At 38.4% G+C, this 72,089-nt stretch overlaps 2 long non-coding RNA genes across 3 annotated transcripts; one reads left to right on the forward strand and one right to left on the reverse strand.

Annotated features, from left to right (window-relative positions):
* Window positions 1-389: 389 nt before the first annotated feature.
* LOC147380168 (uncharacterized) lies at window positions 390-40,886 on the forward strand. Its single transcript, XR_015134743.1, has 2 exons — window positions 390-1,001; window positions 40,764-40,886. It is a non-coding gene; the product is annotated as an uncharacterized LOC147380168 (long non-coding RNA).
* A 1,984-nt stretch (window positions 40,887-42,870) lies between these two features.
* Window positions 42,871-52,208, reverse strand: LOC147380169 (uncharacterized). Of its 2 annotated transcripts, none has more exons than XR_015134736.1 (3): window positions 51,855-52,208; window positions 43,424-43,529; window positions 42,871-43,321 (listed from the first exon to the last, which is right to left on the reverse strand). It is a non-coding gene; the product is annotated as an uncharacterized LOC147380169 (long non-coding RNA). The 2 variants fall into 2 exon arrangements; XR_015134737.1 differs by having other exon boundaries at window positions 43,424-43,564.
* Between the last annotated feature and the right edge of the window lie 19,881 nt (window positions 52,209-72,089).

The following is a 72,089-nucleotide window of genomic DNA, read 5'->3' on the forward strand; positions in this document are numbered from 1 at the left end:
TCCAACACCACAGTTCAAAAGCATCAATTCTTCTGTGCTCAGCTTTCGTTATAGTCCAACTTTCATATCCATATATGACCACTGGAAAAGCCATAGCCTTGACTAGACAGACCTTTGTTGACAAAGTGATGTCTGCTTTTTAATATGCTGTCTAGGTTGGTCATAACTTTCCTTTCAAGGAGTAAGCACCTTTTAATTTCATGGCTGCAGTCATCATCTGCAGTGATTTTGGAGCCCAGAAAAATAAAATCTGACACTGTTTCCACTGTTTCCCTATCTATTTCCCATGAAGTGATGAGACTGGAGGCCATGATCTTAGTATTCTGAATGTTGAGCGTTAAGCCAACTTTTTCACTCTCCTCTTTCACCTTCATCAAGAGACTCTTTAGTTCTTCTTCCCTTTCTGCCATAAGGGTGGTGTCATCTGCACATCTGAGGTTATTGATATTTCTCCCGGCAATCTTGATTCCAGCTTGTGCTTCCTCCAGCTCAGCGTTTCTTATGATGTACTCTGCTTATAAGTTAAATAAGCAGGGTGACAATATACAGCCTTGAGGTACTCCTTTTCCTATTTGGAACCAGTCTGTTGTTTCATGTCCAGTTCTAACGGTTGCTTCCTGACATGCATATAGGTTTCTTAAGAGGCAGGTCAGGTGGTCTGGTATTCCCATCTCTTTCAGAATTTTCCACAGTTTATTGTGATCCACACAGTCAAAGGCTTTGGCATAGTCAATAAAGCAGAAATAGATGTTTTTCTGGAACTCTCTTGCTTTTTATCTTTTTGTACCTAGTTAAATTTGGGATCCAGCCATGACCATTGGTTACAGTATCATTTACAGATGTCTCTACCTACAGGTTTGTAATTCAACTTTCCAGTATCAGGACCTGATTTTTGGGAAGGAAGCAAAAAAAAAAAAAAAAAAAAAACCATCAAAGGAATAGCTTGAAGAACAGCTACAGTGACTTCTTTGTGGACTTCAAACATCAATCTGATTGATTTTGTGAGTTAACATGATCTTTGTGTTACTTGAGTCTTTTAATACAGCAGTGATTGTTTGATTTCACAATATGGATTTGTCTTAAATATAACTGCAGGCTATCTGTGTTGCTGGGTGGTAAAAATGTGCTGGGTAATTCCCTTTTTGTAAAAGGAAATCTCACAGACAGAAAGCTTGTATATATCATATCTAGTGATTTGGTCACAAGCTCAGAGAGAGTAATGACTATTTTTCTCAGTTTAGAGATATATTTTGTTCTTATTAATGTTACTGGTATAAAACTTACATTTTGCAATATTCTTTAGGCCGTTTAGAAGACTTCCTTTTACTTCGTTCTGTTTTTACTATATTAGAGAGCTTCTGAAATTGAAAGTAATTGATTGGTTTACTTTGAAAATGTATCATTCCTTCAGTGACCATTAAGCAGATGTAAAAATCTATTCTTGGCAATCACATCACAAGAATCCCTATGAAAAAGTCTATACCAGAGAAACAACTGGCTTATTTCCTGTTAATTGTAAAATTATTGGTTACAGAATAAAGAATAGCATCAATAACATCTTTTCCTTAATAAAACTCTTAACTTCATCTGCTGCTATTTGCTGACCAGTAAAAGTCTTTTAAGTTATTGTTTTTATTGTACACTTAGTGGAGAGTACAAAATAGAAAAACAACATAAGAAGTATAAAATTTCACCCCAAATAATAGGAATCTAAAAAATCCCATGGATGGAGGAGCCTGGTAGGCGGCAGTCCATGGGGGTCGCTAAGAGTCGGGCACGACTGAGCAACTTCCCTTTCACTTTTCACTTTCATGCATTGGAGAAAGAAATGGCAACCCAGTTCAGTATTCTTGCCTGGAGAATCCCAGGGACAGAGGAGCCTAGTGGGCTGCCCTCTATGGGGTCGCACAGAGTTGGACACGACTGAAGCGACTTAGCAGCAGCAGCAGCAAGGGGGTACAACATATATAAAGTAAATTCACTTTCACAATTAATTTAGCTGCAATTATTTTGTTAAACCTAACACATTTTCTCTGAAATATGAATGATTAATACCAGATAAGAGACAACTTGCTTATTTACTATTAGTTACTTAATTTAAAATTTATAAAAGAAAAGGACTTTATACATTAATCCATTAATAAAATGATTATTTTATATTTATTATTGTGTGTGTGTGTGTGACAGAGAGAGTTTTAGTTTTTAATTTGTGGTTATTTACCCATGCATATCTTTCCATAGAAAGTAGGGTATGGTAAAGATAGAAGTGTACATTGCTTCCCACTTGTGGGAATGGACACTGGCCCTCAAACCTTTTTAATTTCTTTATCTTGATTACTATTTAGTAGAAACTGACACACAAAATGATGTTGCTGCAATGGTAGCTTAAACCTTCTCATTGATTAAGAGAGTAATTTAGTTCTTAGGAACGGGAAGATGGGTGTATATCATGAGAAACTGTTTTAAGTTTCTAAAAATTAATGTTTTCCTAAGAAATTCATTCTCCCATTTTGTCATTTTACTTACTCCAAGCCAGGAAAAAGGAAGAGGTCATGGGAGATAATAATTAAGTAAAATAATTTATTTAAGGTATATATAAAGAGTATACTGTAAACAGCAATATGATTTTAACATTTGAGGTATATTTTAGTCCAACCCACAACCCCCCAACAGATACCTCTGACAAAGCAAGTAATCCGTCTGAAAGGACTAGAATATTAATGTGATCTTTCAGCAATGGTTTGAGGCAGTAGACAACTTTGAAAGGAGATGATGGATTTCCTAAAGAAAATCTCAGCAAATATATTATTTATACAGCTTCATCATATTTCTCTCATCTCTTCCTTGTCTTTTTTCCCTCATGTATTAGCATTTTTTTTACAGCCCTGTCCTGAATGTACTGACTCCTAAAGATTAATGAAAGTTAAAAAAATTCAAATATAGTTTGAATTAAATGACATTGTTCTTGTAACAATAGAGTTTTTAGTATAATAGGACAGACACCAGAGATGTATAAGCTTAAAAAATATGAATAAAGGATAAATACTGTACACAAAGGAGCAGATTAGTGTCATGGTTAAGAGTCATAATACTTCTGTTTAAATCCCGGCTCTTCAACTCACTAGCATGTGACATTTGATAACTCAGTCTTCTATGCACCTCAGTTTCTTTCCTTGTAAAATGGGACTGAAGATTAAATAAGTTGACATATGCAAGATGTGCAATCCTTAGCTCTTTTTAAAACAAAATTAATTAGAAAAGCACTTTAAATTGATGTGTATAAATCTGAGGGGAAGGTAGAAGGGAAATCATGTGGATTTTATGTTGTAGTTGAGGAGAAGGAGGTGTCAGCTTATTTCTGTTAACTATGGAAAGGTTCAGGAAGGAAGGAGGAATACTGCACAGGCTGATATAGTGGGCTTCTGGGAAGAACTTATGGGGAAAAGAGTGGAAAAAAAGAGTTTGGCTTTGAAAGCTGGAGATAGGTCAATATGAACTCAAATGGTAAAAAAAAAAAAAAGTTAGATTTAATCAGAAATGTTATGAGAGATCATTTTAAGAGCATGGAATGGAATGAGTTACGCTACAAAAAACAGATGATTAATTGTGGCTTTGGTAGTGAGATGAAGTTTTGTACATAGAAGTTACAGCGGTAGTGTGTGTAGAAATAAAACATTTAGATTATAGTACAATCTTAGAATAATAGAAATAGAATTCATCATATACATACATGTATGTGTATATACAGATATAGATAGATGGATATGACGTAGAAGGTAGATGGGCCCCTGGGCTGGACACCTGGTGTTCATCAAGTAGAATAAAATTCAAGCTTTGTTCTCACCCAGATACTCCAAGGACAAAGCTAGAGGCAAAATCTGAGCTCTGCAAAAGTACAGACATAAAGCACTCCCTCCTGAGGTCCAGGAAGACTTCCCTGTATGCATATATGCAGCAAAGCTTCCTGGGGGGTCAAAAAGGGAGGGGGACACCATCCCATAAAGTCTGGACATGCACCCATGCACTCACCTATGGTGGGATCATCTTAGAAAAAAATTGCTCACTCACCTTGTGAAGGGTCCTAGGACCAGTCAAGTGTGAAGAAAAAAACAAGTTAATTGGTCACATGTAGACAAAGACCAAGAAGGACTATGCTAAAAAAAGTGATGTAAGCCATCTCTATATTGCACTCCTTACTCAGGACACCTGCACTCCTCCCTAGGTCTGTATCTCTGCCTTACCTGTGACATAAATTAATAAACTGTTTCTCTGTGTGCTCTTCCGTATGTTGTACTGTGTCTCTGATAATAAATTTTGTATCTTGTTTTGGAGTTTTTGCCTCCTTGCAACATACTTGGTTTCAGATGGGGTAAGAATCAGGTAAATTTTCTTCTAGCCTCTAACCTGTAGCCTCTGGTGGACTGTTCAATCCCTGGACAGGGAAATAAGATCTTGATTTAAGACTATTGTATCTCTAAAAATAGATAGATAGGTAGATAGATAAATAAGACAACTATTGATCTGATTTTAAGGTTAATTTATGAACTTCCTTGGTGGTACAACGAATGGGAATCTGCCTACAAATGCAGGGGACATGGATTTAATCCCTGGTCCAGGAAGATTCCACATATGACGGAACAACTAGGCCCATGTGCCATGACTACTGAAGCTTGCCCCGCCCTAGAGCCCATCCTCCTTAACAAGAGAAGCCACCACAATAAACGAGAAGCCCATGCACTGCAACAAAGAGTAGCCCCTGCTTGGCGCAACTAGAGAAAGCCTGTGTAGAGCAATGAAGATCCAGTGCAACCATAAAATTCTTTAAAAAAATTTAGAAAATGGTTACTCTACTTGAAAGTGACTTAATAACTCTCCTTTCTTACATTTCATAATGAGAAGGCCCAAATGGATTAAGTTTGGGCAGGAGGTGACTACAGGGAAACTCCTAATCTAGTGCAGATTAGCCTAGACAGAAGTTTTCATGGCCTCTTGGCAAGATCCCCTGGAGGAGGGAAAGACTACCCACTTCAGTATTCTGGCCTAGAGAATTCCATGGACTGTATAGTCCGTGGGGTCACAAAGAGTCAGACACGACTGAGCGACTTTCATTTTCCATATTTTTGTTATTGATGGTGGTGAGTGCAGTTACCTGAAAACAAGTTAAAATACCTAGTAAGTGTGGTATAATTTTTAAGTCATAAAAAAATCCTGCCTAGTTTTCCTGGGATAACATGTACTAATTGAATCATAACTTGAAGTGAAAGTGTTAGTCGCTCAGTTGTGTCTGACTCTTTGTGACCCCATGGACTGTAACCCACCAGGCTCCTCTGTCCATGGAATTCCCCAGGCAAGAATAGTGGAGTGAGGTAGCCATTTATTTACTCCAGGGGATCTTTCTGGCTGAGGGATTGAACCTGGGTCTCCTGCATTGGAGACAGATTCTTTACTGTCAGAGCCACCAGGGAATCATAACTCACTTTGTATCAAATGTCAGTTGATATTAGCATGGCAAGACCATATACCTTTGGATATTTAATAGTCATAATTGTGAGACTATTTTTAAAGGCTGATCAACAGATCCAACTGTATTCCTGGATTTTCCATCTTATTGATATTTTATAGTAGTTTCAGAAGTGTGGAGGCTAGTGTAAGTAAACTATAACTTATGGTACATGAACCATGAACTTCCAGATGTTCAAGCTGGATTTAGAAAAGGCAGAGGGACCAGAGATCAAATTGCCAACATCTGCTGGATCATCGAAAAACCAAGACAGTTCCAGAAAAATATCTCCTTCTGCTTTATTGACTATGCCAAAGCTTTTGACTGCGTGTATCACAACATCTGTGGAAAATTCTGAAAGAGATGGGAATACCAGACCACCTTACCTGCCTGCTGAGAAGTCTGTATTCAGGTCAAGAAGCAACAGTTAGAACCGGACATGGAACAACAGACTGGTTCCAAATCGGGAAAGGTGTACGTCAAGGTTGTATATTGTCACCCTGCTTATTTAATTTATATGCAGAGTACATCATATGAAACGCTGGGCTGGAGGAAGCACAAGCTGGAATCAAGACTGCTGGGAGAAATATCAATAACCTCAGATATGCAGATGACACTACCCTTCTGGCAGAAAGGGAAGAAGAACTAAAGAGCCTGTTGATGAAAGTGAATGAGGAGAGTGATAAAACTGGCTTAAAACTCAACTTTCAGAAAACTAAGATGATACAGTGCAGAAATACAAAGGATTATAAGAGACTATTATGAACAACTATATGGGAATAAAATGGATAACCTGGAAGAAATGGACAGATTCTTAGAGGAGTTCAATCTTCCAAACTGAACCAGGAAGAAATAGAAATTATGAACAACCCAATTACAAGCACTGAAATTGAAGTTGTGATCAAAAATTTCCCACAAAACAAAAGCCCAGGACCAGATGGCTTCATAGGAGAATTCTATCAAACATTTAGAGAAGAGCTAATGCCTATCCTTCTAAAACACTTTCAAAAAAGTGCAGAGGAAAGAACATGTCCAAACTCATTCTACAAGGCCACCATTACTCTGATACCAAAACCAGACAAAGACAACACAAAAAAAGAAAACTACAGGCCAATATCACTGTTGAACACAGATGCAAAAATCCTCAACGAAATTTTAGCAAACAGAATTCAGCAACACATCAAAAAGCTCATACACCATGATCAAGTTGGGTTATCCCAGGAATTCAAGGATTCCTCAATACATGCAAATCAATCAATGTGATACATCACATTAACAAACTGAAAGATAAAACCCATATGATCATCTCAATAGGTCCAGAAAAAGCCTTTGACAAAATTCAGCACCCATTTATGATTAAGACTTCAAAAAATGGGCATAGAAGGAACCTACCTCAACATGGTAAAGGGCATATATGATAAGCCTACAGCAAACATTATTCTAAATGGTGAAAAACTGAAAGCATTCCCCCTAAGATCAGGAACAAGACACGGGTGTCCACTTTCACCACTATTATTCAACATAGTTTTGGAAGTCCTAGCTACAGCAATCAGAGAAGAAAGAGAAATAAAAGGAATCCAGATTGGAAAAGAAGTAAAGCTCTCACTGTTTGCAGATGACATGATACTATACATAGAAACCCTAAAGATAGTATCAGAAAATTACTAGAGCTAATCAGTGAATTTAGCAAAGTTGCAGGATACAAAATCAGTACCCCCCAAATCACTTGCATTTCTATATACTAACAATGAAAAATCAAAAAGAGAAATTAAGGAATTGATCCCATTCACCATGGCAACAAAAAGAATTAAATATTTAGGAATAAACTTACCTAAGGAGACAAAAGAACTGTACACAGAAAATTATGACACTAATGAAAGAAATCAAAGATGACATAAACAGATGGAGAAATATGCTGTGTTCCTGGGCAGGAAGAATCAATAGTGTGAAAATGACTATACTACCAAATGCAATCTACAGATACAATGTGATCCCTATCAAATTACCAATGGCATTTTTCACAGAACTAGACCAAAAAATTTCACAATTCATATGGAAACACAAAAGACCCCGAATAGCCAAAGCAGCCTTGAGAAAGAAGGATGGAGCTAGAGGAATCAACCTTCTTGACTTCAGATTACACTACAAAACTACAGTCATCAAGACAGTATGGTACTGGCACAAAAACAGAAATATAGAACAATGGAACAAGATATAAAGTCCAGAAATAAACCCATGCACCTCTGGGTACCTTATTTTTGACAACAGAGGCAAGAATATACAATGGGGCAAAGACAGCCTCTTCAATAAATGGTGCTGGGAAAACTGGACAGCCACATGTAAAAGAATGAAACTAGAACACTTCCTAACATCATACACAAAGATAAACTCAAAATGGATTAAAAACCTAAATGTAAGACCAGAAACTACAAAACTCTTAGAGGAAAACATAGGCAGAACACTTGATGACATAAATCAAAGCAAGATTCTCTATGGCCCACCTCCTAGAGTAACAGAAATAAAAACAAAAGTAAATAAGTGGGACCTAATTGAATTTACAAGCTTTTGCACAGCAAAGTAAAGTATAAGTAAGGTGAAAAGACAACTCTCAGAATGGGAGAAAATGATAGCAAATAAAACAACTGACAGAAGATTAATTTCCAAAATATATAAGCAGCTCATACAACTCAATGCCAGAAAAGCAAACAATCCAATCAAAAAGTGGGAAAAGACCTAAACAGACATTTCTCCAAAGAAGACCAACAGATGGCTAACCAACAGATGAAAAGATGCTCAACGTAGCTCATTATTAGAGAAATGCAAATCAAAACTATAATGAGATATCACCTCACACCAGTCAGAATGGCCATCATCAAAAAATCTACAAACAATAAATGCTGGAGAAGGTGTGGAGAAAAGGGAACACTCTTGCACTGTTGGTGGGAATGTAAATTGATACAGCCACTATGGAAAACAGTATGGAGATTCCCTTACAAACTAGGAATAAAATCACCATATGACCCAGCAATCCCAGTCTTAGGTATATAAGGTATATATATATAACCTGAGGAAACCAAAATTGAAAAAGGCACATGTATCCCACTGTTAAATGCAACACTGTTTACAATAGCTAGAACATGGAAGCAACCTAGATGTCCACTGACAGATGCATGGATAAAGAAGTTGTGATACATATACACAATGGAATATTAGTCACCCATAAAAAGGAATGCATTTGAGTCAGTTCTAAAGAGGTGGGTGAACCTAGAACCTATACACAGAGTGAAGTGAATCAGAAAGAGAAAGATAAATATCATATTCTAACACATATATACAGAATCTAGAAAAATGGTACTGAAGAATTTATTTACAGGGCAGCAATGGAGAAATAGACATAGAGAATAGACTTATGGACAAGGGGTGTGGGGAAGACAGGGTGAGATGTATGCCAAGAGTAACATGGAAACATATTACCATATGTAAAATAGATAACCAACAGGAATTTGCTGTTGGGCTCAGGAAACTCAAACAGGGGCTCTGTATCAATCTAGAGGGGTAGGATGGAGCAGGAGATGGGAGGGAGGTTCAAAAGGGGATATATGTATACCTATGGCTGATTCATGTTGAGGTTTAACAGTAAACAACAAAATTCTGTAAAGCAATCATCCTTCAATAAAAAAATAAAAAGAGCAACAACAACAAAACACTAAGATCATGGCATCTGATCCCATCCCTTCATGGCAAAGAGATGGGGAAATAATGGAAACAATGAGACACTTTACTTTTTTGGGCTCCAAAATCACTGCAGATGGTGACTGCAGCCATGAAAAGATGCTTGCTCCTTGGAAGAAAAGCTATGACCAACCTAGACAGCATATTAAAAAGCAGAGACATTACTTTGCCAACAAAGGTCCATCTAGTAAAAGCTATGGTTTTTCCAGTGGTCATGTATGGATGTGAGAGTTGGACTATAAAGAAAGCTGAGTGCCGAATAATTGATGCTTTTGAACTGTCATGTTGGAGAAGACTCTTGAGAGTCCCTTGAACTGCAAGAAGATCAAGTGAGTCAATGCTAAAGGATATCAGTCCTGAATATTCATTGGAAGGGTTGATGCTGAAGCTGAAACTTCAATATTTTGGCCCCCTGATGCAAAGAACTGATTCATTGGAGAAAACCCTGATGCTAGAAAAGATTGAAGGCAGGAGGAGAAGGGGACGACAGACCATGAGATATTTGGATGGCATCACCAGCTCTATGGACATTAATTTGAGCAAGCCTCAGGAGTTGGTGATGGACAGGGAAGCTTGGTGTGCTGCAGTCCGTGGGGTTGCCAAGAGCTGGACATGACTGAGTGACTGAACTGAACTGAACTTATTGTTCAAGGTATTGGGATGGTTTGAAGAAAAGATTGGCAGCAATCAGAAATCCCAGGTTGGAGTTCTGCCTAGGACTGTGGATTTCATTCTCCTGTTCATCTTCCTCTCTCCCATCTTTGAGCTCTAGGAAGAAGCTCTGGGACCTTGAGATCCAGATGAAACATTGGTAGCGCATTGCTGGTAGTGCTGGTAGATAGATGAGAAGCCTGCTGTGTGATGATGGGGAGCAGTAGGGTTCTTACCTTCAAGCATAGGGCAGGAGCTACATGAACAGAATAGATGGTCTCCAGATTTTGTTTGCCATTTTGTTTGAGTGAACTGATAAATTCTCATTAGGCTTGGCTCACAGTAAATCTTAAACTTATTTTGGTTGAATAGCTTAGGTAAATATTAATCCTGATAAGTGCTGATCTGGAACAAAAATGTTATATTTGAGGTAATGGTGTTAAGGTATCTTCTGCATATTGAATGACTCTATTATCCATGTGAAATGAAAGGGTTAGACTTATAGAAGTCAATTTGCATCCTATTTTAATCCTATTTTTATCTTCCTAGGCAGGGGGAGAGAAAATTCCCAACTGGTATCTATATGTGTGTGTGTGTGTGTGTGTGTGTGTATACTGGTTTCTGTATGTGTGTGTGTGTGTGTAAAAATATTGAGAGGTCAGCATTATTATTCACAAATCAAAATTATTATATCTCTACTGATAGACATTAATTTTTTGAGATACAAAACAATCAGGAATGGGAAGAGCAAATTTCATAATGGCTACAAAATAGAGAAATTGCTAAACAATTCCCCCCCAAAATCAAGGAAAAACACATTTTTCTTTTTACTGGTGAATAAATACAGTAGATTAAGAAGTTATATATGTTTCACATAGTCTAGTTAAATATATTAAATTTGTACTTGAAGTTATAAAAATGAGCCTGAAAGTCTTTGGTTTCCTTTTGGTTCGAAATTTCAATGTGGCTTTTGAAGGGATATCTGTCTTCCCCATTAAGTTGTAATGCCATTTCCTCTCTGAGGATCTAACATCATCTTCTTCACGTTGCCTAACTGATGTCCGTTGAATCTGATCTAACAGTGACCCACTCTGTAACAGTGTTTCAGCCCTAAAACTTTTACTTCATGAAACCTTCTCATGCCTCAGTTTGAGCGTTTTTTGTCTTAAATTTGTAAGGCAATTAGATCATCTTATAGACCTGTCAATGTTCTGCTGTTAATGATTTTCCCTTACAGTGACTTCAAGGAGTTTCTGAAGGAATCTTCTTCACTGAGCATTATAGATTCCTTAGGCATGGGGTATAACCTAGTCTTTTTATTGAGGAGAGCTCCTTACCCATTGCCTTATGGCCCATACTTTATTTTTTTATGGATTTTATTGACCTCTCACATATTTTAAATTTAAGGTAAATTATGAAATGATTAATCCTGTGATTTAGCACGTGAAAGTGAAAGTTGCTCAGTTGTGTCCAACTCTTTGCAACCCCATGGACTGTCCATGGAGTTCTCCAGGCCAAAATACTGAAGTGGGTAGCCTTTCCCTTCTCCAGGGGATCTTCCCAACCCAGGGATCGAACCCAGGTCTCTCGCATTGTAGGTGGATTCTTTACCAACTGAGCTATCAGGATTTGGCATAGAAGGTAAGAAAAAAAGATTCAATGGTCATATTTTCTCCAATATATTTTTTAGCCTCAGATTAAATCAAGGATGATGTCTACAGAGGACCCATTGTAGATAATATGCGTACAAATAAAGATCTTTGGTGTGACTAGCCAAAAAACTAATTCCTTCTTTGAAACGTTCTATTTACTATATCTTAATCTGAGATACAACTCTTCCCTGGTGTCTCAGACGGTAAAGCATCTGCCTACAATGTGGGAGAACCAGGGTTCAATCTCTGGGTCAGGAATATCTCCTGGAGAAGGAAATGGCAATCCACTTCAGTATTCTTGTCTGGAAAATCCCATGGATGGAGGAACCTGGTAGGCTACAGTCCATGAGGTCGCAAAGAGTCGGACACGACTTCCAACTATGTCCTAAACAATTTTTATACCTGACTCAAAGAATAGACAAAAGGCCTTTTCTGCCTAAGCCACCATTTCTTCTCCGTCATTTTCTTCTGCTTCTCATCCCTTTATTCTCTCCATGCCCACCCATCCTCCTCCTTGTTCTTCCTCAAACAGTCAAGCATACTCCTTATTCAAGGACTTGACGCTTCCTGCTCCATCTCCCTGAGATGCTGCTCCTTCAGATTTTGATAGAGTTAAGCTCTTTTGTGCTTTCAGGTTTTTTTGGTCAAAATTTACCTTCCAGTGAGCCACTTAAGTCAATGTTTAAAAATTCAAACTCCTATCTGTACATTTCATTTTTTCTCTTCCTACTTTATCTCCTCAGCACTGATTACAATCTAGCACATCACATATACTATTTATTTCCTGTCTTCCACTCCACAATTTAAGCCCCATGAGGGCAAGACATTTTTTTCACTGTCATATCCTCAGTGCATAGCAGAGCTTGGCACCTCTAAGTATTCCAACTATTTGTTGATTTAATGATTGAAAGAAAGAATAACTATGATGTCTGGTCATATGGCTAAATTTTTCCTTCTTCAGATGTAATCTGTGCTTAATATAAATCTCTCCAAATCCAAATTAAGGACTGTGGAATTAGTGTTAGTTTAAAGCTGCTATGATATTTAAAATCATCAATGCAAATAAAGGGTCAGTGTACATACCTTTTGTAAGACTGCTGGATAAGTAAATTATATTTTTTGTCATATGACTGTCTTTATTTTTATTTCAAAGAACAAATAAATAAATCAGCAGAAAAAATATTTAGATAAGTGGTATACAGTGACACCATAGGGAAATAGATTTGATGACTTAAACTTGTTTCAAGCAAATTATGATTGCTGCCCAGGAGAGAAAAGCAAAAACCAAGAGATTGTTTCTGCTTCTATTTGCTGGGAATAGTGTACACATAATGCATTTGACGGGAACTAATGACAAAAGGGAACTAGAACTATTCACAGCTAAATGACAGGGAGCCCTGGCATGTTGCAGTCCATGGAGTCACAAAGAGTCAGACACAACGGAGCAACTGAACTGAACTGAACAGCTAAATATTTATAATTTCACAACTGAGTACAGATCAAATGAGTCTGCCTAAAATGGAGGAAAGTCATACAATTCTTCAAAAGCAGTTCCTGGAGAAAAAAACAAGAGCTAACTTGTCTTAAAAGAGCCTGATCTTTGTGCCTGGCACAATGCTTAGGACTTGGCTCACACTGAAATGCTAAGTCCTCCAGCAACATTATAAGTGGGTCCTATTTATTTTCTCCACTTTGTGGATGAGAAAATGGAAGAGAGGTTGTGCAGCTTGCCTAGTTGTACAGAGCTGCTAAACGGTAACACAGAGATTCTGCGTTGTATGGTCTTCTTAGTTATACAATATAGTGTTGAACATGGAGACCACAACTTGGATGCAAGCCTAACAGCCATTTTTGGCTGTTTAAGTTCAACTCTAAGGGGGCAGACATCTTAAAAGGGTATCCCATAGGATTAAATTACCAACTGATAGCAATAGTGAATGTATTTCATAGCAACTTTTTAACATCCATTTTTCCCTAGCTATTCAAAAATAAAAAATGAAAATCAAGTTAAATACAGAGACTGACTTTAGTATCAGTTCTTTTGTTTAACTTCTGAAGTCAAAGTTGACTAGATTCAATATTTGAAAGAGTCAGCCTTACAGAGTCGACATCTGAAAAAGAAAGAAGCCAGGAGAGAGAGCTAATTAACCTTTTTGATTCGTAGATGGAGAATTCCCTTACCCCCTGGTGATAAGCCTGTTTGTCTCCTTGACAGTGAAGTGTTGCATCCTACAGATACAAAGAAAGGAAGACATAAAGCAGTATGCTGCTGCTGCTAAGTCGCTTCAGTCTTGTCTGACTCTGTGCGACCCCATAGACTACAGCCTACCAAGCTCCCCTGTCCCTGGGATTCTCCAGGCAAGAACACTGGAGTGGGTTGCCATTTCAGCAGTATACTACTACTACTACTACTAAGTCGCTTCAGTCGTGTCCGACTCTGTGCAACCCCATGGACTGCAGCCTACCAGGCTTCTCCATCCATGGGATTCTCCAGGCAAGAACACTGGAGTGGGTTGCCATTTCCTTCTCCAATGCATGAAAGTGAAAAGTGAAAGTGAAGTCGCTCAGTCGTTTCCGACTCTTAGCGACCCGGTGGACTGCAGCCTACCAGGCTCCTCCGTCCATGGGATTTTCCGGGCAACAGTACTGGAGTGGGGTGCCATTGCCTTCTCCTTCAGCGGTATAGCAAATGCTAAGTTAAAAAAAAAAAAGATATGGAGTCTGGTCTGGATATAGTAAACATTTGAAAGTGGGGCAGAGATGATGGAGATTTATAAATGTACAGACAAGGAAAAGTCAAGAAAAGCTATCCTTTAGCTGTTGTCATTCTTTCTATCATGACTAGCCATTACTTTTTTTGGAGGAAAAGTCTTTCAGGCTGTTTTTCCAGATTCTTCTTTACTTCCATCCTCATTAGCAGTTGCCTGACCTAGGACTGCCTAAGAGATGTTTTCAAACAGATTTGATCATGCTTACCAGTTCTGCTGACTCAAATGCTATTAAATTACCTATGATTTCTTTTTTAAACTCTGGAAAACAGAAGATATATATATTATAAACCAATAACTTTTTCCTTCTTTTCTCTCCTTTTTTAAGCTTCCCTGGCTACTCTTAAAACTATACCCATTTTTCCCTAGCTGTAAAAGTTTTCCTATATTATTATGTTGTTAGTCATAGCCTTTGTGGATTTTATATTTTGTGATAGTAATTTAATCTGTTATAGCACAAGCAGGTTCAACTTGTTTACTTCAGTGACCTACTATGCTGGAGTGGTTAAAAAAAAAAACACCCAAGTTCCCTTATGAGAATTTTAAGCCAAATTCTCTCTGTCCAGATGGTTCCTGCTACTAGGCCAGGAAAACGTAGAGCCTCTCTATTTCCTGCTGATTTGTTTATAGTGGCCCTTGATTACTATTAACAATCCCCAGCTGTACCAGTCACCTAGCCCTGTCTCCCTTCCATCTCTTCCATCCTCATTAACCCTTTGGGGTTGGTTCCTGCTTTTCTGAAGTCTGATCCTTCCTCACTTCTTCACAAAAGAAACAAAACTTTAATTTCAAAAACTTTCTAGGAAACAACTGGAAAAATAAAGAATTAATTCTGTCCATAAAGGCAAACATGGCAATGTTGACATCTGAACAATTCTAGGAAAGAATTCTTTGACTTTATTTTTTAACTTTGCACTCCTGCAACCATATACATGCTCATTTTCACTTAGTTTTTAAATAAATAATGAATCCTGAAGCATGTAAAAATACAAAAACTCATGCATGCACATGTCTCTATCTGTGTCAGATTGTTTCTTGGAGATATTTTAGATATAGCTTTGTCAAATCTTTAGAGTTTTTCATTACTCAAAGCTCACTCTTGATATAATTTCCCATTACTTCTTTTTTAAAAAATTTATTTATTTTTTTATTGAAGGAAAATTGCTTTACAGAATTTTGTTGTTTTTGTCAAACCTCAACATGAATCAGCCATAGGTATACATATATTCCCTCCCTTTTGAACCTCCCTCCCATCTTCGTCCCCCCTCCACCCCTCTAGGTTGATACAGAGCCCCTGATTGAGTTTTCTGAGCTTTTCAGCAAATTCCTGTTGGCTATGTATTTTACATATGATAATGTAAGTCTATGCCCCGACCAGTTATGCTGAAGAAGCTGAAGTTGAATGGTTCTATGAAGATCTACAAGACCTTTTAGAACTAACAACCAAAAAAGAAGTCCTTTTCATTATAGAGGACTGGAATACAAAAGTAGGAAGACAAGAAACACCTAGAATAACAGGCAAATTTGGCCTTGGAGTACAGAATGAAGCAGAGCAAAGGCTAATAGAGTTGTGCCAAGAGAACACACTGGTTATAGCAAACACCCTCTTCCAACAACACAGGAGAATATTCTACACATGGACATCACCAGATGGTCAACATCGAAATCAGATTGATTATGTTTGCAGCCAAACATAGAGAAGCTCTATACAGTCAGCAAAAACAAGACTGGGAGCTGACTGTGGCTCAGATCATGAACTCCTTATTGCCAAATTCAGACTTAAATTGAACAAAGTGAGGAAAACCACTAGACCATTCAGGAATGACCTAAATCAAATCCTTTATGATTATGTGGTGGAAGTAAGAAATAGATTTAAGGGACTAGATCTGATAGACAGAGTGCCTGATGAACTATGGATGGAGGTTCATGACATTGTATAGGAAGCAGGGATCAAGACCATCCCGAAGAAAAAGAAATGCAAAAAAGCAAAATGGCTACCTGAGGAGGCCTTACTAATAGCTGTGAAAAGAAGAGAAGCAAAAAGCAAAGGAGAAAAGGAAAAATATACCCATTTGAATGCAGAGTTCCAAAGAATAGTAAGAAGAGATAAGAAAGCCTTCCTCAGCAATCAGTGCAAAGTAATAGAGGAAAACAGTAGAATGGGAAAGACTAGAGATCTCTTCAAGAAAATGAGAGATACCAAGGGAATATTTCATGCAAAGATGGGTGCAATAAAGGACAGAAATGGTATGGACTTACCAGAAACAGAAGATATTGAGAAGAGATGACAAGAATACACAGAAGAACTGTACAAAAAAGATCTTCTTGACCCAGGTAATCACGATGGTGTGATCACTCACTTACAGCCAGACATCCTTGAATGCAAAGTCAAGTGGGCATTAGGAAGCATCACAACGAACAGAGCTAGTGGAGGTGATGGAATTCCAGTTGAGCTATTTCAAATCCTGGAAGATGATGCTGTGAAAGTGCTGCACTCAGTATGCCAGCAAATTTGGAAAACTCAGCAGTGGCTACAGGACTGGAAAAGGTCAGTTTTTATTCCAATCTCAAAGAAAGGCAATGCCAAAGAATGTTCAATCTACCGCACAGTTGCACTGATCTCACACGCTAGTAAAGTAATGCTCAAAATTCTGCAAGCCAGGCTTCATCAATACGTGAACCATGAACTTCCAGATGTTCAAGCTGGTTTTAGAAAAGGCAGAGGAACCAGAGATCAAATTGCCAACATCCGCTGGATCATCAAAAAAGCAAGAGAATTCCAGGAAAAAATCTATTTCTGCTTTATTGACTATGCCAAAGCCTTTGACTGTGTGGATCACAATAAACTGTGGAAAATTCTGAAAGAGATGGGAATACCAGACCACCTGACCTGCCTCTTGAGAAACCTGTATGCAGGTCAGGAAGCAACAGTTAGGACTGGACCTGGAACAACAGACTGGTTCCAAATAGGGAAAGGAGTACATCAAGGCTGTATATTGTCACCTTGCTTATTTAACTTATATGCAAAGTACATCCTGAGAAACGATGGGCTGGAGGAAGCACAAGCTGGAATCAAGATTGCCGGGAGAAATATCAATAACCTCAGATATGCAGATGATACCATCCATATGGCAGAAAGGGAAGAACTAAAGAGCCTCTTGATGAAAGTGAAAGAGGAGAGTGAAAAAGTTGGCTTAAAGCTCTACATTCAGAAAACTAAGATCATGGTTTCCGGTCCCATCACTTCATGGCAAATAGATGGGGAAACAGTGGAAACAGTGTCAGACGTTGTTTTTTGGGGGCTCCAAAATCACTGCAGATGGTGACTGCAGCCATGAAATTAAAAGACGCTTATTCCTTGGAAGGAAAGTTATAACCAACCTAGACAGCATATTAAAAAGCAGAGACATTACTTTGTCAACAAAGGTCTGTCTAGTCAAGGCTATGGTTTTTCCAGTAGTCATGTGTGGATGTGACAGTTGGACTATAAAGAAAGCTTAGTGCTGAAGAATTGGTGCTTTTGAACTGTGGTGTTGGAGAAGACTCTTGAGAGTCTCTGGGACTACAGGGACATCCAACCATTTTATCCTAAGGGAGATCAGTCCTAGGTGTTCATTGGAAGGACTGGTGTTGAACCTGAAACTCCAATACTTTGGCCACCTGACACAAAGAGCTGACTCATTTGAAAAGACCTTGATGCTGGGGAAGATTGAAGGCGGGAGGAGAAGGGGACGACAAGGATGAGATGGTTGGATGGTATCACCGACTCAATGGACATGAGTTTGGGTGAACTCTGGGAGTCTGTGATGGACAGGGAGGCCTGGTGTGCTGGAGTTATGTGGTCGTAAAGAGTTGGACATTACTGAGTGACTGAACTGAACTGAACTGAATGTAAGTTTCCATGCTACTCTTTCCATACATCTCACCCTCTCCTCCCCTCTCCACATGGAGTTATTTCTTTATAGATGATATTTTAGGTTGCACAAGATATAAACAAATAAAAATATCATCGCTGTCAGAGTATTAACTTATCTCCACTATGTTCATGAATGTAATATTTCTGTAGCCCCTCTTTGAAATAGGTAGAATGTTCTGTAACGGAAAAAAAAAAATGGAATGGAGATCAACTCAACCTTCATTCTTTGAGTTTCTAATTAGAGTTTGAAGCAGATATGACTTCATGAATTAAAGTGATTTAAAATGTCTTTTGCCTTTGGTATTACTCTAGCACCACCAACTTAATGGACATGAATTTGTCCAGACTCCAGGAAATAGTGAAGGGCAGGGAATCCTGGTGTGCTGCAGTCCATGGGGTTGAAAAGAATCGGACATGACTTAGCAACTGAACATCATTACTCTATTTCCTCTTTTACTGTCCTTTGCTCTCTTTCTGTCTTAAATATTAAATTACAAGTTCGTTTTAAGAAGTCTTTGTCTCTTTGTCTTCTAGCAGGGCAGTTGATCATAAAAGCTAACATTCATGGTATATATTCTAACTGCTAGGTGCTCACCATATACTTCACATGAACTGTTCTTTTATTTCTCACAAAACTTTTTGAGATAAATTTTGAAATCATTCCCATTCACAGAGGGAGAGATGGAGAGTTACAGAGGTTGTGTATAAACGTCATATAGGCAGTTCTTCCTTAAGAAGCAGTTGAACAAACTTAACATCCAAGTATGTTTCTCCTGAAGTGAAAATGACTGTGAAAGAAGAATTTGCTTTAGGGGAAAGAATTTGAGGATTGGGACCAAGGGGCTCACTGTTAAATCACAGAAGCAGAAATGCTCTGAACCTCCCTGTCAGGAGCAGCTATGGGGGGCTGCTAGGATTAAAGTGAAAGTTGCTCAGTCATGTCCGACTCTTGTGACCCCTCCTGGAATTCTCCAGGCCAGAATACTGAAGTGGGTAGCCTTTCCCTTCTCTAGAGGATCTTCCCAACCTAAGAATCGAACCCGGGTCTCCCACCATTGCAGGTGGATTCTGTACCGGCTGAGCCACAAGGGAAGCTAGGATTAAGTTGACCCAATAATCTTACCTCCATTGCTTTCTGAGGAAGAAAGTGCATTGCTTTTATTTTCCTCACTGGATGGTAGAAAGAAAGCACCATAAAACAGGAAAAAATAATATACATTTATTTTAAAAAATAAAAAGATTAAGAGCTCTCTGATATGCATGAAAAGTGAAAGTGAAAGTTGATCAGTGTCCAACTGTTTGCAACCCCATGGACTATATATAAGATGACATAAATTAACATTTATTTGTAACAATTTTCATAATTTACCCTACTCTATTATTTTAGAATCTGTGGGCAATTTTTCTGGTATTTTATAATCAGATTTTTAGTTAGTTTTTAACTACATATAGGAAAATTCAGACAACATAAATTGCATGTTGATCATAAATCATCTGGGGACTTATTTTGCCAGCTGAACCTTTCTTTTTTTTTTTTAGGCTTTTGATTCTTTTGCTAATCCTAATAATGTCTCTATTTAAAAATAACCATCATCAGATAGTGTGTATTTAGGGCTGTGACCAATGAAGCTGGAATGCCTTTCACCGTCTGTCTAGGAGGGAGGTTTTGCTTGTGGGAACACAGGTTTGCTGAATGAATTCCCCTGGTACAAATACACTGTTCAAGGCAGCACATTACACTGTGCTTTAAGTGAACAGATACATTCCAAAATCAGATGAGGACTTGGGGAATTGCCCACATTTAACCAAACAACCAGCTGTGCAAATGTTAAAATGCTGTTGATCTATTATAGTATTTGAGAATCATGGAGGGTCATTTAGTTCAATACTCTGATGGTTACCCAGCAGGGCTGGAAGCTTTGCAGGTCCAGCCGTAAGTGATAATAGTCATTACTGAAGATGATCAAAAAGGTTGACTGGACCTCTTTTACCCTATTACCACTCCATTTATGCGTCCCTCCCCTCAATTTCCAGATCCTGGAAATTTCTCCCCTAAAATTTGGCTAAACAGAAGGGTTGTGTTGGGTTTTTTTTTCTGATACATTTTCCCTTCTTCGTTTGGTTTCTAACTGCTATATGGAAATGACAAAATCAAACAGACATACAGTGGAGAATCAGAATTTATATCACAAACAAAAAGTAAGAATATTAGTCAAAAATATTTGTTTTCTGTTGTCTCTTGCTTGTTTCCTGTTAGTCTCTCCCTCTTGCTGTAGTCAGATTTTCTTTGTGTTATGATTTTCAGCTCATGAAGTCTATATTCACCTTTTTTCTGCATGGAAATGAAGCTTTTACATGAATCTTAGATTTCATTTTGTTCTATTTCCTTTGGTTTTCTCACGTGTTGGCTCTAGTTTTTCACTCAGCTGTATTTTAATGAATTATTCCTGGTGACTGAAATATTCTCCTGAGATACACACACACACACATATATATATATATTATTTTTTGCCATTATATAAATAATTAATTTGTTAAGGAGAGTTATGCATTCCATAAAACTATAACAGCCTATTTTCAGACCAATTAGAATAGGATTGTTGTAAAATGTGGTTGAATTGAGAGTTGAATCCTTTGCTTTTTAGATAAGGGCTCTTATAACAACAAAAATAGTATTTCCTTTTGGCCACACATAGCATTTTAGTGTTTTGGAACATGCTTAAAAAATGTAATTTTGGTTCAAATAAAAATAAAGTATTGATTATTTGAAAGAATATCTTAGGGCTGAATTTTCACATTTTCTGCTGAGATGCAAGCCAAAAGGAGTCAATTAAAATTATTATTTTGCTTAGATAAATATCAATTACAACAAAAAGCACTGAAAAATAACACTTCAGCAGAGCCCAGAGATATGGAAAGCAGTGTTAGTGTGTAAAAAAGCTCTAGGAACCAAAAGATACTGTCAAGTGGACAGAAATTGTTTTCTTTGTATTTGCTTTAGTGGAGTAAGACACTTCTCCAAGAGGCAGAGAAAATGGTTTTCATGCTCTCTCTCTCCCCTAACTATTAAATCATGAGATTCCATTTCCATCATTAAGTCATTTCTTTGCAGGTGATGTCTCTATTCCTTTTCCACTCTAAGGTTCTATGAATTCTAGAAATATTGACTTAGAGATTGTTTCATAAATCATGAATGCAAACCAACCGATCCAATCACAGATATTAATGTTATCAGACCCAGGAGTGACCCTCCAATTTTCATTACCATAACCTGAATTCCTGAACCAAACAAATAATCTCATCTGATGTTATTGAAAAAAGGTTGCACTTGAGTAATGAAATTCCAATGCAACTTGAACTCTGAATTTCACAGGCAAAACTTTAAGTTTAACCTTATTTTGTTTCATGGATTAGACTTTCAAAAGATAGCCTCTCTTAGATGATTTGTGTGGAGTACAAGGACTGGTAGCTCAGCTGGTAAAGAATCCACTTGCAATGCAGGAGACCCGGTTCGAATCCTGGGTTGAGACGATCCACTGGAGAAGGGATAGGCTACCCACTTCAGTATTCTTGGGCTTCCCTGGTGGCTCGGCTGGTAAAGAATCTGCCTGCAATGTGGGAAACCCGGGTTCAATCCCTGGGTTGGGATGATCCCCTGAAGAAGAGAACAGCTCTGCACTCCAGTATTTGGGCCTAGAGAATTCCATGGACTATATAGTCCATGCGGTCACAAAGAGTTGGACACAATTGAGTGACTTTCAAAAGGACTAATAGGTCCATTGCATTTTAAAGACTTTGAAGTATTCTATGTATCTCTCATTACTAAGAAGTATAGGACCTTTCAGGATGCATATTTACAGTAACTTTCATTTCTTAGAAAATTAGATAATCATAAAATACTGAAAACAGAAATATTTCAAAGTAATTGCATTGTCTATAAGATTCTGTTCTGTAATTAAGGGACTTGGAGGGGAGTGATAGTTACTCTTTTCTCATCCTTTCTGTGTTCCATTTTTATACTACATGGCATAAATTCATTTTTTAAAATGTAATAAAATATAAATAGAACAGAAAAAAATCCAACCTCTACTCCTTCATAAAAGGATAGTTTAATTTAAAATTGCAGTCACTAGAATGTTTAGTATCTAAGGTCAAGTTTCAGGCCTTCCTTTGCCTCCTTTTTTGTGTAGGAAGAAATGCGTTTTATATTGAAATTATTGTTCTGTTTTTCACAATATCTGATAGATGACTGTCACTTACACAAAACCAGTAAATGTTTGTATGAGGCCGATTGAATTAAATTGCCCTTGGGTTAGTGCTGGGTAGATGAAAAATAATTATGCTCACAAGCCAAGCTACTTTTGTTCTGCCATTTTGAGAAAAGATGGGTCAACTTTCCTGAAGTTGTGATCTAATAGTGGGGCAGATTCTAAGTAGGGACCTTTAAGTATTTTAATATATGTTGTTAACCTCAAGTAAAGCTGATTGTTATTTAAATATGATATTCTTTTTTGGAAATCAAGATTTTTTGTGCTTGCTTTCTAATACCTACCCTGCTTCTAATAACTTCTAATACCTAACTCACTTCTAATAGCTTTGGCTCAATCCTCCAACTAAAAAGTTAACAGACATATATACAAGTTTCTGTATTTTAGAAAGTTATTTAGAGTTAGAACAAGATCAAACAGAAAGGAAGACAAAGCTGGGCAGTGATTGGAGTTAGAAAGGAAGTTGGCATAAAGAGGGAGAATGAGTCTGGTTTGGAGTCACCACACAAAAAAAGTGGGAGAAAGAAGTATCAGAAAACATTTCAAGGCCAGGTATGTATAACATGGAATATAATGGATGGAGCAGCAAAACACATCCATGTCTTCAAATTACAGGAAAAAAATGAAGGCTGAAATCAGGAAGACAAGACTAAAACATTAGAAAATAGTTTCATTGGAATATATGAAGCCATATGCCTTTAGCAGAGAGTAAATGATAAGACTTATTGCTAAAACCAATTATAAGCAGCAAAATATTACTCTTTTCATGACTTAGTGTAATTAGATTTGCATTTTAAATAGGATAGCATTCATTACAGAAAAGTACAAGACATCTGTGCAATCTGCATTCAGGGCCTGCTTTATTGAGAAAGCAAAATTATGGGAGAAATAATAATTAGCTATGCTAGAATATAAAGCCCTCTTTATCTAGTTACTACCCACTTTAGATATTAATATTATCCAAACTAGTCTACACTGTGTTCTAAGAGTTTATTTAAGAAGTATGGCGTGTTGCAATTCATGGGGTCGCAAAGAGTCGAACACGACTGAGCAACTGAACTGAACTGAACTGATGGCTGCAACTTAGTGTTTTTCTTTATTTTTGGCTGGGTAGCATTTGTGTTTAGGAGAAGACAATGGCAACCCACTCCAGTACTCTTGCCTGGAATATCCCACGGATGGAGGAGCCTGGTAGGCTGCAGTCCATGGGGTGGTGAAGAGTCGGACACAACTGAGTGACTTCCGTTTCACTTTCATGCACTGGAGAAGGCAATGGCAACCCACTCCAGAGTTCTTGCCTGGTGAATCCCAGGGACGAGGGAGCCTGATGGGCTGCCGTTTATGGGGTCGCACAGAGTCCGACACGACTGAAGTGACTTAGCAGCAGCAGCATTTGTGTTTACCTTATTTCCAGCTACCTGCTTTTGTTGATGAAAAGTCAGTAATGACTGGAATTGGTACCCATTCTAAACTGGGGAGAATTTTCATTTTACTCTTGGTATTTGCCAACCTTTTATTTTAAAGCAAAGCTTTGCTTTTTACCTGGAGCCACCCTGAGGAAAATGGGAATTTAGTATAATGAAGTATGCTATTTATTTATTTGCAATTACTATTCTCTCAATTATACATTTTTCACAGTCAACTGCTTCGCTAAATTAATTCCTTTTGTTCCTAAAAATTGTATTCCCTTTAAACATGTTCCCCGTGGTAAGGAAAGCTGCACGTAAGAAATCTGGTCTATGATGTCAATATGAAGGCTTTATTTTATTTTATTATTCTGTTTTGCATATTAAAACAAATACATTATTCCCAACACTGGTATTGTTTTGTCAGTCAGATTCTTTAATACCACAAGAAAGAGGCACACAGGAATTGCCTTGGCACAGGGAGCTTATTAAGTTTATATAGAAATAGTAGGTTGAAAGTTTTTCTGAGATTAACATGTACTACTCCTCTTGGAGAACTGAAACCGTAACTCAGTATTATCTAGGATCTAATAGGAATGTGCAGAGAAGGCAATGGCACCCCACTCCAGTACTCTTGCCTGGAAAGTCCCATGGGCAGAGGATCCTGGTGGGCTGCAGTCCGTGGAGTCGCTAAGAGTCGGACAGGACTGAGCGACTTCACTTTCACTTTTCACTTTCATGCATTGGAGAAGGAAATGGCAACCCATTCCAGTGTTCTTGCCTGGAGAATCCCAGGGATGGGGGAACCTGATGGGCTGCTGTCTATGGGGTCGCACAGAGTCGGACACGACTGAAGTGACTTAGCAGCAGCAATAGGAATGTAAGATACATTTTCACTTATTGTTTATGTTTCTAAATATATGGGGATTTGATTGGCTTAGGTTATCATCTTTCAATTTGGGTACAGTTTCACAATGGAGCCCTTCAGATGTGGTTGGCCTCACTTTTGACCTGCTCCAGGTGCAGTTTCAGAATGAAACTATAGGTTTAGTTTCTGAATGAAGTCTATTTGCTATTGTTTTGGAATGGAGCCCTTCAGAGGTGGTTGGTCTTACTTCTAACCTGCTCGAGCTTGGTTGTCTTTAACTAGCACACTGATTACTGCTGCAGTCAGTGTTGCCAAAGGACTAGATTGGTTTCACCCCCTATACCTTTGAAAGCATCATATATAGGAAAGGACTGGTTCTGGCCACTTTTCTTAGGAGGACATTGTGGGCTTGGCAGTCACCTGAAGGTGACGGTGAAAGTGAAAGTGAAGTCGCTCAGTCATGTCCAACTCTTTGCGACCCCATGGACTGTAGCCTACCAGGCTCCTCCCTCCATGGGATTTTCCAGGCAAGAGTAGTGGAGTGGGGTGCCATTATCTGAGGTTATACATATCTCCCTCCATCATTGTCTGGTAAAAGTACCACTTTGTTAGATAAAGGTCATTTTTCTCATTTAAATTAGTTGATTTTATTAAATTAGTTATTTCTTTATTTTAATTAGAAAATGTGGTAGGAATGAGAGGACTCAGGAAAAATTATTCTATGTTAAAGTACTAAAATCTAAATATCTTCATATCAAGAGACTAGTTGCCAGCTTCATAGTTTTCTTCCTTGAAATCACAAACATTAAATTTGAAAGTATTGCATATATAGAGGAGTTGGTAGATATTGTTTCATGAAAGTCAAAATTTCAGAGCCTATTATCTCTGCAATCTGTAGGTTTGATATGATATGACTGTAGTATGGAAACGAGGGTTTGTTAGAGACTTGTGAATTTCTAGTGATGGCTCATAGGTTGTGAGTCTAGAGTCTAATCCTTTTCTAAGATTAGAGTTCAGATTTATTGCTACAAATAAAACACTGCCTATTTTTTTTAAAAAAAATAAATGATTCATAGAAAGCAGAATAAATATACACTGCTGGCTTTCTTCCCACTGGTTTTTGCTTTTTAGAACGGGATATCTTACGAGGCAGTTAGCAGGAAACAACTGACACCACATTTTGGGGTGAGGTGGGCAGTAAAGCAGTAAGTGGAAGGGAGAAGCTCCCTGAATAATTTAGTGGTCTCATAAAACTGAATTCTACCAGGAACTGTTAGATTCAGTTGTCACACCCTGAAAGAGTTTTGGTTTGCTCTGGAGGAAGTGTCCAGTGGGTTTAAAAGAGGGTTTCTGACACTCAAGTTACAGAAGGTGTGGAGTGTAACACTTCCACTTACCCAGTCACACCAAATTAAAAACAGAGACCTGGGGGAGAAGTAGGTTAGCAATTCTAAATTATGCAGGAACAAGAGGTAAATTAGTGAACCTCTCTGGCCCTCTGCACACATTTAAAGGTTGAGAGAAACAACTATCGTTTTGATGACTGCACGAGAAATGCAGTCACATAGCTTACAGAATGTGGGAATAAAGCGAACATTTATGGCATGTTTCTTACATGTGTCATTCAGTGTTTTAGTGCTTTTCTGTGTCACTTACAACCCTTCACGCCTTTTGTGTTGGGCCTTGTTATCATCATTTACATCAATGAGAAACTGGGCTCAAGGTAAGGTCCCAATATAGTAAAATGCCCTTTGGGGCCCAAAGCTGGCTGATTTAAAGTCCAAAATGCCTGAGGGACTTGGAGAAATTTATTTACTATTGTTATAGCAGCAATGAGAAGCTTCCTCCTGGAGTTATTGTGGGGGAACTGCTCGCTAATTAAAACGACATTAAACAACTTGTAAATAAAATTTACTGCCTTTTCATTTATTTGTTTCAACAACACCTGCCTTGAGCCAGTGCCAAGGGATGTTCTGTGTGTGGTAGAATAAATTAGGAATAAATGAGTCATAGTATCCACCCCCAATAAAGAGGAGAGGTGGACATATGAATGAAAATTACATTATCATATAAAAAGAGCTAGAACATAGGTGCCTTAGTTAAAAGTGTGAGTTCCACCTGATGTTATTCTTTTAAATGTGTGTTTTTAGAATTTTTTTGAGACAAACTTTGTACACAGTGAAACAGTCAGATATTATATGAAGCATTTAATGAATTTTAATGCAGCATATGCACCTGTGTAACCAACAACTAAAACCAGACATAGGGCACTTTCATCATCCTAGAAAGCCCTCCCATGTCCTTTTTTATCCCTTTTCATCCCTTAGCAACTGTTCTAATCTCTATCACCATAGAATTTCAACTTGAACATCATACAAATGAAATCACTTGGTATGTTCTTTTTTCTTGTGATATAGCTTCATATTATCAGCAAAATATTTCATAAATTTGGCTCCAAATGTTGATTGTATCCATAATTCTTTTTTATTGTGGAGTAGTATTCCACTGTGTAAATATACCACAATTTACTTATCCATTCTTCTGCTGATGGACATTTGGATTGTCTCCAGTTATTGGCCAATTGTTATTTGATATCTGGCTCCTTAACTCAAGCAGTTTTTGGCTATACAAGCTATGTATTTATTCACTCATTTATTATATTTATACCTACCATTATCCACTAACCAATATGTCTATGCAAAATATACATTTAGGGTGAGATTATTTGTTAGTGAATGTGGACATATGTTCATAATTTTAATCATTTTTTGATAACTAATATTTTAATGTTGACATATTAACATATCTGATCAGCTTTTCATTGATTTTATTTTGCAGTGTGGTCAGTGAGGTTCTTATACTAGGATTAGCAATAACGTAATCCTCACCACTTGTCCACTTCGTGTAGGTTTAATTTAGCTGAAACTGAATAGTACAATTTGTAAGTTTACTTACTGGTTAAAATTGAGTATCATAATCCAAAAGTCCACCATCTGGTGCAAATGTAGACTACTACACACATCAGTAAAATGAAAACAAAGCATAAACGGAAGAGCCTTTGTCCCATTTCTCCTATTTGTAGATGTTGCACTCATTCCTCAACCCCTGAATACTGTAGATGACATGAGCGTCTGACATATATATTGCTTTACTGAGGGGACTAATGTCAAACTTAATATTACTTATTTCTTTAATTTTTTTAAGTTTAGAAAGTAATTATAAATGCTAACATGTTCTGCACTCTACAGTGGTTTGGTTTATTCACATCCTGGGGGGCCTGCACTCTACTTTAGAGACACCTGATGTAGAGTGTGGCTTAGCAGAAAAACTGGACCAGTTAGCAGTCAGAATGCTCATTTTGAAATTATATCACACTCACGGACTCACTGTAGAACCCCATACTAGTCACTCCATATCTTTTGTACCTCATTTCAAGATAAGCCATTAAGACTAAATAACTTCTAAGGTCTCCCTGTACCTAACACCACACGTGTTTAATTCATTCTGTCTTTGTGTCTTTTTCATCTTCTCAGGAGACCCGTCTCCTAATGTGATCTTCCTCTTATTACAGTGATGCCCTTTAGTAGTATTTGAGACAACACTGTGAGCTCAGTCTCTTGCATATCTTTCCCCCTGCCTATAGTTTAGCTAAATGTCCTGTTCCAAAAAGACTCCCAAGAGATGTTCTGCCAAGAGCAGTATGTAAAAGTCTAAGATGAGCAAACCTGTGCCCTACCGCCCACAGTTGGTAAAATCCTGAGGCAAATGTCCAAAAAATCAAGGATGAGAAGTAGTAGTAGAAGTAGTGAAAGTCACTCAATCATATCTGACTCTTGCGACCCCATGGACTGTAGCCCGCCAGGCTCTTCTGTCCATGGGATTCTCCAGGCAAGAATACTGAAGTGGGTTGCCATTTCCTTCTCCAGGGGATCTTCCTGATGCAGGAGTCAAACCCAAGTCTTCTGCATTGCAGGCAGATTCTTTACTGACTGAGCTACGAGGGAAGCCCTCTGAAGACAAATTGCTACAGTATATACTCGCTCTCCTAGAAAGAGTTGGCAGTGTTCAAAATGTGCTTAGAAGCGGGTAAGGCCATAGCAGGAAGGTTTATCTTATTGTTTCCTTGACCACTTCTTAGATCTCTTTCTTGTGCTAACTACTAATTATTTTTCTGAATACTCAATAAGAAAGTTGAGCATAGTTTGGAAGATCATTACAACAGCTGGCAAATTAGAGTACTTTGAGTTTTGATCATCATCTTACCATTGAATGTCTGAATTACTAACTTTAGGAAAAGAAGGATTGCACATAATCCTTGCAAGAACTATAAAAATCAGGATTAGAAGAGTGAAGTAAGATTTGAGAAGAAAGCTAGATTGGACTCCGATCACATTGAATGTCTTGCTGCTGTGTGGGGTTTTATCTTGTAAGCAATGGCAGACCACTGATACTTTTTGAGTTGGTTGAGACCTAGTTGTAAGCCATGTTTTAGGGGAAAAACAAGATTGCTGATGATGTATAACGTGGAATATAGGAGTTAAAAACAAAGTAAGATACCTACAGGATATCATGTAGTGATTGGGAGCAAGAGGAATGGAAAAACTGAAGTAGGTCTAGAACGGAAAAAATTAACAAACTGATAAGTGACCAAATATTAGGAGAAGGAAAAGAGAAAGTGTTACTGAGACAGTTTAAAAATTACTTCCTCGGAGAACTTACTTACAAAACAGAAAGAGATTCACAGATCTAGAGAATTAACTTATGCTTGCTAGGGGAAGGTTGGAGGGAAGGGATAGTTAGGGGGTTTGGGATGGACATGTACACATTGCTATATTTAAAATGGATAACCAATATGACCTACTGTATGGCACATGGAACTCTGCTCAAAGTTATGTAGCAGTTTGGATGGGATGGGAGTTAGGGGGAGAATGGATACATGCATATATGGCTGAGTCCCTTCAATGTTCCCCTGAAACTATCACATTTTTAATTGGCAATACCCTGATTTATAAAAATAAAAAGTTTTGAAAACAGAATAGTACAGAATTACTTCCTCTGAAATTAATACATTTAAATACAGTAATTGTAAATACAGATAAATATATGTAGCATATATATAATATAAATATGTGCACATATGCTTTATCATTTAAATTCTACCAAAACTAAATTTTCTGAAGGAGAGAATTATTATGTTTCAGCAAAAGTAATGCAAAGAGTATACTAATGACAAACAAGAAGGCTTGCTCTCACGGTGTTCTTTCCATCCCCTCTGGCAGTGCTGTAATGAGGACCTATTAGTATTTTAGTTGTCACCAGCTACTCATGCAAACTACATTAATTTTGTTGAAAATGGTCATTAGCAAAGTTAATTATTTTTAAAGTGTTAACTGATTATTGTGTAAGTATTATGTATTCACTAATTATTATTCCTTTCCATTAATTATATATAATTACCTAATTCCTAAAAGCAGATGATTCCTGTTTTGCCATGCTGTTCACTTCTGTTAATTTGGCTTACCAGATAATCCCTTGTATTAATGCAGAGCCATACACATGAATGTTCAGAGTCATTTGAAAAACATTAACTTGTTAATCCTAATGACTTCTTGATATCAAAATGAAAAGCTCTTATTTTGCAAGCTTGTGTCTTATAGTCACCGTCAAGTTCACAATTGAATAATATCTGAATAAACAAAGATAATGAAATCATATATAATGCTGGATAATCTATGGGAATTAGTCCATTTTCCCAATCAAGAAGAAAAATAAATCAAACCTGAGATACAGAATTAAATTATTCTTATCTTATAAATACAGAAGATTCAAGGATCATAGTTTAACGTGAAGAGTAAGTAAATAAATATAGACAAACATAAATATGTCAAGTAGAAGGAGATTTTATATCTAATGCACAAACTCAAATTTAATTATAATTTGAGGTTGTAATAATATGATATAATTTGTTGCACCTTGTAGACATAAACAAATGTTGTATGAAATGGTTTAATATTGTACTATTTAGTAGTGTGCCTTTTTTTTTCTATTTTCAGCATATCTGTCTTTAGTAGTTCACCCCAAATGTTAAAATGATGGGTTTGAGTGTCAACACATTCCATCTGTTACTCAAAACAGCATGTTTCCTTCCTTTACTTATGCTCTAATCCCCACTAGAGACACTTATAATTTCAATCCTATTTGCGGTATTTCTTTTTCTCAAGATACAGGCATCCACATTTTATAAAGTAGAAGCTTAGAAGAAAACGTTTAAAAAAGCAGAATAGTGAACAGTTCACTATGGGATGGAATAAAATGGTTTAGCCTGATGTTTTCTGCCACTGCAGTATGTTAGAACACATTTCAAAGGTCATTTCATAGCCTTCCGACAAGCACTTTAGGGAAGTGGGAGGAAGGGTATTTTAACACTCAGCTTCTTGCTGTGTCCTCATGTAGCCTCTCTCTGTGCTCATGCTCTTCTTATAAGAACGCTTTGTAAGGATACTGGATTAGGGGCTCTCATTTTTTTTGCCTTTTTTTCTTGAGGTATAGTTGATTTACAATGTTATATCAATTTTAGGTATACAACACAGTGAATTATAATTTTTAAAGGTTATAGTCCATTTATAGTTCTTATAAAATATTGGCTGTGTTTCCTGTGCTATGTAACATATCCTTGGAGCTTGTTTATTTTATGCCCAGTAAATACTTTGTACCTCTCACTCCATTACCCCTGTCTTTTCCCTCCCCCTTCCCACATCCCCACTGGTAACCACTAGTTTGTTCTCCATAATTGTGTGTCTGTTTCTTTGTTGTTGTTGTTATTTCACTAGTTTGTTTTTTAGATTCCACATATAAGTGATATGATATAATATTTGTCTTTCTCTAACTTATTTCACTGAATACCGTACCTTTGAAGTTCATCCATGTTGACACAAATGGCAAAATTTCATCTTTCTAGGATCATATTTGATCTTAATTGTCTCCTTAAAGGCCCTATCTCCAAATGAGGGGTTGGGGCCTCAACATGTGAATTTTTGAGGAACATGATTCAGTTCATGACATTCTGCCTTCTCTTTCCCCAAATTCATGTCTGTCTCGTATGCCATATACTTGACCTATCCCAACAGCCCCCACAAATCTTACCCATTCCAGCATCAATTTCAAGTCAAAAGCCTTGTCTAAATTTCATGTAAGTCAAGTGCAGGTGAGACCTGAGGTACGCTACTTCCTGATTCACTATTCCTCTCCAGCTGTGAACCTGTGAAATTAGACAACTTATATGCTTCCAAAATACGAGCAAGGTGGGACAGGCACAGGACACACAGAGGAAAGACTATGTGAAAACACAGGGAGAAGGTGGTCTTCTGCAAGCCAGGAAAAGAGAGAACTCACCAGAAACCAACCCTGTGGGCACCTTAATCTTGGACTTCTAGCCTCTGGAACTGTGAGAAAATAAATTTCTCACAGTTTGGAATGGATGGTCCCATTCCTAAAGGGAGGAGTTGGAAATAAAAATAGATGACAGGTTCCAATCAAGTAAAATTCCATCAGGTTGTAAAGCTTCAAAAGAATCCTCTTTGGCTCAGTGCTCTGTGTCTGGACTCAGAGTGGTAGCAGCGTCACCCTCACATTCTGGGTGGCAGTTTCACCTCTGCAGCTCTGCAGGGTGGTGTTGCCCCTGGGCATTAGGAAGCAGCATCCTGACCCACGTTGAGCCAGGCTTACCTTCAGAAATCACTAGGGAAAGAGTCTGGCCCCCAGGGGCTGTGGTAGGAGTGAGATTCCTGAGTGTCCCCGAATTGTCCTTTTGATTACCTTCCCTTTCTTTGAAGAACACTACTTGTTCAAAGATGGATAGTTCTGTTGTCCCATCTTCTAGAATCCCTGAAATCCAACAGAGTTCCTTTATTCTGTCCCACTTTTTCTGTCCTCTTTAATTCCAGCTGGCAATGTTTATGTCACATTTTTAGGTTTTTTTTTTTTTTTTTAACAGTAATGCCCTACTCAGAATACCAAAATCTGTATTGGTCTGCTCAGGTTGCCATAACAAAACACCCGACTAAGTGGTTAAAACCACAGAAATTTATTTTCTCACAGTTCCAGAGGCTAGAAGTCCAAGATTAAGGTGCCCACAGGGTTGGTTTCTGGTGAGTTCTCTCTTTTCCTGGCTTGCAGAAGACCACCTTCTCCCTGTGTTTTCACGTAGTCTTTCCTCTGTGTGTTCACGGGGGGTGGTGGGGCGTGGGGAGAGAGACAGCCAGAGGGAGTCCATGGGTGCACCTCTAGTGTCTCTTTCTCTTCTTCTAAGGATGCTAGTCCCATTGGATTAAAACATCGTTCATACCACCTCAGTATTAACAGGGGCAGCTAGAAGGCTAAGGGCTGGAATCTTTTACTCACACATCCAACAACTGATGCTGGATCTGGGATTTTAGCAGGAACTGTTGGCTTAACACCCACAAGTTCCATATGGTGGGTAGGTTCCAAGTATGAGTATCCCAAGCACTCAAGAAAGTCCAGCAGAAGCCATGTAATCACTTACAACTAACTTAACCTCAGAGTCACACAGCATCACTTGTGGGAGAAGTGAGAAAGCATTAGTCTCTCAGTCATGTCCAAGTCCTTGCATCCCCATGGACTGTAGCCACAAGGTTCTTCTGTCCATGCACTTTTCCAGGCAAGAATACTGAAGTGGGTAGCCACTCCCTTCTCCAGGGGATTTTCCCGACCAAAGGACTGAACCCAGGTCTCCTGCACTGGAGGTAGATTCTTTACATTTTATTTAAAGTACCACTCTTTTTCAAGTAGGGAAAATAGACTCTACTTCGTGATGGGGGAATGGCAAGGATATGAAAATATTGCTGTGTAACCAGAAATTTTGCTGTGGCCATTAAAAAAAACCAACATTCTGCCACACTGTATATGGTTAACAGACTTTGAGGGGTATAAATTGGAATCTTCTCTCTGGTTTACCACTAATCACATCTTCTCTAGCAGTACTCTATCATAGCAAGTAATCAATCATAGATACTTTTTTTTTTTTTTTTTTACTTCAGAATCACCAAAAGGACAAGGACAGAAGCCAGAAGAAATTTATACATAGCTCAGCAATTTACAGACTTGTTGGATATCATTTATATTAAATCTGATGTACCTACTTATAAAGGGGCTTCCCTCAATAGCTCAGTTGGTAAAAAATTTGCCTGCAATGCAGGAGACCCTGGTTTGATTCTTGGGTCGGGAAGATCTGTTGGAGAAGGAATAAGCTACCGACTGCAGTATTCTTGGGCTTCCCTTGTGGCTTAGCTGGTAAAGAATCTGCCTGCAATGAGGGGCCTGGGTTTGATCCCTGGGTTGGGAAGATGCTCTGGAGAAGGGAAAGGCTACCGACTCCAGTATTCTGGCCTGGAGAATTTCAAGGACTGTATAGTCCATGGGGTCACAAAGAGTTGGACACAACTGAGTGACTTTTACTTTCACTTTACCTACTTATAAAGAAAAGTAAGAGCTTTAGCACAAACTTTTAAAAAAACATATTTTTAACCTGGAAGATGGCTGGATACAAGAAACAGAAGTATAATAAACTGCTTTGGTAAAGATTTTGAAAGCAAATTAAAGCCCCTAAATTATTATAGAGCTAAATGTTACAAGCTGAGGCAAACGTGGCACACATTTTTTCAAGTGAGTGTGTTAAAATTACTTAACTTCTTGAAATTACTATCTCAAATGTTTGTTAAAATTTAATAAAATAATAAACTTACTAGAAAATGTTATTTTGATTTGATTTGGAGCATTCATTATTTTAATTGATGGTCTCTGTAGAACTACCTATTTTATCATAGTGTACTAATTGACATCATATTACAATGATCCTTCATTCCAAAACTTTGTTAGAGAACATTGCAAAGGAAATCTGAAATCCACTGTAAATCCTTTGTAACGACTGTCTTTTTTTCCCTCAATCACTCTCTTTCCTTACTGCTTCCCCTGATCTCACTGTCCTCCTCACTTTTTTTCTGATTAAGGTGACATAACGTAGGGAAGGCATTCATAAATAGTGAAGTGTTCTTGAGGACTTCCCAGGTTAGACACCAATTAGCCTGTGGTGGTCATAGAGAAACACAAATTGATATTTGTGCCCCAACAGGAACTGGCTGTGGGTTTTTCTTCACTTTGACTGGCGCCAGACAAAAATGAAAAGCGAAGTTGTGTTGAACCACATAATAATTCTGATGGGCATTAATTTTAAGTTCGTCCAGAAAGAAGATGAATTTGTGAGTTTCAGAACACTGGATCTTTTGAGTAATAAGTAAAAACATAAATGCTGAAGTTGACCAGCATTATCTTTCAAAGATATTTATTTTCGTATGTGACATGCAGTTATTTAGCTTAAACAATTTTAGTCGGTTCTGGCTGCTCTTACAAATGATCATGGATTGAGTGACTTAAATAAGATACGTTTATTTTTCACAGTTCTAGATGCTGGGAAATCTAAAATCAAGGTGCCTGCTGATCCAGTGTCTGGCGAGAATCCATTTCCTAGTGTAGGTGGCTGTCATTTTGTGGTTATCCCCACATGGCAGAATGGAGAAGGAAATGGCAACCATGCCAGTATTCTTGCCTGGAGAATAAAATGGACAGAGGAGGCTGGCAGGCTACAATCCATGGGGTTGCAAAGAGTCGGGCATGACTGAGCAACTATCACTCACATGGCAGAGAATAGAGAAGCAATAACTCTTAAAAAAGCACTTATCCTGTTCTGGAGAAGTCTGCCTGTATGACCTCTTCTCATGCTAATTCCTCCAAAGGTCCCACCTCTTAATACCATCACATTTAGGGGGTAGGGTTTTCTTATGATGAATTTTAGAAGAACACATTCAGTCCATAATAGCCCAGTAAGTTCTTGGATGAAGATGGGAAAAAGAAAATCTGAAATATTATACAATGAAAAAAATGAGATCTACATTTAAAGAAAGCGAAGTGTTATTTAAAAATTAGATGAAATGAATAAACTTCTTTATTGAAACAGAACAATTTGATGTCAGTGTCTGAGATACTTATTTATAATCTACAGAAACCTATCATTTCTCAGTAGGTGTTCATTCTTATTTTATTTCGCATGATAGAATGACATGCAGACTAAAGTCCTAGAGTACTTTAAGGAGCAGACTGTTGCATGCCATCTGGATTTCAGAGAATAATTTATTCAACACTAAATTTTCCTTGGACTAAAAAGATAAATAAATAGATAACAGCCAAGCTTATGAGGACAGATTCTTATTTTAATTTGGAACAGTTCTACCCTTAAAAAATTTGTCAACCAAAGCATACAAATTGAATCCAATTTATTTTATTGCAATTAAGTCATGAGTGGACGTTTTCCACACTATCCCTTAAGAAATAAACAATAAGGTAAGTTACTTGTTACACTATTTATTTTCCCAATATGAAACTAATTAGTGAGTTCATTCTTTTAACAGCTGTCTCTGTTGTTCAGGATTTTCCTAGGAAGATCAGGGCCACTGAATAGAAAATAGACCTTAAAAATCTAATAATAATAGTAGAAAAAGCCCATGAAGTATGTCTGAGGAATTAAGTAAAACAATAAATAAGTCATTTTACAAGAGTTCAGTGATCTTGAACTTCCTATTCTATTTATCCATATTGAGGTAGTGTTGGTTAGTGTCAATGGGAAATCTTACTCTAAAATGGAAAAATATTAGCAACAAGTCAACCTCAAAGGGTTCAATGAGTTTGAATAAGTATTCCGAGTTCAAAAGTCTATTGGGATCTTAATTAAAACTCTACAATCTACCAGAGCAGACCAAAAACTTAGACAGAGCTGGCTTTTTTCCAGTATTGTCTCAGAGTCATCTTGCTCCTATCAAAATGTTAATTTCTAAATCCCCATAAACTTTAATATCTTTTCCATTCATTGTTAGTGGGTGTTCCTTCACGACAGGCTTAGTAAAGTTGAAGGTAAGTTTATATATGCAGAAGATATGCAGTGGTAGGTAAAAGGTGAAAATCTAATGTCAAAGAGGTAAAACTCAGAGTTTCAAAACCTTTGACTCAGAGTGAATAAGAGAAACAAATGGGAATAAAAAAGTTAAATGTTCTCCAGATCATACAAAAGTACATGGCAACAGGTAAAACTGTGTTAATAGGTTATATACAGTAAACATTATTTAATTAGGTCTTTATAAAAATAATTCCATTCTTTGTCAATTACATCTCAATAAAGCTGAGAAAAAGTTACCTGTTAGCTCTTTAGTTTGCACTGCCAAGCATAATTTATCTATTATCAATTCTTGGTTCTATCAGAAAATTTCATGTAGTAAGTACAAAATAATTTTCTTACAGTGACATGGAAGTTGGGAATTCTGAACATCAATATTTCTTGCTAATCCTTCAAACTTACCTCATCTTATAAAAACCAGATCTTAAAGAAGATCTTCCATCCAGAGTAATTCTCTTTTTCTTGATTTTATTGATTTCAGCCATGACGATCTGAGTATCCATGCTAGTATGTTCAGAGTTAAACAAATTAGGAAGAGATGGAGAATAGAACTGGCTCTGTAGTTCAGTTCAGTTCAGACGCTCAGTTGTGTCTGACTCTTTGCAACCCCATGGACTGCAGCATGCCAGGCTTTCTGTCCATCATCAACTCCCAAACCTTGCTCAAACTCATGTCCATTGAGCCAGTGATACCATTCAACCATCTCATCCTCTGTCATCCCCTTCTCCTTGTGCCTTCAATCTTTCCGAGCATCAGGGTCTTTTCTAATGAGTCAGTTCTTCCCATCAGGTGGCCAGAGTATTGGAGCTTCAGCTTTAGCATCAGTCCTTCCGATGAATATTCAGGACTGATTTCCTTTAGGATGGATTGGGTTGATCTTCTTGCAGTCCAAAGGACTCTCAAGAGTCTTCTCCAACACCACAGTTCAAAAGTGTCAATTCTTTGGCACTCAGCTTTTTTTATGGTCCAACTCTCACATCCATACATGACTACTGGAAAAGCCATAGTTTTGACTTGATGGACCTTTGTCAGCAAAGTAATGTCTCTGCTTTTTAATATGCTGTCTAGGTTGGTCATAGCTTTTCTTCCAAGGAGTAAGCATCTTGTAATTTCATGGCTGCAGTCACCATCTGCAGTGATTTTGGAGCCCAAGAAAATAAAGTCTCTCACTGTTTCCATTGTTTCCCCATTTTTTTTTGCCATGAAGTGATGTGAGCGGATATCATGATCTTAGTTTTTTGAATGTTGAGTTTTAAGCCAGCTTTTTCACTCTCCTCTTTCACCTTCATCAAGAGGCTCTTTAGTTCCTCTTTGCATTCTTCCATATAAGGGTGGTGTCATCTGCATATCAGAAGTTATTGATATTCCTCCTGGCAATCTTGATTCCAGCTTGTGCTTCATCCAGCCTGGCATTTCACATGATGTACTCTGCATATGGACTTCCCTTGTAGCTCAGTTGGTAAAGAATCCACCTGCAATGCAGAAGACCTGGGTTCAGTCCCTGGGCTGGGACAATCCCCTGGAGAAGGGAAAGGCTTCCTACTCCAGTATTCTGGCCTGGAGAATTCCATGGACTGTATAGTCCATGGGGTCACAGAAAGTCGGACACGACTGAGTAACTTTCAGAACAACTCTGCATATAAGCATATAAGCTTAAAAAGGCAGGTGACAATATACAGCTTTGACATACTCCTTTCCCAGTTTGGAACAAGTCTGTTGTTCCATGTCCAGTTCTAACTGATGCTTCTTGACCTGCATACAGATTTCTCAGGAGGCAGATAAGGTGGCCTGGTATTCCCATATCTTTACGAATTTTCCACGGTCTGCTGTGATTTACAGAGTCAAAGATTTTAGTATAGTCACTGAAGCAGAAGTAGATGTTTTTCTGGAATTCTCTTGCTCATTTACTCCTACATAATTTATCATTGGATATTCTGCTAACTTTTTTGGGGGGACTTCTAATAAAATATTTGACTCAGGAAAGGATCATACATGAATGATGAAATTGCTAGATGAGAGAGTGCTACAGATATTTATAGGATGCCAAAATGTCATCACAAAGATTATCTGTCACAAAGGGAAAAAGATGCTACTTTACAGAGGGGGAAGGCCATCATCCCTTAAACAGGGACGTCGATGTTAGCTCACAGGTGGTGCAGACATTGTGTGCTTTTCATTATGATGCATTATGAGGAAAACAACATCATCTGAAGTATTATGTGTCATCACACTCCAACATAATGGTTGGTTCTTAATTGGATTCTTATTTGAACAAGACATTTTTGGATCATTGGGAGAATTCTAAGATGAAGTGAGTATTAAATGATATGTAGAATAATCATCTGTTAAGTATAATAATAGTATTTTCTTATGCAGGGAAATATTACTTTCAGGATTATACATAGTAATGTAATGACCTATTTAGGGGTGAAATGTCATGTACCTGTATTTACTTTAAATTATTACACACAAAAATAGATTGAGTAAATATAGCAATTGTCAACTGTTAATGGAGATGATATGTGTATTATTCAGGGTTCTTCAGAGAAATAGAACCAATAGGATGTATGTGTGTGCATATGTGTATTTATTTATTATAAGGAGTTGGCTCACACAATTATAGAGGCTGGCAAGGCCAAAATCTGTAGGATGGGTCAGCAAGTTGAAGATATGATACAATCTGAATGCTGTCCTCTGGCAGAATTTTCTCCTGTTTGAAAGAGGCCAATCTTTTGTGCTGTTCAGGACTTCAGTTGCTTAGACAAAGCCCATCCACAGTAGGGGCTTCCCTCATAGTTCAGTAGGTAAAGAATCTGCTTCCTATGCAGGAGACCTGGGTTCAATCCCTGGGTTGGGAAAATCCCCTGGAGAAGGAAATAGCAACCCACACCAGTATTCTTGCCTGGAGAATCCCAGGGACAGAGGAGCCTGGCGGGCTACAGTCCATGGGGTTGCAAGAGTTGGACATGACTTACCGACTAAACCACCACCACCATTCACACTATACAAGGCAATCTGTTTTACTCAAAGTTTATTGATTCAAATGTTAATCTCATCCCAGACACCTTCATAGAGACATCTAGAATATGGTTGGCCAAATATCTGGGCACTGTGGCCCAAACAAATTGGTGTATAAAATTAACCATCATAATGAATATATGGGAATTAGTTATATTATTCTTCCTACTTTTATAGAAGATTAAACATCGTCAAAGTAAAAACTTTAAAAAATTAAAAAAATTAACTTGTGAGTATTCATTTCCTATGAAAGGGTAACAAACTGAAAATATTTTGTTTCACAAGCTTTTTATAGCATTACACAGAGGGGAAAAAAAGAGGAAAAAAATTGAAGACTTTGATGTATAAAGTAGGAAAAACAGATGTGAGAGTACAGTGGTTTAGTTTTCTGGTGTATTTCATGTTGCATCTGTGAGGAAAATGAAAAAAAAAAGTTTCTAATCCCATAGAAGCTCTCAAGAGAATCTTTAAAATTATAAGGCCCAATTAATTACTTCATTCAGTAATATTTTATATGGACACATTTAAACAAGGTTTGAAATAAAATCTTTTAGCCTCATGGCTTACAGTATTGAGACAAATTTCATTTTACTTATTTGAATACTCTCTTCAGTAATCACAAAAGGAGATTACCCATCCCATCTAGAATTTTTGGAGTAGACATGAGAGATAGGATGACTGCTCTTGAGATTTCTGACAGAGATCAAGTTGGAAAAAAAAGAAAAAACACAAGCTAAATATCTGTCAGTCTTGTTTGTGATAATAACCAAGGCACTTAGGACATGATTTTGAAAGAAACAGTGCCTAAAGCAATGATTTAAAGCAAGACAATGGGATGGCTAGAAAAACTGCAAATGGGAGTTAACTGTGCTTACTGAAGAATTGTCACTGGTAGGGAGAAGGTGTATGCTCGGGGCCCTGGGACAGGACAGGAAACAGTAAGTCTTTTCTTCTTGGTTTTCCAGGTTCCCTCTAGCACCATCTGTTGGCGCAGTTCAACAAGGATCCAACCAGGTAAAGCAGAACTGTTTCCAGTCTTCCAGCCCCAGCATCACAAAGAGCAGTAAAAAGTTTGAGCTTAAAGTTTACTATCGAGATGTCTGTCAAATGTGATATAAGAGCGTTTAATATAGTTAAGAATTTTAATTTTATCTCAAGTAAAATCATGTCTTTTAGAATACAGAATACGTTTCAGAAAGTGTCAAGCTTGTCTTCCTCTGCAGATTGCCTTTCCCATTCTATATTTAATAATCCTTCCTTTAAAATGGAAGAGAAGGAGAAATGGGAAAGAGCTGATATAAGAATATATAGAAATTATAGTATGAAGAGAGGATTAGAAAATATGCCAATCTCTAGTCTGTATTCTGGGAAATGTAGATTTCTGCGGGACAGAAACATCTTTGTGATCTTTAACATGGTATTTCATTGCTCATCAAATCTTCCTTCCAAAAGTACCAAGCACAGAAGAAAATATGATCTAAAACAAACTTCTACAAGCAATATTTTGGCTTTTTATTAAAAAATAAAAGTCTACCTCATTATATATGGTTTATATATAGTTGCTTATTTTAGTACAAAATATTGCTCTGCCCCCATTTTAAAGGTGATTCAAGTTTTAATCTGTGATTTTGAAAAATAGTAGTACACAGCATACACCCCATGCATACATCGTTTAAGAAGCATAACAGTGATGCACATACCACTCAATGTAAATAAAAATATATCTAGAGACCCTCACATTAATCAATATGATCATAGGTGAAATACTTGGAGTTGTGTAGAAAAATCACAGAACAGTAGTTTTGAAGACTACTATTATTCTATCTCATCAGTCTATGAAGTCTTTGGCAAGTTACTTGATTTTTTTGTGAATTATGTTATTTTATAAATGGTGGCAAAGCACAGTCAACTTAGTGGACTCATGCTCAAGTTCCAACTCTCTTCCAAGCACTACATGTTTAAAATATTTACAACTCTATTTGATAAGCATTATTATTTTCATATAACAGAAGAGAAAACTAAACTTCAAAAGGAATGGAAAAAGGAAAGATCAAAGGCATTCAGCTAGGAAGTAATGACACTTGAATCAGCTATTCTGTCTCCAGTTGGGATAAAAATGAGTAATGTAAGTGATTATACTTGTAAACTATAAAGTGCTACATAAGTCTAATAAATTCAAGAAAATTCCTCACTTAGCTTTCATCATTTTAAATCAAGAAAGAGATTTTTAAAAAATCTGACAAGCTTGTGGGCAGCAAATCTTAACTCCAAAATTCAGTCCTTTAAGAGGAGAAATAGTGCTTTGTCTTTTTTCACTCTCCAACTTAATTTGCTATGATTTGTGTTTTTGGTTTTTTTTTGAGGTGTGTTGAAATTATCCTAATAATCACTGTTTTTCACTCCCTAAAAGTTTCATGTGAAGAAAGAAGCAATATTCATTAAGATCACTTCAATGTATATTTCATCCCCCATAGAAATGAGAAAGCTCCACTGTCCCAATATAATTCATGCTTATAATTCGTGTGTTTGATGGCATTTTTCAACTGGCAGTGTCCTCCCCCAACCTTACTTTTAAAAACTACTTTTTTCCCCCCAAATCCTAGTTCACAATTCAAATACCCCATACTTCATTAAATTTATTTTTTGTTTGAATTATTCCATAAATACTTGGAGTCCATGCCACATTATGTAACACTTAATGATGTAATAAAAATGTTCATTCTAAAGGACACTGATTTTTATAAGAACATACAATGTTTGATGGTAACACTTCAATTTGTTTCACATTGTTACCTTTTCTCAGTGTATTATTATTGTTTTTCTTAGGGGACTATAAACACCTTAAAGCAAATTATATTTTCACTATTAAACCAAAAGCTTCTAGCAACAGCTGTTACATTGTGGTTGCTCCACAAATTTAACTAGCATCATTACTTCAGCAAAATTTTATTATCATAATGTTTCTGCCCTTTCGACCTCTATTCATATAGACCCAGCTTCAATCTCTACTAATAACATTCTCTTAAAAAGTACATACAATATTTAAAAAGTTGAAGGAAAGAATGCTTAAGAAATAATAAAATAATATCTTCTATCCTTTTATTGAGTTTCTATAATTATTTCAATAAAAATATTTAAATGCTGTAAGTTAGTTACTTATAGGAATAAATGTGTAAAAAACAAATTGCCTCAGAGAAAGCCTCATTTAAATAAGTCATTATTATTATCTGGGTAGTAATGACTAGATAAACAGGTGTTTTTCTTTCTTTGTCCAAGGATGTCCCTCAGCAACAAAAGAATATCCATTCCTATACACCACTTCTATATTAACCAAAAAGCAGGGTAAAGTTTTTGTTAAAGTTGAAAGGTAGACTGTGTAAGTGTCAGCTTTCCATGAGGCTTTCCTTTCAGTCTGGCAAAATTCAGGTCAGTAAATCTGAGGCCCATCTGAGATTGGTCTCATAGATCAGTCATAGCTGGGGTCAGGTCCAGATCAACTTCAGCCTTCAATCAGTGTGCTGACCTGAATAAATTCAATCAGAAGGCTTCATTCAGTTCCAACTGAAAAAAAAAAAATCTTTTAAAAAGTAAAAATCTCTTTTAATACATCCACCCTCATACTTACAAGGGATATCAAGAGAAAAGGAATTGTCAGAGTAGATCATGATCTTGATACCACATTCTTAGAATCAGCTTATCCAGGTAGGAGTTAAAGCACTTCACTGTGTAAACTGTAGAAGAAATTACAGTCATTGCCGGGCTAAACCTTGGAAGAAATGAAGAATTTCAGTCTTTGATGCTGTCAAACTGACACTATTCATCATCCTTGAATTGGCTTTTGGCTTTAAAATAAATAAAACAAGTCAGAGCACCCCTTCAAATCCCCATAATAAAGGCAACTCCCTACCCTAGCTCATCTTGGTTTTGGAGCTGAGAGCTAAAAAAGATTCCAAGTTATTAATACTCCCAAGACTGCAACCAACACTGAAGTCAAACAATCTCGAGGAGTTACTGAACTGGGTATTGATTGTAAACACTGGGTTTGTTTGTTATTTGATTTTTCAGTTTTCTAGGAACAAAGTGAAATTCACATCTCTCCAAAAGAAAGCATGCTCTGGTTCCTGGAAGCCAGAGTTTACGTGACTTGAGTTCATTTGAAGAGAATAATTTATATTGGCATGAATAAATAATAGCAGGGAGTTCTGTCTAAACAAGATATATTATATTCTGAGAAAATATTTGGTCCCCATTGTAACATCTCATTTTATGCTATGAGTGACTACAAGAACAAAATCATTTCAAAATCATTCAGGTTTTTAAAGGTTGGATTTCTTAAATAGTGTCCTGGCATCACTAAGAGACACAGGGGGAGCTTATGTTATGATGAACTGTCTCCTTGCTAAGCTTACCTGGTAAACTTGAAAGCAGGTGATTTACAAAGGATATCAGAGTGACATTTTGCCCTTTTATCAGATCTCTTTTCAAGAGAAAAAAAATAGATCTATGGCCAGTGATTTTTTTTAGTACACCACAAACTGACTTGTTTGGTGTGGGAGAGAAAATTTCTGCATCTTCAGTTTGTAGGTGGGACCCTCCCCAGATATTACAAATTCGGCCCTGCTCACTGCTGCTGCTCGGTATATCTGTACTGAGGACACTTGCAGGTTCTGTTTCCTTTTGTGCACATTAACTCTTTAACTGAACCAGCTCCTTTAAATTAATCTGATAGCATTTAAGCCATAAGCACTGTCCTCTTGAATTCTCTCTTTTGCAGATTAGACCTTTGCTGTTAAGGGGTTAGTAAGAACATTTATGTTACTAACTCCAGAAATAAAGGCTTAAACACTAATTGTGTGTTGTTGAGTCACTAAATAGTGTCCGACTCTTCTGTGACCTCATGGACTGTGTAGCCCGCCAGGCACCTCTGTCCATGGGATTTTCCAGGCAAGAATACTGGAGTGGGTTGCCCATTTTATTCTCCAAGGGATCTTCTAGATCCAGGGATTGAACCTGTGTCTTCTACACATGTCTCCTGTACTGCAGGTGGATTCTTTACCTCTGAACCACCAGGGAAGCCTAAAGACCAATTAATGTGTTTTAATTCTAAAGGTTCAAAAACCTAAACAAGAAGGTGATTAAAACTAGTTTTTATTTCAGTAAATGACCAAACAAAAAAGAGAGTTGCATAGCTCAAAATGAAGAGCGTGGAAGAGGAGTGAAGAACTATTAATTTGGATCTCATTCTGCCTTGTACTAGCTGTGGGATCTGTGAGCAGATCTCCTGAACCTCACTTTTCTTATCTCAAAAGTAAGGATAAAGGGTTGAGATCCTATCCAGCAATAAAATTCTATGGTGAGCTAAGGTCCCACATTGAGCTATTTCAGATTTTATTGTCCTAAAGGGAGAGCAATAAATTTCCTTCCCATATACAGTGCTCTTAGTAGAGGTACTTGTGAGTAATAGAATTTTATAATAGTCTGGTTCCATGCTTGCTTATATAGACCATTCCACCAACATCTTTGGCTTCCAGAAATCTATTTCATTTTGACTACTGAGAATTAAAAATTGTATCTGTAGCTACAATGTAAGAATACATTACATTAAAGAAGATGTTACTGAAATCCAGCAAATTTCTGGATTTCGAGTGCTAGTTTATTACATAAAGGAATACAGATGGATTAAAAGTCTTATTCTGCATGTTATGTAATGTATCTCTTGCTGTTCATGTGTTGTGGTAGGCTGAAAAATGATCCCCCAAAAGATAGCCACTGAACCCTGTGAATGTTATGTTATGTTGGTGTTAATCTCAAAAATAAAACAGCCATTGATTTTAAAAGCTAAATAGTTTTACTTAGAAATAGCAGAGAACTGTAATTTGGTTCAGGCAAGCGATAGTGAATCATAGGCAAGTCCAGGAAACAAAGGAGGGAGGCTTACTATTATTAGATTTTAGGAGGAAATTGGTGAGGGTTATTTTGAACAAAAGTTCAATGGAGAAGAACAAAAGTTCAAGATTGTGGCTTCTTATTGGCTGCAAGCAGTGGCTAGTGTGTTGTTGTTGGGGCGGGGAGGACTCTTCGTTCTTTTTCTTAAAAGCAGGAGATGAAATTCCCCTGTGAAAAATGTTCCTCCCTGTAGCAGAAAAAGGTAACATTCTTTTCATTATGGGTAAGAAATTGATGAAAACGCTAGCAAAGTAATGCTCAAAATTCTCCAAGCCAGGCTTCAACTGTCCGTGAACCAAGAACTTCCAGATGTTTAAGCTGGATTTAGAAAAGGCAGAGGAGCTGGAGATCAAATTGCCAACATCTGTTGGATCATAGAAAAAACATCTACTTCTGCTTCAGTGACTATTCCAAAGCCTTTGACTGTGTGGATCACAACAAACTGGAAAAGTCTTTAAGAGATGGGAATATCAGACAACCTGAGCTGCCTCCTGAGAAATCTGTATGCAGGTCAAGAAGCAACAGTTAGAAATGGACATGGAACAGCAGACTGGTTCCAAATAGGGAAAGGAGAACATCAAGGCTGTATATTGTCACCGTGCTTATTTAACTTATATGCAGAGTACATAATGTGAAATGTTGGGCTGGATGAAGCACAAGCTGGAATCAAGATTGCCAGGACTATCAATAGCCTCAGATACACAGATGACACTATCCTCATGGCAGAAAACGAAGAGGAGCTAAAGAGCCTCTTGATGAAGTGAAAGAGGAGTGAAAAAGTTAACTTAAAACTCAACATTCAAAAAACTAAGATCGTGGCATCTGCTCCCATCACTTCATGGCCATTAGGTAGGGAAACAATGGAAACAGTGAGAGACTTTATTTTTTTGGGCTCCCAAATCACTGCAGATGGTGACTGCAGCCATGAAATTAAAAGACACTTGCTCTTTGGAAGAAAAGTTATAACCAACCTAGACAGCATATTAAAAAGCAGAGACATTACTTTGCCAACAAAGGTATGTCTAGTCAGAGCTATGGTTTTTCCAGTAGTCATGTATGGATGTGAAAGTTGGACTATAAAGAAAGCAGAGTGCCAAAGAATTGATGCTTTTGAATTGTGGTGTTGGAGAAGACTCTTGAGAATCCCTGGGACTGCAAGGAGATCCAACCAGTCCATCCTAAAGGAAATGGGTCCTGAATATTCATTGGAAGGACTGATGCTAAAGCTGAAACTCCAATACTTTGGTCACCTGATGTGAAGAGCTGACTCATTGGAAAAGACCTTGATGCTATGAAAGATTGAAGGCGGGAGGAGAAGGGGATGACAGAGGATGAAATGTTTGGATGACAATACTGACTCAATGGACATGAGTTTGAGTAAGCTCTGGGAATTGGTCATGGACAGGGAGGCCTGGCGTGCTGCAGTCCATGGGGTTGTGATAGCTTAGGGTGAACGGTGTCAGATTTGTGATCTCCAAAGAAGAAGGTTTAGCTTTGGGACCAGAGACCAGGCTTGACCACTCAGGGCTCCTGTGTGGCACAAGTTTTATTACAGTGAAAATGGACAGAGAAAGCTTCTGACAAAGACATCAGAAGGGGGTGGAGAGTGCCCCACCTGCTAGTCTTTAGCAAGGGAATTATATACTTTTAAATTAATTATTACAATAAATCCAAAAAGTGTCTCAAGTTTGTGAAAATTTTACCAGACCCACTCCCACAATTTACATTTTAGAATAACAGGATTAGAATATAACAATTGAAAAATCCTACTAGACCCACTCCCATAATTTAGATTTTAAGATATCAGGATTAATTAGAAGTTTCTCAGGAAGGAGAAACTGTCCTCAAGCAGGGTACATTGTTGTTATATAATCCCTAGTACAGAGTTTAAACTGAGTTGTTTGTTGTGTAATCATCAGTTCTGGGCTTAAAGAAAAAAAAAAAAAAAGTTTTATGTGACTAAGGAAAGTAGAGGGGGAAAAAAAAAGTTTGTCTTTTTCTCCTCTTTGAGAACAATCCATGGGGTCACAAAGAGTCAGACATGACTGAGCAACTGAACTGACTGATTGACCAAAGACTGTGTACAATGTAAGTCTGGATGCCAGAGAGTTGGTAAGCAGCTGGGCTTTAGACATCTTTGTTTCTATTTTGTTTCTGTTTCACATCTCTTACAGTATACCCACATTTAATGATTATTTTTAGATACTAGTTTTAGAAAAACTTTGTGATGAGGGTATGGGGTGACACTTACTTTTGATAATGATGATTATATGTTTGAGATTTTCCTTTTTTGGTTTCTAGGAAGCTGAATATGAAAATAAACATTTTGTCTTAATGAATAGAAAATAAAAATGCTACATAATTGGTCTTAAGTCCAGACATCAATCTTTTAAATAAAGTGATCCAGAATACTTTGCCATCTACATCCCAAGAATTTCATGGTACTTTATTCCCCTGTAATCAACTCACTGTCAAGTTAATATATATAACTTAAAAACTTAGTATTTCACATGACATAGTTAAGAAGCAACTTTATTTTTGTCTCCTACTGCCCATTCAAACGGAGAAGGCAATGGCACCCCACTCCAGTACTCTTGCCTGGAAAATCCCATGGATGGAGGAGCCTAGTAGGCTGCAGTCCATGGGGTCACTAAGAGTCGGACACGACTGAGCGACTTCACTTTCACTTTTCACTTTATGCATTGGAGAAGGAAATGGCAACCTGCTCCAGTGTTCTTGCCTGGAGAATCCCAGGGACAGGGGAGCCTGGTGGGCTGCCATCTATGGGGTCGCACAGAGTTGGACACGACTGAAGCGACTTAGCAGGAGCAGCAGCCCATTCAAAATGTTTTCAGTGATGCTATTCGTTCGTGTGTGCCTGCTGCTGCTGCTGCTAAGTCGCTTCAGTCGTGTCCGACTCTGTGCGACCCCATAGATGGCAGCCCACCAGGCTCCCCCGTCCCTGGGATTCTCCAGGCAAGAACACTGGAGTGGGTTGGTCTGCTAAGTTGCTTCAGTTGTGTCTGACTCTGTGCAACCTTATGGACTGCAGTCTGCAGGCTCCTTTGTCCATGGAATTCTCCAGGTGAGAAAACTGGAGTGATTGCCATGCCCTCCTCCAGAGGATCTTTTTGACCCAGGGATTGAACCCATGTCTCTTACATCTACCTGCGTTGGCAGGTGTTAGATGCAGGCACTATGATTTTTCTATCATTCTGTTATAACAGGTCTTCCATTAACTTTGTGTTTAGAACATAGTCTCTGATTAGTAAATAGAATGTCTGGGCTGACATTAGTGAAGACTACAAGCTTGATTTACTGTCAAAGTCTTTTCTCCATCTGTAGATTGCAGCCTCAGTATGGAAGTCTGTATCAGGGAAGGAGACATGCTCGGTTTCTCCTCCTTTCTTCCACCTGAACCACCACATTAACTGCTCTCACCACTTGTTAGCTCCCTCCGTTGTTACCTACTGTTTCTTATCCTGCAGGTTCTGAGGGAGTAGGAGAAAGAAAGTAAAGTGAGGGATTTGGAAAGATCTGACTTGAAGTTGTACCATTATTAGCTGACTGTGTGCCCTTTGGGTCCAGTGTTTTCTTTCATGAGCCTTGAGGGACCCCTATGTTCCCTTCACACCAGCAGATGAACCACTAATCTCTTTTCTGGGAGATCATGAAGACTTGGATTCCTTCTTCAGGTCTGGGCATCCAGCCTTTTTTGGCTGGGTTCTGTTTGTCCCAGAAAACCTTGGGATAGCACCTCAGATAACCCCCAGGCTGAATCTGTTGTCTTGACTACCTCTGAGAGAGCATCTCAGTAGGCATAGCAGAAGTCCCCTGATTCTGACTGAGGGTAGTTATTAGATCTACTTTCTATTACTACATTCTCATTGGCACCCCACTCCAGTACTCTTCCCTGGAAAATCCCATGGACGGAGGAGCCTGGTAGGCTGCCGTCCATGGGGTCGCTAAGAGTCGGGCACGACTGAGTGACTTCACTTTCACTTTTCACTTTCATGCATTGGAGAAGGAAATGGCAACCCACTCCAGTGTTCTTTCCTGGAGAATCCCAGGGACGATGGAGCCTGATGGGCTGCCGTCTATGGGGTCGCACAGAGTTGGACACGACTGAAGCGACTTAGCAGCAGCAGCAGCTATATGTAGTAGGAGTTATGCCTAGGCCACTATCTGTTTAACTGATTCAGGTATGATTTGTTGCTCAACTCAGAGAACACATTTCAAAGCGCTCAGAGTGGTCCCCTTGAAACATGTCACCCCTTGAAATGTTTGAGGTAAGGGGAAACATATTCTTCCTTTAGGGTGAGTGGGATTTTCCCCAGCGATATTTTCCCCATGACATCTTTGCTCTTTCTCCACACTTTGACCCCTTAACTGGTCCATGATTTGTTGACAAGATTCAAAAGCCATGGAATTGGTCCATAGGGAAGCTGCTTGAGTATCTGCTTATGTGTATTTCTCTCATACTTCCTGTGGTGTTTGCTCTCTCTAGTACTGACTTCTCAGTTACTGAGGTAGAATTGCACTAAAAAATCCTAATAACCTGTGGTCTTTCAACCTTGACAGTCATATAAATCATATAAAAAGTATTCTAGAACACATGCCTAGATCCCTCTCACAGCCTCTGTTGTCCAGCGACTAGGAATCTAGTTGTTTTTTTTTAAAGCTGCTATATTTTTGCTTCATTGACAGGTACATTCAAAGAGGCATAAATGATGTAATACTTATGAGTGTCTGGGTCTCTTTTGGTGGAAAAATCATGGATACTGTGAATGATGCTTTTATTAACTCTTCTAAATACTTTGCAACCTAAAATTGCTTTCTTATTTATAGAGAAATAAAATTGTTTTCTTATTTCTTATATATGACAAATTCTTGAGTATCTTGGTATAGAAATTATTAATCCATGAAGTTTTACACTTTTAGATAATTTGGATTTTTCTTTTAATTTCCTTACACAACAGAGTCATTTAGTAGATAAACAAATATGTATTATATGCATCCATAAGTTCTTGTGTGTGTTGTTGCTAAAGAGTTTAGCATCAGTGGAAAAGCCAGTTTCACTCACGTTTTCAATTCAGGCCCCTTTCTGGGGCTTATATTCTCCCAAATAGAGTAAAAGTCTTGCAGTATGTTTTGATTTACTTCCAAATAGAAAAATATCCAGGAAAGTCTGCCCTCCAAATGCATAATATAAAAATATATACTTACATTTTAACTAAGAATTATAATTAAACACCTCAGGCAGCCAAATAAAATTTATCGGAAAGAAAAGGATTTGCTGATCATTTATGCTATTGTGCCTTGGAATAACATGCAGAAGCCAGTTGATATTACTATAAAGATTTGTGTAATGTCAACATCAAGCAACCAAGTCATTCTGGAAAGTGAGAGATACTTTACACAAAAGTTTAACTCATGGTTTCGATTTGATATGAACTTAAACTTTGCTTACCCTTGAGAATCTTAAACCATAATCTTAAACCTGGAAGCAAACAAAAGTATATTTAAATATTTCTATGGGCATATAAAAGTGCATGTTTAAAGTCAGTCCCTGTAGAGTGACATAGGGGCTGTTGTAGATGGGGTAAAATTCTTGCCCATAAATATCAGTGTCATATAGCAGCATTAGAGAATTTCTCCTCTTTTCTCCTCAAATACAAGTATTTCCTCTGCTTACATACCACATTATAGAAAAATAACACTTTATTAGGAATAAATTTGCCAAATTTGTTTCCTTTTTTGACAAGGAGATCTAGTGACCAATTAAAGAACTGAAAATCTGCGAACTCAGAAATGGTAATTAAAGAGAAGATAGGAACCCAAGAATGTTCCTTATTTCCTTGAAAGATTGACCTGGGGATAGCTTCATTTAATTTAAATCTCATTTGCTTCTATAATTTTAACTACCACTGTATTAGTCATGTATTGCTGTGAAACAAGTTATCCCAAAACTCAGTGGCTTAAAACAACACATGTATTATTTCATAATTTTTGTAGGTCAGAAATCTGGGTGTAGTTTAACTAGGTCCTCTGCTTCATTGTCTCCTTTAAGTCTATAATTAAGGTATTATCTAGGGTTGGGGGGGTCTCACCTGAAGGCTTGAATGGGTAAGGATCTCTTTTGAAGCTCGTATAGATGGTTGCTGGCAGGACTCAGGGATGTTGAGTGAAGGCCTCAGTACCTCACTGGCTGTTGGCTGGAGGCTGCCCTCAGTTTGCTCTGTGTGGATTTTCCAACATGATAACTTGTTTTGTCAAAGCCAGCAAGAGAGGGAATCTGCTAGCCAAGAGGAAGTCATAATTTTCTAACAATGGAAATAACATCCTATCACTTCTGGCATATTGGATAGACAGAAATCACTAGCTCCAACTCACTTTTTAGGGGAAGGAATTATATAAGGATGAGAATTCTACCACATAGCAATCATTGGAGGCCATCTTAGGAGTCTGCCTATCATAGCCTTCAACACGCTAAATCTAACCTTCAGCTCTCCCAGGAAAACACATGTGGATTCCATCAAGAACCACAGACCCGATATGGCTAAACCTGCTTCTCTCCTTGTGTTTTTAAATTCCAGTTAAAGTCATCACCAGCCACTCAGTTTCTTATACTAGGAACTTGATGTCATACTCAGTGTATGTGCTGTGTGCCAAGTTATTTCAGTCGTGTTGGACTCTTTGTGACCCTGTGGGTTGAACCCACCAGGCTCCTCTGTCCATAGGATTCCCCAGGCGAGAAAACTGGGGTGGGTTGCCATGCCCTTCTCCAGGGAATCTTCCCGACCCAGGGCATGAACCCAGGTCTCCTGCGTTGCAGGCAGATTCTTTATTGTCTGAGCCAAGTCCCAGTCTACCCAAATAAATATTTCTCCATGAGCAAAGTAGTTGGAAGGGAATTTTATCCTAAGAATTGTTGTTATTTTAAGTATATTCATAATTTTTGACTGCTACAAAATTGTTAGTCTCAGAACAACTTAGATTTTTTAAACAATTATTATAACTTCAAAACTTAAAAATAGCTACCCCTTTGTTTTTATGTAATACTTTTATTTATCTTTTTTAGCAGGTTTCTGCACTATAAATCAATTTTCTGAAAATTTAATGTTAAAAAATGAAATCATCTTATAGTAATTGCTTCAGTGAAAAGTCTGAGACTAAACTTGGCAAACCATGCTTGTTATTGTACTGCACATAGAATTGGCATATACATTGCTTTATGTTGGGCTAATCACCTAATCTTCCCCTGTGGCTCAGTTGGTAAAGAATCCGCCTGCGATGCGGGAGACCTGGGTTTGATCCCTGGGTTTGGAAAATCCCCTGGAGAAGGGAAAGGGTACCCACTCTAGTATTCTGGCCTGGAGAATTCCATGGACTGTATAGTCCATGGGGTCGCAAAGAGTCGGACAGGACTGAGTGACTTTCACTTCACTTCACTTCAGTCACCTAATCATCAGAAGATCAGGAATTTGCCTTAACTTGTCACTTACTCATTAGAGTTAGAAAACTATTTTTGTTGTTAGGTATGCTATGATTTAACATTAATATGTTTAGGGGCTTCTGTTTTCTTGTAGTTGTCTACTCTACCATTGGTAGCGATGGAGGGAAATACAGGGTTGAGGTGTAAAAAAGAAAACATGAAGTATTATTGAAGAAACAGTTTTGCAGACGTACTTGTTTCTTACAGTCGGTTTTACTTTTCTTTCTACCTGTCAATATAATATCTTACTTAGTCATTTGGTGATCTAATAAGAAGTTGAATGAGTGAGAAGCTTGGATAATTCTCTATTGAGAGCTTTGCATAAACAACTGAATATGGCACAGGAATTGGAAATTGAATGACTCCTGTGTCTAAAATAACTATGTTGATACATGGAAGCTATATAAGAGATTTTATTTTGCATGTTATAAATGAGATAGAGAACCCCCCCTAGAGATGCTATGCTTTTGGCGATCAGGAAAAACTTTTATTTCCATATTAAAATCACATGTTGGTCTGATTTATCACAGGTTTGGGCATTTAACTGCTTTGTGTAATAATTGAAAACCTACTTCTCACATGCACCTTGATTCCTTGATGATAAATATAAGTTTTATAAGAAGAATCAATATTAATTTAACAAGAAAAATCAATAGTCTGGTGAACTCATTGTAATAGTAATTTGAAACTTTAGGATTACTTTACATTCATTCAAAATATGTTTATTGAATATCTATTTAGTGATAGGTACTAGCAACAAATATGAATGCTGCATAATTGTATTGCTATTTTGAGTGCATCTCATCAAGTACGGGGAGAGACACTAAGTGAGAAATGAGCAGCTATTTTATTAGAATTCTCTCCTACCAAGTGACCTCGGACTTTGTAGATAGGCTATGACCAGTAGCTGTGGGGAGAACTCAGGGAAAGCCTCTTTATTCCAGCTTCTTGCTGACATTGTTCTTTGTTAAAGAGCTTTTACTTACTGCCAGAGCTGGAGTTTCAGGCCCTCAAAGAGGTTACAGGCAAAAACAGAAAATGCAACTTGATCTGTGTAAGACATGTGAAAGCATCTATCGTAACACTGCGAAGGAAATAAACTTTTGAATGAGAAAGAACTAAGAAGCACTGGGTTGGGGAACTGCATTAATGCTGTAGACTAGGCCCAGGGAAAAAGTTTCTCAATAGAAACTAACTATTCATTGAATTTGGACTGGCAATTCGTTTCATATAAGATATTATACATGTTTCAGTGCCATTCTCCCAAATCATCCCACCCTCACCCTCTCCCACAGAGTCCAAAAGACTGTCCTATACATCTGTGTCTCTTTTGCTGTCTCGCATACAGGGTTATGTTGATGTATGGCAAAACCAATACAATATTGTAAAGTAATTAACCTCCAATTAAAATAAAGATATTAAAAAAAAAAAGAAACTATTCACAAAAGTGCTACAAAGTGCTTCGAGGCCTATCTCCTACTTGGCGACAAAGATCAGAGCTGTCTGTGATTTATTTGTGGCTCAGGGATTGCGAGTTGCTATCAGATCTACATTTACTCAACTGAATTAAATGAATTGCTTGGCAGAAGCGCCAAAGTAAGAATACAATGACTTTGGGGTCGAATTTAACTAGTTTTCAATCCTGGCTCTGATAACAGGCAAATTATTTAAGGACTCTGGGTCTCAGTTTTCTGTTTTTCAAGTGGGATCGTACCTATTCAAAGGAGTAGTTGTGATAATTATATAGCATACAACACTTTTAGTGGCTACAGAATGAATGAGTCAAATGAATAAAATTCCAGGTCTAGCCCAAGAACGTGGTCTGTAAATGTGTTTTCTTTTCCTTTACATCTCCCTACTTGTGCTACAATTTCTACTGATGCCAAGCTTTTTCAGGAAATGATTTTCCAAGAATGAGTCTCTACTCCTAGTCAGGTAACCATGATGTCAGATGAAAGTTTTTGGTACAATAGGGAGTAGTGGTTAAAATCACAGACTCTGAAACTTTGCTGAGGGCGAAAGCTGAGGCCTGATGTTAACAAGTGGAGTGGTTATGGGGCCTCAGTCTGTAAAATACAATCTTCCTCATAGAATGGATACAAGAATTATGTAAATTAATATATTTAGAGCACATGCTACACAGTAAGCCCTTTTTAATCTTTAAATTTTAATTAAAAACTTTTTCTTGAGATATATTTGACATACAACATGTATAAATAGCTGTGAAAAGAAGAGAAGCGAAAAGCAAAGGAGAAAAGGAAAGATATAAGCATCTGAATGCAGAGTTCCAAAGAACAGCAAGAAGAGATAAGAAAGCCTTCCTCAGCGATCAATGCAAAGAAATAGAGGAAAACAACAGAATGGGAAAGACTAGAGATCTCTTCAAGAAAATTAGAGATACCAAGGGAACATCTCATGCAAAGATGGGCTTGATAAAGGACAGAAATGGTATGGACCTAACAGAAGCAGAAGATATTAAGAAGAGGTGGCAAGAATACACAGAAGAACTGTATAAAAAAGATCTTCACAACCAAGATAAACACGATGGTGTGATCACTCACCTAGAGCCAGACATCCTGGAATGTGAATTCAAGTAGGCCTTAGGAAGTATCACTACGAACAAAGCTAGTGGAGGTGATGGAATTCCAGTTGAGCTATTCCAAATCCTGAAAGATGATGCTGTGAAAGTGCTGCACTCAATATGCCAGCAAATTTGGAAAACTCAGCAGTGGCCACAGGACTCGAAGAGGTCAGTTTTCATTCCAATCCCAAAGAAAGGCAATGCCAAAGAATGCTCAAAGTGAAGTGAAGTCGCTCAGTCGTGTCCAGCTCTTTGCGACCCCATGGACTGTAGCCTACCAGGCTTCTCCATTCCTGGGATTCTCCAGGCAAGAATACTGGAGTGGGTTGCCATTTCCTTCTTCAGGAGATCTTCCCAACCCAGGGATCGACCCTGGGGTCTCCTGTATTACAGGCAGATGCTTTACCATCTGAGCCACCAGGGAAGTCAAGAATGCTCAAACTATCGCGCAATTGCACTCATCTCACATGCTAGTAAAGTAATGCTCAAAATTCTGCAAGCCTCGCTTCAGCAATATGTGAACTGTGAACTTCCAGATGCTCAAGCTGGTTTTAGAAAAGGCAGAGGAACCAGAGATCAAATTGCCAACATCTGCTGCATCATGGAAAAAGCAAGAGAGTTCCAGAAAAACATCTATTTCTTCTTTATTGACTATGCCAAAGCCTTTGACTATGTGGATCATGAGAAACTGTGGAAAATTCTGAAGAGATGGGAATACCAGACCACCTGACTTGCCTCTTGAGAAACCTATATGCAGGTCAGGAAGCAACAGTTATAACTGGACATGGAACAATAGACTGATTCCAAATAGAAAAAGGAGTACTTCAAGGCTGTATATTGTCACCCTGCTTATTTAACTTATATGCAGAGTACATCATGAGAAATGCTGGGCTGGAAGAAGCACAAGCTGGAATCAAGATTGCTGGGAGAAATATCAATAACCTCAGATATGCAGATGACACCACCCATATGGCAGAAAGTGAAGAGGAACTCAAAAGCCTCTTGATGAAAGTGAAAGTGGAGAGTGAAAAAGTTGGCTTAAAGCTCAACATTCAGAAAACGAAGATCATGGCATCTAGTCCCATCACTTCATGGGAAATGGAGGGGCAAACAGTGGAAACAGTGTCAGACTTTATTTTGGGGGGCTCCAAAATCACTGCAGATGGTGACTGCAGCCATGAAATTAGAAAATGCTTACTCCTTGGAAGGAAAGTTATGACCAACCTAGATAGCATATTCAAAAGCAGAGACATTACTTTTCCAACAAAGGTCCATTTAGTCAAGGCTATGGTTTTTCCAGTGGTCATGTATGGATGTGAGAGTTGGACTGTGAAGAAAGCTGAGCGCCAAAGAATTGATGCTTTTGAACTGTGGTGTTGGAGAAGACTCTTGAGAGTCCCTTGGACTGCAAGGAGATCCAATCAGTCCATTCTAAAGGAGATCAGCCCTGGGCGTTCTTTGGAAGGAATGATGCTAAAGCTGAAACTCCAGTACTTTGGCCACCTCATGCGAAGAGTGGATTCATTGGAAAAGACTCTGATGCTAGGAGGGATTGGGGGCAGGAGGAGAAGGGGACGCCAGAGGATGAGATGGCTGGATGACATCACCGACTCGATGGACGTGAGTTTGAGTGAACTCCTGGAGATGGTGATGGACAGGGAGGCCTGGCGTGCTGTGATTCATAGGGTCGCAAAGAGTCAGACACGACTGAGTGACTGAACTGAACTGAACTGAAAGTGTGCAACTTAATGATTTGATAGATTTATTTTGCAATATGATGGCCATTGTGTAATAGCCAACATCTCTATCATGTCACATTATTACCATTTCTTCTGGTGATAGGAACAGTTAAGATCTGGTCTCTTAGCAAGTTTAAAGTTTATGATCCAATTTTGTTGTATATAGGGCTTCCCTGATTGCTCAGTTGGTAAAGAATCTGCCTGTAATACAGGAAACCCTGGTTGATACCTGGGTTGGGAAGAGCCCCTGGAGAAATGATAGGCTACCCACTCTAGTATTCTTGGGCTTTCTTTGTGGCTCAGCTGGTAAAGAATCCACCTACACTGCAGGAGTCCTAGGTTTGATCCCTGGGTTGGGAAGAGCCCCTGGAGAATGGAAAGGCTACCCACTCCAGTATTCTGGCCTGGAGAATTCTATGGACTGAGGGTCACAAAGAGTTGAACCCAGCTGAGCGATTTTCACTTTTGTTGTCTATAATCCTTGTACTGTGTATCAGATCTTCAGGGCATATTTGTCTATTAGTTACAAATATGTACCTTTACACATCTCTCTCATTCCTCCACCTTCTAATTTCTGGTAATCCTCTGCTTTTATGATTTGCTTTTTTTAGATTCCACATATATGAGGTATCATATTGAGCATAATGTCTTCAATAATATTAGCTTGATATAAACCAAACCAAAGGCATGTAAAGTACTGCAAGGAAAAATACTCTTGAGTCAGAAGTTGGAGTCTTAGTCTCACCTTTATACCTGCTAGAATTCTTATCAAGGTTCCCTGTTTATAAAATTAGATTAATATTATCTACCTGTCAAGCTTATTTTATAGGGACAAATTAAATGAGACGATGTACATCAGATGATGAACGTATGTTGAGCAATGTTGTAAACTAGGACAGTATTATCTTGATTATTTACAATCTACCAATATCACAAGAAAACCATTTATTAAACAGTTATAAATGCATTATTTTCACCTCTGCAGGGCTGAATTAAGTGTGTGTTCAATACTATAACTACCAGATCAGGAAGACAAACTACAGAGGTCTTCAGCAATGTTTCAACTTAGGCCTGATACCTTATTTTTCTCTTCTGGCTGCAATTTTTCTTTAGATAATTACTAGTTTATAAGGAACTTTTTTTTTTTTTTGTAAACTTTAGATTCTGGCTTTTAAATTTGAAGGGTAAGCTTAAGGCACATTATTATTATTTTTTTTTTTAGTAAACTTTAATTATATGAACCCAGTAGAAAAGCCACTTCCACAAGAAAAATATTTAAATTATTCCAGAAAAGCTTAAAATTTCAAGTACTTTCTCCCACTTAAAAGAAAAAGTGCTTGCTGGGATTAAGCCAACCCAATTATTTTGTGAAAAATATACTAAAGATGTTTTTCTATATGTAAGAATAAAAGATGATAAAGCCAGGGACAGAATGTGGCTGATCTGTGATGAATTAATCTGAACCTTCCCACCTTTTCACCTTGCGATGCTCACTGCATGATTTCTTTGCAGCCTTACTAACTTGAAAGTGAATGCCATGTATAAAGGAGATAAACAGGATTAGAGGAAGAACAATGACTAGGGGGAAGAGATTTGCAAGGTAAAAAGACTTGTGTTGCTGTCTTCTATACAAAGAGTTTGTGTCCATTTTGGAAAGTTCTCTGAATTTACATGCTATGTTTAAATTCCTTATTTTTCTACATGTAAGATTTTTTAAATTGTTCCATGCCCTGCAATTAAAAAAAAAAAAGAAGCCTATTTCTATTATTGCGTATGAGATTGACGTGAAGTGAAGAGTTAGTCACTCAGTTGTGTCCGACTCTGCGACCACATGGACTGTAAGCTGCCAGGCTCCTCCAGAATACTGGAGTGGGTTGCCATTGGCTTCTTCAGGGGATCTTCCCAAACCAGGGATTGAACCCAGATCTTACCATGTTGCAGGCAGACTCTTCACCATCTGAGCCACCAGGGAAGCCTATGAGGTGAGTATTTCTTTTTAAACAGTGTGAATCTGGATACACCCCAACTGTCCATGATATTGCATGTCAAATTAACTCTCCTTAGTAATGCTATCCTGGCCCATATTCTCAAATAAAACTGGAGTCATTGTTCATATAGATTTTAATTAAAATCTTCTCATTTCTTTACGTCTGTTTTATCTTTTCTTTCTGTCACCTCTCTTGCCATCTTTTTAGTAATCCTCACCTTCTTCTAGGCTTTCTTTCCTTCTTTCTTAAAACTCCTTCCTCCATCTTGGCCTTCTATGGTTAGGGGTTGCTGCTCCTGCTGCTGCTAAGTCGCTTCAGTTGTGTCCAACTCTGTGCGACCCCAGAGACGACAGCCCACCAGGCTCCATCCCTGGGATTCTACAGGCAAGAACACTGGAGTGGGTTGCCATTTCCTTCTCCAATGCATGAAAGTGAAAAGTGAAAGTGAAGTCACTCAGTCGTGCCCGACTCTTAGCGACCCCATGGACTGCAGCCTACCAGGCTCCTCCATCCGTGGGATTTTCCAGGCAAGAGTGCTGGAGTGGGGTGCCATTGCCTTCTCCAATGGTTAGGGGTTAGGGTAGTTAAACCCCAGTCATTATATATGTATTTGAATAGATCCTATCAACAATGAATAAACTTCTGGAATAATTTTGGATATATTTTAGAGTCCTGTGTGAATGCATGTTTCTATGATTTTGAAGTAAAACCATTGAAGAATAACTTTCTAAATGGCCATCTTCAAATTTTTATGTACTCTTCTTGAAAATAATTTGTTGAGAATTTAAAAGTTTTTTTTTTACAAAATACTGAGTGTGACAGTTAATTTTGTGTGATAACTGGACTATAGTGGCCAATTGTTTGGTCAAACACTGGTCTATATGTTACTGTGAAGGTATTTTGCAAATATGATTAAAATTTATAATCAGCTGATTTTAAGAAAGGAGATTGTCATCAGTAATATGAATGAAGTGAAGTGTAAAGTGCCCAGTTGTGTTCGACTCTTTTGTGACCCCATGGACTGCAGCCCTCCAGGCTCCTCTGTCCATGGCATTCTCCAGGCAAGAATACTGAAGTGGGTTGCCATTTCCTTCTCCAGGGAATCTTCCTAACCTAGGGATCAAACCATTGTCTCTGGTGTCCTGCACTGACAGGCAGGTTCTTTACCACTTGTGCCACCTGGGAAGCCCAGTGTGACTGGGTCTCATCCAATCAGGTCTTCAGAGCAGAAAATTAGGTTTTCTAGAACAGAATAAATTCTGCCTCAAGACTGTGACATAGAACTCTTGCTTGATTTTCCAGCCTGCCAGCTTACTTAACAGATTTCATACTGAAAACTACAATGTCAGTTCTTAACTCTTACCTAAGTTTCCAGGATACTTGTCTCCTTACGAATTTTTGCGTTAACAGTCCCCACAATCATGAGAGTAAATTTCTTAAAATCAGTCTGTCTTTCTCTATATCTCTGTCTCTCTTTGCTTCTCCATCTGTTTCTCTCTCTACATATATGTAACATGTATGTGTGATATATGTATCAGTTCAGTTCAGTCACTCAGTCGTGTCCGACTCTTTGTGAGCCCATGAATCGCAGCATGCCAGGCCTCCCTGTCCATCACAAACTCCTGGAGTTCACTCAGACTCAAGTCCATCGAGTCAGTGATGCCATCCAGCCATCTCATCCTCTGGCATCCCCTTCTCCTCCTGCCCTCAATCCCTCCCAGCATCATTCTTTTCCAATGAGTCAGCTCTTCGCATGAGGTGGCCAAAGTACTGGAGTTTCAGCTTCAGCATCATTTTCTCCAAAGAAATCCCAGGGCTGATCTCCTTCAGAATGGACTGGTTGGATATCCTTGCAGTCTAAGGGACTCGCAAGAGTCTTCTCCAACGCCACACTTCAAAAGCCTCAATTCTTCAGTGCTCAGCCTTCTTCACAGTCCAGCTCTCACATCCATACATGACCACAGGAAAAACCATAGCCTTGACTAGATGGACTTTTGTTGGCAAAGTAATGTCTCTACTTTTGAATATGCTATCTAGGTTGGTCATAATTTTCCTTCCAAGGAGTAAGCGTCTTTTAACTTCATGGCTGCAGTTGCTATCTGCAGTGATTTTGGAGCCCCCCCAAATAAAGTCTGACACTGTTTCCACTGTTTCCCATCTATTTGCCATGAAGTGATGGGACCAGATGCCATGATCTTCGTTTTCTGAATGTTGAGCTTTAAGCCAACTTTTTCACTCTACACTTTCACTTTCATCAAGAGGCTTTTGAGTTCCTCTTCACTTTCTGCCATAAGGGTGGTATCATCTGCATATCTGAGGTTATTGATATTTCTCCCGGCAATCTTGATTCCAGCTTGTGTTTCTTCCAGTCCAACATTTCTCATGATGTACTCTGCATATAAGTTAAATAACCAGGGTGACAATATACAGCCTTGACGTACTCCTTTTCCTATTGGAACCAGTCTGTTGTTCCATTTCCAGTTCTAACTGTTGCTTCCTGACCTGCATACAGATTTCTCAAGAGGCAGGTCAGGTGGTCTGGTATTCCCATCTCTTTCAGAATTTTCCACAGTTTATTGTGATCCACACAGTCAAAGGCTTTGGCATAGTCAGTAAAGCAAAAATAGATGTTTTTCTGGAACTCTCTTGCTTTTTCCATGATCCAGTGGATGTTGGCAATTTGATCTGTGGTTCCTCTGCCTTTCTAAAACCAGCTTGAACATCAGGAAGTTCACAGTTCACGTATCGCTGAAGCCTGGCTTGGAGAATTTTGAGCATTACTTTACTAGCATGTGAGATGAGTGCAATTGTGCGGTAGTTTGAGCATTCTTTGGCATTGCCTTTCTTTGGAATTGGAATGAAAACTGACCTTTTCCAGTTTATTTATCTATCTGAACATAAAAAGGTTGTATTTCTAGAGGACCCTGACAAACTGATACACTGAGGCATGCATCATAATATTCTACAACTTTTATTAGGATTGGCTATTTGATTGAATTGATTATTTCCAGGCTCTCTTGCTTTTTCAGGCAGGAAGTTCTAGCTGGACTTGTGATTCACAAAAAACCTGTTCTTGAAATGAAACATTCCTTCCCAGGAAGCTGTCAGGAAACCTGGCTCACTGCTGTGATGTATGTTTAGCACCCACAGTTAGCTTGGGGCCAATATTTTAAAACTGGATTTCAGTGCCTCTGCTTTTAAAATTGAGGAGGATGCTATTCTAGATGCTTTACCAAAGTGCCCAAATACACCAGACTCCTGCTCCTTACAGGCTCCACACAGTTCATTGTACTTAAATCATTGACTTTCTCTTCAATAAACATTTCACTTGTGGCTTTGATTTGTATAATTATTATTTTTCTAATCTTGAAAAATCTTGAAATAAGAAAATATACTGTTTTGATAAAATTATGACAAATGAAACATTTCATTTATTCAACATGACACTTATCTTTGTTTTAGTTGCTATAATAAAGTACCATAGACTGAGTGGCTTGTAAATATCAGACATTTATTCCTCACAGTTCTGGAGGCTTGAAGAATGAGATCAGGGTGCCAGCATGTCAAGTTCTGGTGAGAACCCTCTTGTGGAGGTGCAGACTGAAACTTACTGTATCCTCACAGGGAAGAAGCAGAGATAGAGGATACATGTTCTCTGGTACATGTATTTTTTTTTAAACAAGGGCACTGATCCTGCTTATGAGGGCCCCATCCTTATTGCCTCTCAAAGGCCCCACCTCCTAACATCATCACACTGAGGGCTAGAATTTCAACAGATAAATTTAAGGAGACACAAGCATCCAGTCCATAATAATATTATATTCAAATCTTCAGGGAAACAGTCATATAAATGATACATAACTAATTCTGGTGACTCAATGGTAATGAACCTACCTGCCAATGCATGAGATGCAAGCTTGATCCCTGGATCAGGAAGATTCCCTGGAGAAGAAAATGGCAATCCACTCCAGTATTCTTGCCTGGGAAATCCCATGGACAGAGGAACCTGGTGGGCTACAGTCCATAGGGCTCAGTAGAGTCAGACATGACTTGGTGACTAAACAACAACAAAAAGTCTTGTAAAAGTATTAGATGATTGAAATTCAACTTGCTAGGTTTACATAGTTAGAAGAATGTTAGAATTTGACCCTGGATCTGGTCAGATTCCAAAACTCATGAACTTTCTGTAAGTTACCAACAAAGCCAGGAGATTGATTTCTGGGGAAAATGCTAGGTTAGGCCAGTGGTTCTCAAAGTGAGTTTCCAGAATGAACATCACCTGTTATACTCCATTCCAACATATTAACTAACCTAACATTTTCCATTTACCTCCTGCACTCTCCTGCTTCATGCAGGCAGATATCAATACTTGACTTTGTGTTTTTATTATGGATGAAAAATAACTCAGGGTTGAAAACAGAAGAGAAAATGTCTCTTCAAAAGTTTGACCCCACTAGAGTTTATTGCAGCTACTTCTGAGAAAAACTTAACATGTAGAATTAGAGTCCATTTTCCATTTTCATCATTCTGTTTTCTTTTATTTGTTTTCATTTTACTATAAGGAAGACTTTTTTTTATTTGTTCATTTGTTTATTTATTTGTGACCCCATGGATTGTAGGCCATCAAGCTCCTCTGTCTGTGGAACTGTCCAGGCAAGAATACTGGAGTGGGTTGTCATTTCCTTTTCCAAGGGATCTTCCCAACCCAGGGATCAAATCAGGGTCTCCTGCATTGCAGGTGGATTCTTTACCATCTAAGCCACCAGAGAAGCCCATATTATATGAACTTTATTATTTTTTAGTTTACTTTATGCTCAGATGTTCAGCCATGTCTGACTCTTTGCAACCCCATGGGCTGTAGCACACCAGCCTCCTCTGTCCATGAGATTTCCCAGGCAAGAATACTGGAGTGGGTTGCCATTTCCTACTCTAGAGGATCTTCCCAATCCAGGGACTGAACCCATATCTCTTACATTTCCTGCTTTGGCAGGTAGGTTCTTTACCACTAGCGCCACCATATGAACTTACAAAGTCATATTTTGTTCAATGACTTAGTAATCAATCACTCTTACTTACTTTGATACAATTGTTTTAGATTTGGATTCCTAAGCTGACTCCTATGTTCTTTACATTTTTCTGCTACTTGGCATAAGCAGATGTTCCTGGTTCATTCTGTGTTTGCTTCACCACAGCTGTGGAATCAACCATTTACCTAGGAGACTCTAGTTTCTTCTGATGGTGGATGGTATGCTGAAACCAAGATCTGGGTATTAGACATGTTCATTGCTAGTGGGATGGCACTATTATCTCTCAGAAAACAGAACTAGGAAATTCACGTACAAATATTCATACATCTCTGTATGTTGCTATATGTATCTTAGGATTGGAGAAGGGTCCAAGAGGGAGGGAATATATGTATACATATAGCTGACTCAAGTGTTTGTATAGCAGAAACTAATACAACATTGTAAAGCAATTATACTTCAATAAAAAAATAATTCATAAAGATATGTCTTACTTGAACTCTCCCAAAGATTTTTTCTATCCTTCTCTCTGTCCATGTCTGCAAATCTCTTCTTTAGCAGTGAGAAACCACACACACACAAATTTGCTCAATCTCCCAGACACATGGGCTTCCTCTGCACCTGCCAGCTCTGTGTATCTCACAACTCACACAGCTTCCTTGACTTCCAGCTACCCTACCGATGAATCTGTGGTGTAGCCTCATCTCTTTGCTGGCCTGTAGGAGTTGACCCTTGTGTCCAAAATGTATTTCTTACACACTTGATTTTTATGGGCACTTATATGTTCTTTTCAAGATTATTACTTATCTGAAACTTTAAGTTGCAGTTAAGATAATACCTTTTCTTGAAGCCCTCTCAGATCCTCCAAATGGGAAGAGCTCCTTCCTACTTTTTATCTTTCCCATTCTCACCTCTGTCCTCAGAGCATTAGGTCTTTGGGAGACTTGCACACCATTGGTTGACTGGATACGTCTTGTCTACTTGGTTCTGGCAAGATGAGAAACAATGGGAATTGAATGAGTTCTTTTTCTTTTCTCCATGTAATCTCTGACCAGGTATTGTTGATGACCTGGCTTGCAACAAATACGACGTATCCGCCCTTCCGTTTTAATATTGCCCTCACTTGCATCTAGTGTATTCTCTGTGTGTTTATGTCTAGTCTCTTAAAGCTGGCCCTGTTCTGGAGATGCAGGTTTTGCCCGTCTGCCCCACATTTGGGCTAATTTTCTCCCGATTTCTGTAACTATTCATGTCAAGATCTCCAAACCTTATAAAGGGTCAGCCTCTTTGGAGACTGCTGTTTCGTGCCTCTGTCACAGAGGGTGTGGTTCTCCTAATAGTTGTTTGCATCCCTCACATTAAACTGTGAGTTCCTCGGGGTCATAAATTTTTCTTTGATTTTTATGTACTCTATAGAATTTAAACTACAGACTTGCATGTGAAAGGGACTCAAAAGTTACTTCCTAAATTTGAGTATGTGATAAACTACTTTTCTCTGACATCTTACACTAAGACAACTCCATGACTAGTTTATTAATCTGTGACTAGGATTTGATTCAACGATTATCTCCAATGTTATAACCCATCCCAATCTAACCTGATCAGGTGTACTGTAGTCTGAGACAGTGCAATTCAAGAAAATTTCTTCAAAACAATTAAAAATGATGTATTTTTGTTACATTCAATGCATATATTTGCTGTTTATTTGGAACTTCCAAAAGCCTAGGATTAATGTTAAAGTAATTTTCTAGAGAAAACTATAGTTAAGGAAACAAATTATTGATTCTTTTCAGGATTCTCAGTTTCCATAATTCCAGAGTTTTTCATCCATTTGAAAAATGAGAACATCATGTACTGAATTTTATTGGCCATTCACATGTTTTCCAGTCTCTGGCTTGTTATTCAGAGGATAAATTCATAGTTCAGAGACTTTCGTTCTCACTGTAAACACTTTAAAGTATAATATGTAAAATGCCAATTATTTAAAAAAATTGCCATGTGTTAAACAACCTTCAGTTCAGTCAATTCAGTTGCTCAGTCGTGTCCGACTCTTTGCAACCTTACCTTACTGGACAATAAAGAAATACTTCAAATAAATATAAAACTAAAATACTGTTCTATGTGCTTCATCTCTGGAATCTACAGGTCAAACGATGTTCTATTTTGTTTCTTGTGGGCTTTTTCTGACAGCCTAGTAAGAACCATAGAGGTAAATTTATAATTTGAGCTCAGTGTTCAACTGTTCTAACTCCTGTATTTAAGCCATTCTCCTTAATAAATGGATATGCTATCTGAGCTGCTTGCACAGAGAGACTTTTAGTTAATACTTGGTCATTCAATACATTTCTACATAAAAAATTTCTCATGTCCAAATTACCACTGAAGCCAGCTCTTTATTAATCCAACGGTCTATCCATCTAAAAACTGGATATACACCGAAAATTTGGCCACCACTGCTGCCGTGAGCTGTTCTCTGAACATGAGAGACCTAGACTTGAGATGAATAGGTTTTCTTAGGTTTCACTTTTATTCCTCTCTTCTTGTTCATCTCTTTGCATTTGTGAAACTGATTCTTATTTAAAAATCCTTGAGTACACAAGAGAAGCTGCTCAGTAAATCTGCATGCCTTTTCAATGGACATGGCAAGATTTTCGCTGGCAGCACTAGTTTCAATGGAGCTTGTCTTAAAAATATAGATTATGACAGAATCTAAGAAAAAAGCAGAACCTTCAGTTTTTACACAGGCACTGTCACCATGGGTGATTTCATATTTCACGTATCAGGCCAAATGTCTAAAAGAACACATAAAACTGAAAATTGGAAATAAAAATCTTTTATTTTTGCCAATTAGTGTAACAAATCCTGCATTTAGACAGTCATCCAAATTTGTTCTGTAGGACCCTTGAAAGACAGAAGAACCTACATTGTTTTTTCTTATTTTGGGGTGAAAACTCATGTTTAGTTACCATTATGGTTTCCTCCTCTGCCTAAGTAGACCAAACATCTTCACATCTGGGCTATTTAAGAGCCTATCAGAACATAAGAACAAGAATTAATAATAACTCAGAATAGAGTTTGGCTTATCATGAAATAATACTGTTTTCAATAAATAAGTGTTAAGTTGAAATTGTTTTGTGAGGCACTGATGAGAAATCATCAGATATTGATGCTGTCTGCTGACCTTTTATCAGTGTCACTTTCAAGTCAGACATCAAGCCTGCTTTCCATTCTCAGTCTGGAGAACCTATTATGCTTAAAGGCTTTGTTTGCAAAATACATTATCAGGAAAAGGAAACTATGCCACTAGAAAAGCCCTGTGTTTACACAGAGCTCAGTAAACTATTTTACACAGCAGTAAAAAATAAAACCAGTCATGTCTCTTCTTCCCCTATAATGTTAGATACTGAAAATTTCTAGGTGTCAAAAACCATAGTAAGTGTGCCCCAGGGAAACCACAGTTATCTCTAAAAATTCACATATGTACTCTCACCAGAAAAATTTGCCTTTGCTTCATTGTTTTGGAACAATCGTCCAAATTTTCTTGCAAAATAAACTTTACATGTACCTAGAAGGCTCAATTACTGAATGTAATTTTAAGTTCAATAACAAACCGCAAGGGGAAACACTCACAGCTGGAATTAGAAATTCTATTTTACTTGAAGTTTGTAATACAAGTTGAACTGAAGGCATAAATTATGGTATGCTGCTGCTGCTGCTGCTGCTGCCAAGTCGCTTCAGTCGTGTCCAACTCTGTGCGACCCCAAAGACGGCAGCCCACCAGGCTCTGCCATCCCTGGGATTCTCCAGGCAAGAACACTGGAGTGGGTTGCCATTTCCTTCACCAATGTATGGAAGTGAAAAGTGAAAGTGAAGTCGCTCAGTCTTGTCCGACTCGTAGCGACCCCATGGACTGCAGCCTACCAGGCTCCTCCATCCATGGGATTTTCCAGGCAGGAGTACTGGAGTGGGTTGCCATTGCCTTCTCCGAAATTATGGTATAAGTCTTATTAAAATTGGCTTCAGTCATAATGTCACAAAAAATTATTGTGCTAAAGTCTTCCGACAATCCAATAAAGAAATGACTGTAAAAGAGAGGCCTTGCTTAGAACCCAACATAGTTTTCCATGGCTAACTGCACTTACTAGTTAAAACCCATCCATAGTCCTTTTTTTATAGGGACTTCCTGGGTGGCTCAGATGGTAAAGCGTCCACCTACAATGCGGGTGACCCAGGTTCAATCCCTGGGTCGGGGAGATCTGGAGAAGGAAGTGGCAACCCACTCCAGTATTCTTGCCTGGAAAATCTCATGGATGGAAGAGCCTGGTAGGCTACAGTCCATGGGGTTGCAAAGAGTCCGGACACGACTGAGCGACTTCACTTTCTTTTACTTTATAGTCCTTTTATAAGTCATAGTTAATTTCCAATTAAAAACTGAAGAATGAAATGACGCGTTACTTTTAGGACATTATCCCAGCATAATGTGGTGGTTTAGTCGCTAAGTCATGTCCGACTCTTGCTACCCCATGGGCTGTCGCCCACCACGTTCCTCTGTCCATGGAATTTTCCAGCCAAGAATGCCGGAGTGGGCTGACATTTCCTTCTCCGGGAGATCTTCCCCGCCATGGATCCGACCAGGGTCTCCTGCACTGCAGGCAGATTCTTTATCGACCGACAGAGCTACCAGGGCAGTCCAGATCCCAATGTAATTGCCACTGAAAACACTTGGCAGCGGGAGTGGAGAGCGGATCCCAGGGCCCCGGGGAGCCCCGCCGCCGGCCGAGTCACCATCAGGCCCGGAGGAGCGCAGCTGCCATAAAGCCGCCCCGCGAACGCCCAGGCCGAGAGCCGCGTCCGAGTTCTGCGCCCCGCCTCGGCGTCAGGACGCCAAGCCCGGCACCACCCATTTCCGCACGCCGCCGGCTGGAACAGGAAGAGCGACGCCATGAAGGTTTGGAGAACAAACATTCACTGTAAGAAAGAGAAATGCTTTCCTCCACGGGAGTGGCTCCAAGGAAGACTTATTTGTACTGCCGACTGCTGTGACGAATCTCCCAGTGTGGTGTAGGGGATGGAGAGACTGCAGTGTTCAATGGAGAAAGGGTTGTAGACGCAGTCAGCTTGTGGGGCAGCGGAATCGTTCTAGATATTTCCATGACGCAGGTGATGCGGCGCATGGACCAGAATGGCCAGAATGGAGAGTGGGGGAAAAATGAAGGATGGAAGATGCTCCCCAAAGCCAGGCTGTACCTCGCTGGCCCTGCCGCGGCCCACAGCACCCACCCGCGTGCCGTGGGCCTCACGGTGCTCCAGCCTTCACGTGCAAGGAGAAGGAGTGGAGGGTGCTGCCACCAGGGTGCCCTGAACAAGGGAGACCAGTGAGACGGAATGTGTACCGGGGTTAGAGACGGAGATTCCACAAATGCCACAGAGATGAAGGAAGGCAGGAACGTGATACCAGGAGTAAGTAGAGCTGAGTTCTAGTTCCAGTTCTGTCCCGTTTTCCTTGTGTAATCTGGAACAGTTAGTGTCACCAACAAGGTTTCCGTTTCTTTTTTACAATGGGAATGATTGGGCAAAGTGGGCTGTAGTATATCCTTTCTGGCTTTAAAATTAGATACTTTGTGTTCGTCACTAATATTTTTGTGCCCAAGAGTTATCAATGAATGTCCCATGAAATTAAAATGTAAATGTTATATTCTATATTAAATGTCTATAAAAAAATCATTTTGAGTATTAGTGAAGAGGAAATGAAGGATGGAATTAAATTTATTGTCTTCCTTCATGACTCAGAGCTTCAGATACCTTAGAGGTCATCTGAGCAACACACCTGCACACTGAGAACGCAGTTTCCCCATTTTCCAGTGGAAAAGGAGGTGCATAATAGTCAGCCCATTTCACTTGTCAGGCGTGCTGGCCTTTCTCCTGTTCTCTTTTCCTGTCTACTTAGTATATTATGTTGGTGTATTGTGTTCACCTCAGCATGTTAGGTGGTACTGAATGCACTCCTGCCTCACTCTTCTTTGTTGCTACTTGATTTCAAAGTGCTTTTGCCTAAATTTTTGGGCTTCCCTCGTGTCTTAGAGGGTAAAGAGTCAGCCTGCAATGCGGAAGACTCGAGTTCGATCCCTGGGTCGGGAAGATCCCCTGGGAGAAGGCAATGGCACCCCACTCATGGACGGAGGAGCCTGGTAGGCTACAGTCCACTGGGTCGCTAAGAGTCGGACACGACTGAGCGACTTCACTTTCACTTTCAATTGCCTAAATTTATAGACTCTTAACTTTGTTCACATCTTACCTGTGACATGAGTGGTAGAGGGTGAATAAAACATTGAAATCCTTGGAGACAGGTTTTCAATAACTGTGAGGTATTTTTATTGCTAGGTCATTAAGCTTAAAAAAGTTGATTGTTCCAGATTTTTGCATATCTTAGCAACCTGTTTGGAATGATTGCAATGACACGTTTAACTGAGAATCTGGCCTTAGGGACTGTTTGGAAAAGAATATAGTTTGTTCAATTGAAATTTGTTATGATTTTCCACGTCAAAGCAACTAAGTGTACTCTCAGTGGTAGTTGTTGAGCTTAGAAGAAACAAAATGGTTGAATTCTTACACTATGCATGTGGCTGTGAACATCAGACTGCCAAAAGAACGTATAAGTAGCATTATACACAGGGCCTGACTTGTGCAGGAAAAACTGCCAGACTGAATTATTTTAAATATCAGGGTTTTCCGCACTGGTTCTTTGCATTAAGCGAAAGAAACGGATGTAAAGACATCTGGAAAGCTTTCATGAAGTGCGATTTTACTTATCTACCTCTGGGTAGATAACTTTAATTTCCAAACTCTGTAACTATGAAAGGAATATGTTTGCTCATCGCTCTGTGGAGTATTGTAGCAGAGAGGGAGGGCAAGACCTATTACAAGTAACAGGCCAGTGTGGCTAAATCTTCCACATGTTGAAATTAAAGGTTTTCAAACTGGAAAGTGCAGGGATACCTGAGAGACTTATTTATATAGTAGTGGATATTAAACCTAAGCCCTTCTGTCCATTCTGTAGCGTGAATTGCAGCATTTTTCTGTTTTTCCATCTGGATCTGTTTTCTGTGATAGTTCACTGACATGATTTTAATACAAGGGAAAAATATATTAAAAATACAACAGCAGAAAAAAAAAAAAAAGATTGAAGCAGGACCTGTGATTAGGATATGTAGAGTAATGGTTCTTTTTAGCTCTTCACTCTTGAACTGAACTTTTGTCACAACTGAAGATTTTACCTTTGTGTTGATTTTGAACTTTGTGCATGCTTTTGTGCGTCTCTTCTTTGATTGATGGTCTTAAGCTTCAGAGTTTTTGCATCTGAATTACAGCTTTATTTGTGAACATGTGTGTGCTGAGAGCTATTGGACTAGTCCAGAGATTCTCAAAACACTGGTGTGAGAGGTAAAGAGCAGAAAGTGTGAGAAAAATTTCTTTGATAAACGGGCATGACTGTCACTAGTAATTTCAAATATAAGGAAG

This window comes from Bos grunniens, chromosome 1 (assembly GCF_055505025.1).
Source record: "Bos grunniens cultivar Pamir isolate PY7600 chromosome 1, Bosgru_T2T1.0, whole genome shotgun sequence".
NCBI lineage: Eukaryota > Metazoa > Chordata > Mammalia > Artiodactyla > Bovidae > Bos > Bos grunniens.